Source organism: Neofelis nebulosa, chromosome 1 (genome assembly GCF_028018385.1).
Source record: "Neofelis nebulosa isolate mNeoNeb1 chromosome 1, mNeoNeb1.pri, whole genome shotgun sequence".
In the NCBI taxonomy this organism is placed as follows: Eukaryota; Metazoa; Chordata; class Mammalia; order Carnivora; family Felidae; genus Neofelis; species Neofelis nebulosa.
The window spans coordinates 146,897,282-146,969,370 of NC_080782.1; positions in this window are offsets into that span (position 1 = coordinate 146,897,282).

Below are 72,089 nucleotides of genomic sequence, written 5' to 3' on the forward strand. Positions count from 1 at the left end.
ATGCAGGAGGTGATTTAGCGCCCTGATTCCTTTTATCTTCTGGCTTCAACAGGCAGCCTCCAAGGTCACTGTGTTCATCAGCTCAGGCCTTAAAGGAATCTGGTGGATCAAAGTTGAAGATTTTTATCGTCAAGACCTGGAAATAAACACTTTACTTCCTCCCTCATTTTTTTGGCCATACCTTTCTGGAGGGGAGTCTGGGAAATATTTTCTGTGTGTGTGTAGAAAGAAGAGGAAGCAGTTTTGCTGAACAGCATGTGTGTGTGTGTGTGTGTGTGTGTGTGTGAAACATTACCAAACAGACCATGTGTTAGGTCATAAGGAAACCTAAATCAATATAAAAAGGAAAAAATCATACAAGCCGTTTTCACTGTACAACACAATCCAAGAAGTTATTCTCAATAAAAGTCAATTCCTACTCTAAAAAAGATTTACATAAACACCCTTTTAAATAATTATTGGCTTGGTGAGATTATAAAAACAAAAGTGACAAAGTATTTACAAATGAACAACACTGAGAACAGTATTTAAAAAAAATCTGTGCTTTCGGATATGGCTGAAGTGGTAGTCAGAGGAAGATGTTTGGCTTTAGAGGCACAAATCAGCAGATGAAAAAAATAGAAATTAAATCAAACTGAACGTTCAATATAAGAACTAAGACAAAGAACAAAATAAATTAGAAACAATTAGAAGGAAAGACTAAGAAAGTTAAAGACATGAGCAAAATAGAAAACAAACAAACATAAACGTCCTTGAGTAGATCAATAACGGCAAAAACTTGGGGCACCTGGTGGCTCAGTTGGTTAACCTTCTGACTTCAGTTCAGGTCATGATCTCACAGTTCGTGAGTTTGAGCCCTGCATTGGGCTCTGTGCTGACAGCTCAAAGCCTGGAGCCTGCTTTAGATTCTGTGTCTCCCTCTCTCTCTGCTCCTCCCTTGCTTGTGTTCTGTCTCTCAAAAATAAATAAAACGTTAAATAAGTAAGGTCAAAAACTTAAAAAAAACAATACATACAAAATGGCAGGTTTATCTAGAAAATAGAAGGCACATAAAACATTAGTGAGAATGTTGAAAGAGAATATAATTGTAGATATAACACATTTTTAAACTTTCACATAAATATTACAAAAAAACTCTAAAAATATTATTAAATATTTGAACAGTAAGTAAATTAGAATATTTTTTAATAAAATATAAAATGTTAAAATTGGATAAAGAAATAGGAAACCTGAATAAGTCTAAAACCATTGGGAAAAAAAAGAAAATGTGCAGTTTTCTTTAGGCTTAAGCAGTTTTGTGAATAAAGCCTTCCAAAAGTTAAAGGGGAAGAGAGTCCTTATGTTCTAGAACCAAGAAAACATGGCCTGATACTCATTTCAAGAACGTAACACTTCCCTGATTGCCAAACTGAACAAAGGTATCAGACCTGTAAAAAAAGTGTAGGAAATCTCATTCGTGGACATGGGTGCAAAAATCGGCAATGAAATATTTACAAATGTAATTTAGCAGTGAATTCAAAGACCAATAGATCCGGGGCGCCTGGGTGGCTCAGTCAGTTGAGCGACCGACTTCGGCTCAGGTCATGATCTCACGGTTTGTGAGTTCGAGCCCCGTGTTGGGCTCTGTGTGGCCAGCTCAGAGCCTGGAGCCTGTTTCTGCTTCTGTGTCTCCCTGTCTGTCTGACCCTCCCCCACTCATACTCTGTCTCTCTCTGCCTCAGAAATAAACATTAAAAAAATTAAAACAAAAAGACTAATAGATCCTCATCAACTTAGAGGGAATTACAGTGATGGAAAAAGGGCCAACTTTTAAAACTCCATCAACATAATGACTGCATTAAAGAACTTAGAAGGAACTATCAGTTGATTATCTCATTTTATCATCTCACTAAATACGGAAAAGCAGTTGGTGAAAATACTCATTTTAGGGAAAAATCCTAAGAAACTAGGACTGAATGGAATTGCTTTAAGTTGATGGAGGCATCAACATCAAACAGTATTCATGGGTTAGATGAAGACTTACGGCAGTGGCTTCAATACGTATCTCCATATCCATCATAAAACAACACGAAGCAACAAGAATACATAAAATCAGACCAGCAGCATGAATAAAGGGCAGAGCAGATTGAACTTTAAATTACCTTTTAATAAGAGATGAAAAGCACCTATTTCCAGTGAGTGACTGCTCATGCTTCTGGAGGCAAGTAAAGGCAGCCCAAATAAAAGCTGTGAGGAAAAGAGAAATGGAGAGCCAAAATGGACTTGATACTGCTTCAGCACAACTACCAGAAAGAGAAAGTGCACTTGAAATATAAACAATAAAAAAATGTCCCGTTAGATAAGATCACTGATTGCAGGAAGGAGTCTTAAAAATATGCATGACATGAGGGGCACCTGGGTGGCTCAGTCGGTAGAGTGACCAACTTCTGCTGAGGTCATGTTTTCATGGCTTGTAAGTTTGAGCCCCGTGTTGGGCTCTGTGCTGACAGCTCAGAGCCTGGAGCCTGGTTCGGATTCTGTGTCTCCCTTTGTCTCTCTGTCCCTCTCCTGCTTGCTCTGTCTCTCTCTCAAAAATAAAAACATTAAAAAAATATGCATGACATGAGGTTGCAGTCTTTAAAAAGCACAGTTTCTTGGGGAAGAAGCAAAAAGGAATGGAAAGAACGCTTAGTAACTGGGTGGTAAGGGAGAAGAAAAGGGGAAAATTTATAGTCCTTCAAGAGAAAAAAGGGAAAAACCAGTACCATAGTTCCTCCTCCCCAAACAAAATAAAATAAGATAACCCCAAACAAACAAACAAACAAAGTGCTCAGAAGTAAGGAGTTTCTAAAAAATAAAAGGATGGAAACATGTCAAAGAGACACAGGAATCAACTTGAAAAAATGATCAGTGGTCAAAGTTGAAGTATTTTGGGCACAAAAAATAAATGATGTGCCACTGGATTATAAACCATCCATAGTTATAGATGAGTTCATACCAATATAAACATAGATGACTATAGATGAATGTATATCAATATAAATAAATGATCAGATAAAAAACATAAACTGGGGACAAGAGACCGCTTTTTGTATAGAAGAGTTCCACATAATAGACACCCCTTTCCAAGGGGTGTAGCTTACACCTTCCCTTTGGACTGTGGATTGGATTCTGTGACTTGCTTCCAAAGCATAGTGTATGGAAAAGGAAAAATAGTAACTTTACAGCAGAGAAATGTGGTGAACATTACCTTAAGTAAGTGATCAACTTTCACATCACTAATGATAGTGTGAGGATATCCTGTACTTTGTGATGTGATAAGCAAGTCACTTCACCTTTGTGGTATTTCCAAACCCTGTCTTGGTTCTTTCTAAAGTTAAACTTAGTCTAATCTGAGAAAAACACTGGACAAACCCAAATTCAGGGACATTCTACAGTTTATCTGACCAGTCATTCTAAACACAGTCAAGATCATGAAAAATTAGGCAAGTTTGAGAAAATGCACAGACCACAGGAAAGACAAGTATATGGCATGTGGTAACCTGAATTGGATCTTGGAACAGAAAAATGTGTCATGGGAAAACTGGTGAAATCCAAATAAAGTCTAGTGTTGAGTTAAAAATAATGTACCTATGTTGTTTTCTTAGTTTTTACAATCATCACTTGGGGAAACAGACTGAGGTGTATACAGGAGCTCTCTCTGCCCTTTGCAACTTTGCTATAAACCTAAAATTATTTCAAAATTAAAAGAATATCTAAACAAACACCCCAACCTATCCAATCGAGAAAGTGGACTTTGCTTAGAGGATGGTGTCTTTGAATTAGGTATCTAGAAAACCACCTCAGATTCATAAAATGAGTAGGAAAAGCAATAGATCTGTATAAAATTACTATATCAGAAAATGAGAATAATTCTGCCTCAGCTAATGAATATTTCCCCATCCAAAGAAACACAGAAGTATAAGAAAATCAACCAAGAAGTATAAGAAAACTGTCAGGCAACACTCCAAACTGATGAAATATATTGAAATAAGCTTTGGGGGATATGATAGCCTATCTCGAATCAGAAAGAGAAAAATTAAAAACAGAAATAGACAAAACTACATAAAGAAATGAAGAGAGTTGATTAAACTCACAAAAGAAATAAAAAAGACCGAATCATCTCACAAATAAAGACAAAATTACAAGTTGCCCAAAGGAGAATAAACTCAAAAGGAAATTTAATGAGGAACATTCAAGAAAGATGGAAAGCAACCAAGAGAATAAATATGGGATGAAGATAAAGTGAAAAGGGTTTGAGAGGAAGTGGTTAAATGGAAGACAGAAGAAATAGAACAAACGTTTGATTAAAGGCCTTGAAAAGGAAACAAAACAACAAACCAAAACTGATATTTGAAACCGTAATTCAAAGAAAGTGTTTCACAGAAGACTATGGGGGAAAAGAAGAAGAAAAAATAGTTTCAAAGGGAGGCAAACCATAAGAGACTCTTAAATACAGAGAACAAACTGAGGGTTGATGGGGGGTGGGGGAGAGGGGAAAATGGGTGATGGTCATTGAGGAGGGCATTTGATGGGATGAGCACTGGGCATTGTATGTAAGCGATGAATCATGGGAATCAACGCCTGAAGCCAAGAGCACACTATATACACTGTATGTTAGCTAAGTTGACAATAAATTATATTTAAAAAAAAAAGTGTTTCAGAAATGAAAGATCTAGATTTGTATATTAAAAGAGCCCACTAGATACATGTGGAAATTAATCTAGAAAAATTAACTTCAAGACATATCTGAGAAAAACAGATTTAAGAGATAAAAAATCCTTGAGGCTTCCAGGCACAAATATCAAGGAACAAAACAGGAGTCAGACTGGTATCAGTCTTCTCAAAAATAATATAAAAACAAGGCAATAAGAGAACAACTTTTTCAACAAAGTAAAAAAAAATTGTGAAGTAAAAATTTATATCTGGGCAAGCTATCCTTTAACTACCAAAGGTATCAGTAACCAGCTTTAAACACAGAACAACTTAGGAAACTCCCATTATCTCCACTACTAGTTAATATTATATTGGAACTTTGGCCAATGCAATTAGACAAGCAAAATCCACTAAGGAATAAGAGTTGGTAAAGAAGAGGTAAAATTATTTCAATATGCAGATGATGTGATAGCATACTTGGAAAGACTTAGAGAATCAAAGATAAAATTAACTCAAACAATAAAATTGTAGTAAAGTACCAGGTTATAAAATTAACATACAAAAATAAATAGCTTTCTTATGCACACACACACACACACACACACACACACACACACACACAATGAGTTAGAAGTTACAAATGTGCAAACCTTATTTGAGGGAACTTTAACACCCTCTTGGAAGACTCAAAACTACACTTGATGACATGAAAAGACACACCCTACACTTAAATGAATCTTAAATTCCTGCGTGAGTCTAATGCAGTCCCTATAAAAATACCAATAACTTTTTTTTCCCTGGAGATAGCTACGTTGCTTCTAATGTTATTGGGAAAGGAAAACATGCATGAATATTCAGGCAAGCAGCAAAAAAGTAAAAATTATAAGAGACTAATCTTTTTTTTTATTGTCAAGTTAGCTAACATACAGTGTAGTCTTGACTTCAGGAGTAGATTCCTGTGATTCATCACTTACCTGCAACACCCAGTGCTCATCCCAACAAATGCCCTCCTCAATGCCTGTCTCCCATTTTCTTCACCCCCATGAACCCTCAGTTTGTTCCCTATATTTAAGAGTTGCTTATGGTTTGCCTCCCTCTCTGTTTTTATCTTATTTTACCTTCCTTTCCCCTATGGTCATCTGTTAAATTTCTCACATTCCACATATGAGTGAAAACATATGGTATCTGTCTTTCTCTGACTGACTTATTTCACTTAGCATAATATCTTCCAGTTCCATCCATGTTGTTGCAAATGGCCAGATTTCATTCTTTTTCATTGCCAAGTAGTATTCCATTATATATATATACCACATCTTCTTTAGCCATTGGTCAGTTGATAGACATTTAGGCTCTTTCCATAATTTGGCTATTGTTGAAAGTGCTGCTCTAAACATTGGGGTACATGTGCCCCTATGCATCAGCACTCCTGTATCCTTTGGATAAATTCTAGGAGACTAATCTGATCAGACATTCAACCATAATAGAAAGTCTCTTTAATTAAGTCACTGTAATAATGGTACATGAGTAAACAGACTAGTAAAATGAAAGTTTGAGTAAAAGACTCAAGTACATAAGGAAATGAAGCATGTGGCAAATGTGACAGTTATAAAGTCAAATTCAAGCCAAAGGTGCACTTTTTTTTAAAGTTTTTTTTTCATTTATTTAGAGAGCGAGAGAGCGAGAGCGAGAGAGCGAGTGGGCACACAATAGGGGAGGGGTAGAGAGAGAGTGAATCCCAAGCAGGCTCTGTACTCTCAGGGTGGAACCTGCTGTGGGGCTCGAATTCACAAAACTTGAGATCATGACCTAAGCTGAAGCCAAAAGTTGGACACGTAACTGACTAGCCACTCAGATGTCCCCTCCCCAAGGTGCACTTTTAAGTAAATAGCTCTAGGGGCACCTGGGTGACTCAGTCGGTTAAGTGGCTGAATCTTGATCTCAGTTCAGGTCTTGATCTTAAAGCCATGAGTTCAAGCTCTGCGTTGGATTCCATGCTGGGTGTGGAGCCTACTTAAAAACAAGTTCTAAAAAACCTGTTTATTCCTTTGGAAAAGATAAAATTAGGCCATTTCCTTACAGCACACACAAGAATAAACCCCAAATGCATATTAAAATGCCTTTTAAACATAAAAATGAAGCCAGCCAAGTAGTAGACCAAAAATGGGTGAGTATCTCTATAACTCAGGTAGAAGGAGAGGTTTCCTAACTATATTCAAAATCCAGAGGCTATAAAGAAAAATATTGATCAATTCCTCTCTATAAAAATAAAAATGTGTACGTTGGAAAGCACCATAAACAAAGGATAAGTGACAAACAATAAATTGGCAGAATATATTTCAACATATATTGTAGATAAAGGGAAATGCCTCTATTAAATATAGAACTCTTAAACATTGAGAGAATAAAATCCAAAATCTCGATAGGAATGTGAGCCAATGATATGCATTGAGTAACAAAGAAAAGATAAAGATTGCTCTTTATTTATTTATTTTCTTAGAGAACGAGTCAGTGGGAGAGGGGCAGAGAGAGAGGGAGAGAGAGAATCTTAGTGCAGAGCCTGATGGGGGGCTTGATCCCATGATCCTGGGTTCATGATCTGAGCCAAAATCAAGAGTCTGATCCTTAACTGACTGAGCCACCCAAGCACCCTCAAAATTGCTCTTAAATCTTTAATTTCACTCATAATTATGGAAATGCAAATTAAAAGTACACAGTGATACCATTTCTCACCTATTCCATTGGTAAGAAATAAAAAGAGTATGACTAAAAATGCTGTTGGTGAGACTGTGGATAAACAACCACTTTCATACATTTTTGGTGAAAATGTAAATTGGCCCATCCAGTTTGCAGTGGAATTGGGTGAAATCTAACAAAACTATACGTCTTTACCTTTTGATCACCAATCCCACTTCTAGAAATTTACCCTGAAGATATAAATCCCCAAATCTTAAAATACACACGGCTAGTCATGACAGTGTTGTAAAAATTGCAAAATACAGAAAACAACTTAAATACATATAGGAGAATACTTGAATTAGCTATGGTACAATTACACAATGGAGGGTCAGTGGGGAGGAGCACTATGAATAGAAGGATGGTATGACTCTGGAGGTATATTCTACATGAAGAATAGAAAATGCAGAAGGGGCACTTGGGTGGCTCACTTGATTAAGTGTCTGACTCTTGATTTTGGCTTAAGTCACGAACTCATGGTCATGGGATTGAGCCTTGTGTCAGGCTCTGCACTGATAGCACAAAGCCTGCTTGGGATTCTCTCTCTCCTCTCTCTCTCTGCCTCTGCCCTGCTCATGCTCTCTCTCAAAATAAACAGTTTTTAAAAAGTAGAAAAGAAAATGTGGAAGAATATTAATAGTATGCTGCCTTTCATGGACAAGAGGAAATAAGAAAATATATGTGTATCTCTGTTCATTTATATAAAAAGGAAACTTAGGAACAGTGGGTGGGACAGAATGGGGCAGATGGAGGTTGGGAATGGGGTAGAGGGCATGGAGAGGACACCACATCTCTGAGTGTACATGTTTATTTCTGACTTTTATTTTTTTAAGTTTATTTATTTATTTATTTTGAGAGAGAGAAAGAGTATGAGCAGAGAAGTGACAGAGCTAGAATCCCAAGCAGGATCCATACCACCAGCACAGAGCCCAATGTGGGACTTGATCACATGAACTGTGGCATCATGACCTGAGTAGAAACCAAGAGTTGGACGCTCAACCGTTTGTGTCACCTGGGCACCTATTTCTGACTTTGAGAACGAATGTTTGTTAATGTTTCCCCCTCTCTCTGTATAAAAGCATACACGTTAAAAATATATAATGTATTGCATGTTTCTTGTACTGCTTTTGCAGCTTTCTAAAGTCTGAGGTTCTTTCAAAATAAGTAGTTAACAATAATACAAAAAGCTTCTCTTTAGAGTCAGAAATCAATCATTGGTGCCAGTCCTCAATGGTTTCATTACTGCCAATTCTGATTGGTGCTAGAAGTCTTAATGTATGCAATCAGGAGAACGAAATACATAATATGCATTAATGTTGGGAGAAAAATAATATAATTGCAGATGTTGTTTGTCTACTTGGAGATTAAAAACGGAATCTGGTGACATGAATTGTACTTCTAAGAGTAAATCTAAGTGAATGTACACAACTTCTCAGCTTTGCTCTGAGCGATCAACAGTCACAACATATAAGGGAGATGGGAGAAGGTGCCAATTTGCAGGGGAGTGAGGAGTGAATGGGAAGCAGGTTTTAGAGGTTGTGTGTGCTGGCAATTCTTTGGAGAATTTTGCATATAAGGATCTTGTAGATGTGGTGGTAATAAAGATGAGGAAATAGGGTGCCTGGGTGGCTTAGTTTGCTAAGCATCTGACTCTTGATCTTGGCTCAGGTTACAATCTCATAGTTCAAGCACCACATCAGGCTCTGGGCTGACAGCACAGAGCCTGCTTGGGATTCTCTCTGTCCCTCTCCAGCTTTTGCTCTCTCTCTCTCTCTCTCAAAATAAATAAATAAACTTTAAACAATAATCTTTAAGATGAGGAAATGTTGTGAGGTAAGAGAGTATGAGGCAAGGTCAACATCTGAGGCTGAGAGTGGGGTGGGTGATTTGAGACAGAAATGAGTACAATTGCCAGGTAGCTGAGATTCTATTTGTGATGTTAGGATATGAATTAAAAGCGAAACCATTCTTCCTGGTTGTTTGTTAAAATTTCTCTAGCAATATTAAACTGCTTTAGGTGCAGGCACACAAGTGGTGAGTGGTTGCTTTGCTTACAGAGTGGGGGTTGTTCCAGGTAGGGAGGATGGAAGGAGAGAATGGACAAGAGAATTGATGGTGTTTGCAAAGGTATGATCATTGTGATGGAACATGTCATCTAAGCTGAACGAGAAGGATGGTGAATGGAGAATGAGGGTCTGGATATAGAAAAAAATTACAGGACCAACGGGTTAGAAGTCATGATGAGTTTGGAACATTCTAAAACGGTGGTACTCAAGCATAAGTGTGCTAGTGGAGGGATGGTCTAGAGAGTGAAATGTTTGCATTTGGGATGTCAAAATGGTACAGATTTTGGTAATAACAGGGTCCAATCATGGTGTGATCCTGAGATCAGGGGGCTGAAGTAAGTCAAGTCACAAAATAAGGAGGTCAAGAATTTAAATGTCCAGGAGTGTCTGAGAGGTCATCCCTTAGTAGGTTGACCTTACTGAAAGTGATAAGAAGAGTTGGGGTGGAGAGGAAGGAAAGTTCTGAGCCAGGAGCAAGGTGGTGTAGCCAGATGGCATCACCTCAGAGAAGAGGGGCTTGGTAAAAGGGTAGAGATGCAACAGAAAGGACATGGCAATGGGAAATAGGGTGGACAACCAGCCCACCACGACATGAGACTTGAGGCAAAGCATAGCTTTGATTGGGAAGGCTATCCAGGGATGCTTTGTTCTCAAGAGACAGACTGACTTCAATTAAATGAGAAGGTACAGTCCACGAGGTTGAGTATGTAGGATTGTTGGCTGATCACCAACATGAGTTAGGAGAGGGAGATCGGAAGGGAATTTGTTCAGATTGGGGATTGGGCAGTGCAGGTACAAGAGTTTCAGTTGAAGTAACCAGGGAGGTGTGACGCCTGGGTGGCTCAGTCTGTTAAGCATCAGACTTTGGCTCAGGTGGTGATCTTATGGCTCGTGAGGCAGAGCCCCGTGTTGTACTCTGTGCTGACAGTTCAGAGCCTGGATTCTGCTTCAGTTTCTGTGTTTCCCTCTCTCTCTATCCCTCCTTCCCCCATTCATGCTCGCTCTCTCTCTCTCTCGCTCTCTCTCTCTGAAAAATGAAGAAAACATTTAAAAAAAAAAGTAACCAGGGAGGCTGGCGCTGCGATTTGAATTATTAATTTTCTCTGTGAAATCATACTTGGCTTCCTTTGAGTCTTTCTCTGCCTCTCTGATAAGAAATGAAATTTTAGGCATGTTTGGTGGTCCCCTTGTACTCTCTAGAGTTATACAAGAAGGGGAAGTTTCAGGAAGTTGGGGGAAAACTTTCTGAGTAATTTTTGTTGATAAACTACTTATTGGTTCATTGCTTATTCAAATGGTGTTTCCTTTAAAGCCAGACAGTTATTCTGCATAAAATTCTATTTGTTTTACACCTAGTCTTATCCTATGAAGGCTTTTGTCTCCAGGTTAGTTCCCCGGGAATCTATTTACCAGCTTTATGAGAAGGTCCTGGTATCTCCTGGAGCACTGTGTCGAGGCAGGACAGGTCTCTGACCCTGGCAGGACCTTTCATTTTCTCTATCTTCCCCAAATCTTCCTTATCTTGAATTTAGGAAAAACGCCATTTTAACTGTTTATTCCCATGAGCATAGGCTTTTGAAACACATAGCTCATTTTTTTCCATGAATTAGGTCTAGAGGATTAAACAAAAATACTTGTGAGGCGCCTGAGTGGCTCAGTCAGTTAAGTGTCTGACTTCGGCTCAGGTCATGATCTCACGGTTCGTGAGTTCAAGCCCCACGTCAGGCTCTGTGCTGACAGTTCAGAGCCTGGAGCCTGCTTCAGGTTCTGTGTCTCCTTCTGTCTGCCCCTCCCCTGCTCTCACTCTGTCTCTCGCGTTGTCTCAAAAATAAATAAACATTTAAAAAAATTAAAAAAAATACTTGCTTGCAGGGTAGAAGGAAAGGAAAATGACTTTATATTCAGTCATGATGAGGCTGTAGGGATATTTTTCAATCAGATCATTCTTTCCTGCCTCTTAGAGTTGAGTGGGCACTCATATCTTGTCCTGCAGTCTGAATACATTCCCCGTGACATGGAAACATTGTGCTCCCTCTGCTTTTAAGGGCTCATTTGACTAGATTGAGGTTGTATAGGGTGATGAAGGTGCTGTTCTCTCAGACAGGGTTGGGGGGGGTGACTGGCTTCAGTATCTGGCTCCCCCTCCCTTAGAAACTGGCACTGCATATGGAACAGCAGAAACAGGAAAGACTTCCCCAAAACAGGACTCTGGGAGTCCTCCACCATTATGCAAATCAGTTAGCAGCAAACACTTGCTTTCACAGTCACACAGTGATGGTGCCCAGAGTAATCATTTCCGTTGCTACCATCCGGTGGGTGTAAGAGCTGGGCTCATTTTAAAACATATGACTAATGAGCATGGATCCGGGTGGTCCATCTGGTTTTGATGGGGCTGATCTGAACTGATGGCAATAGAGTCGAGACCCAGGAGCACGATTATAGGCAGTGGACTGAGCCTTCATGGCCTTCAGCTTGTAGGGGTTGGTGATGGGAAGGGAAGGATTTCAACGTCTCCTATTTTGGTCAGAACATCTTCCCCTTTGAGAACATTTCACTGCAAGATATCTAGGCAAATCAGTTACCACGTCAATCCGTCACCTTCTGTTCTCTGGAAAATACCAACAAGGTTTCATTCAAATGGTTTTATGTGGAACCAGCCTGGGGTGCCTCCAGTTCACATCACTTACCCTTTGTCTTGATTTCATGCAGGAAGTAGCATGTGAGCAGGGGGGACACTGAGTCTCAGGAGGGAATGACTTGAGGCCCCTGTTCATGGAAAGAACTTGAAAGAATAGGAGACAGGACTGATAAATACAACACGTAACAAAAATGTACTTCGATTTTCTATTATACATTAAGAAAGAGAGGATAAGTAAGAGAGGATAGGAAGTATTACAAATAAAAGAATCATAGTGACCTAGAGAGGGGCGGCGGTGGGGGAAAGAGCGTGAAAAAGCAATACATTATATTTGTTCTCAAATACTAACTATCATGGAGTCTTATTTTATTTACACTTACCTTTCTGATTTTCAGCTCCTTTTTGACCTACCTCCTTTTTTCCTGGTTGGCTTGGAGACCTAGATTGAGACAAAATGAACTCTTGTAGTGTCGATGAAAATGATTATTACCTTCTCTCCTCCCATAGTATTTGTTGGATTTTGGATTTATGCATAGTCCTTATTTTGATCGCTAGTACTAGTGGGGAGCTTCTAGAAATGGGCTGTCACTCGCACCACACACCTCTGTTTTCTATTGCTGTTGTAAGAACTTGACACAGACAGAGTGTATGATCTTAGATTGAAGCCCAGAAGGTCAACACAGGTCTCAGGCTGAAATCAAGGTTTCAGCAGGAATCTATTTCTTTCTGAAGGCTGTAAGAAAAAAAATCTGTTTCCTTGCCTATTCCAGCTTCTAGAGGCCACCCACATTCCTTAGCTTGTGCCTGTTTCTTCTGTCTTCAAAGACAGCAACATGGCATCTTTCTGACCATCCTTCCATCCTCACATTTCCTTGCTGTAGCCAGGAAGGGCCCTCTGCTTTTAAGGGCTCATGAGGTAAGGTTGGGCCAACTGGATACTCCAGGCTAATCTCCCCATCTCAAGGCCAGCTGATTAGCAATCTTAATACTTCTGCAAACTTCAGTCCCCCTCCATGTAGCCTAACACAGCCCAAGATTCCAGGAATTAGGCTGTGGGCATTTTGGGGGGTTATTCTTAAGGGTATTCCATTATTATGCTTACTCCAACTTCTCTTGTTTTACAATAATGAGATAATTTTGCCTTTAGCCCACTGGGACCTCTCCTAGTTTTGGATATTGGGCTCCTGAGTATAGGGTCATACTCCTGTTGGGAAGAAAACTGTCTTGAATAGTTTACTGTCATCACTGGAATCTAAACCTATCTTTCCAAGTACAAATGTTAATATTGGTCATTTTGTTGACACTGTCTCTGGTTTACAATTGGAGTTTTTAATTCCTTTGACTTTGGTCTTGCCATATGTAATGAGGTCAATGGTAATTACCTGGCCATTTTTCTCCTTTTCTATTTTCTTTTACTGTGTTATATCCATTTTCACCCTCAGACAATCAGGGATGGCTTCTGCGGGGAAACCATATATATATATGTGTGTATATATATATGTGTACACACATATATATATACACACACATACATACACATACACACACATATGTATACACACACACACACACACATATATATATATACACACAATTTTATATTTCAGGTATACAATATAATGACTCAACAATTCTATACATTAGTCATTGCTCATCAAGATGAGGGTCCTCTTTTTTTTTTTTTTTAATTTTTTTTTTCAACGTTTTTTATTTATTTTTGGGACAGACAGAGACAGAGCATGAACGGGGGAGGGGCAGAGAGAGAGGGAGACACAGAATCGGAAACAGGCTCCAGGCTCCGAGCCATCAGCCCAGAGCCTGACGCGGGGCTCGAACTCACGGACCGCGAGATCGTGACCTGGCTGAAGTCGGACGCTTAACCGACTGTGCCACCCAGGCGCCCCAAGATGAGGGTCCTCTTAATCCTCTTTATCACTTTCACTCCTTTGGCAACCACCAGTTCTCTATATTTAAGAGTCTGTTTTACTTTTGTTTGTCTCTTTTTTTCTTTGTTTTGTTTCTTAAATTCCACAAGTGAAATTGTATGATATTTGTCTTTCTTTGACTGTCTTACTTAACTTCGCATTACAACCTCCAGCTCCATCCATGTTGTTATGCATGGCAAGATTTTATTCTTTTTTTATGGCTGAGTAATATTACAGTGTGTATCACATCTTCTTTATCCATTCACCTGTCGGTGGACCCTTGCATTCATCTATTGCATTGCTTCCATATCTTGGCTACTGTAAATAATGCTGCAATAACCATAGGGGTGCATATATCTTTTCTAATTCATGTTTTTGTTTTCTTTGGGTAAATACCCAAAACGTATAAAGAACTTACACAACTCGATACCAAAAGCCCCAAATAATTTGATGAGAAAATGGGCAGAGGACTTGAATAGACATTTTTGCAAAGAAGACATCCAGATGGCTGACAGACACATGAAAAGATGTTCAACATCACTCTCATCAAGGAAATGCAAATCATAACCGCAGTGAGATGTCACTTCCCACCTGTCAAAATGGCTAGAATCAAAGACACAAGAAACAACAAGTATTGGTGAGGTTGTGGAGGAAAAAGAATCCTCCTGCACTATTGGTGGGAGTGCAAACTGTCACAGCCACTGTGGAAAACAGTATGGAGATTCTTCAAAACATTAAAAATAGAAATACCATATGAGCAAACTCTGGGATGCTGTTTGATTTCGCCCTCCTACCTCCACCTAAGCACCTGCTGAGAGTATCTTTTCCACATAGTGAAATTAGACGTCATGAAAGGTAATCAATCATGTCCAAGGACTGATGTCAATATTGGTCTGTAGTTTGGCCACTGTAAAGAGCATAACTATCCTTCCCACACCATGCACACTGTTACCTGGTGTTGGTGGCATTGAGAAACCAGCTCCTCTCACCTGTCCTGCAGGAAATGGCTCATGTCAGAGGTAAACTCAGTGTGCTACTTGGTTGGCCAAAGTGGGTGATCTTTTTAAATGCCAGAATTCTTACATGGCAACTTCTGAAGATCTTGATGCTTTGTAATCAGTTGTTTGAAAGCGTGGGGCACAAATGAATATACCCTGGAAATGACTCAGTTTTTCTCTGGTTTATGCCTTTAAGCCCATCTCTCTTTCTGTTCCTAAATAATATCCTGGATGTATTCCATAGTTTTCCAGTTACTCTTGAATTTTTGAAATATCCTCTATGAGATGAATGTCAGAGCTCCACCTCACATAATCAAAAGCTTCTTGTGTGTCTCCAGTGCAGTTCCTTATTCAGGCTTTTCCTGACCGGCCAGAGGGAAAGGGTCCACGTAGTATGTTCATGTACCGTTCTTATTCTGCTTTTTCTCCTACGTGTTGTTGGTAGGTGCAAAGGTAGAGCAGACTGGGGGGCGGGGGGAGGGAATATGAAGTCTTCGTTGTATTGTCCAAATGTTGGCTTTCTCTTACGGGCTCTTTGGCTCTTTCAACACCTTCCCACTTGGACTCCCACACTGGGCCTTTCCCTAGTAGCTGATCTCTTTCAACCCACCCCCATTTGCCCAGCTCTTGTGCCCTTGGAAACACTGTTGGCCAGGCTGATATTCAGCCAGTGTGGGTCTGTACTGGATATTTCACTGTTTGCTGGAATCTATCATTGTTGGGTGCTGCTGTCTTACTAGTAGTAAGTACTTTCAATATTATCCCTACCTCCAGCCTGCCTTCTTCTGGGGATGACAGTTCCCAACATGTAGTCCTTGTGGGTAATGTCCTCTCAAGATGACTCAAGGCCAGTTACCTCCTGTGAGATCCACTTAGTCTATGGGAACCCTACCGGCCTCCTATAGCTGCGGCAGGGCCATGCTTTCCAGCAGACTTCTTTTGGGAATAGTCTGACTACCAGTCTCCATTGCACCCCCTTCCCCAAACCAGGGGACAGATCTCAAGTTTCCCTGGGATCATTTTGGCCTTATCCTTCTCTGACTGCATGGCAACATGCTGAAAGCAGCAGAGTTCCGCATTTGAAAGGAGGGAAAAATACATATCATTCTCTGCTCTTTGGAATTCTCATGAGAATAATCACTTCTTGTCTTAAAGCATCTCTAGCCTTTTTCTGTGTGCAGTAAGGGGTGATGGCTGCTAGATCTGTTTAGTCACATCTCGGCAAGATCTAGAAGGACATGCAAGATAGTTCTGTTTAGAAATTGTGGTTACTTATCGATCCTTGTCCTCAGCTTTGGGGTCTCAGCCAAAACTTCGAAGAGACAACAGAAGAAGCCCCATGGAGTGTTGTTACCGCCAAAGGCAACCTCAGTAGTCAGTCCATGCAGACAGCTATATGCTTTAAATAGAATACCTCCACCTCCATTTGCTGACTCAACAATATCCACTGAAAGTTTATTACATCCCACACGGAGTGGCCACTGTGTGCTAAGTACTGTTAAAGAAAAAAAAAGGAAAGAGGATTTTGCTCTTAAGCCATGTGCTCAATGAGTTTGTAGCCTCGAGGGTGGCAAAGATAAAACCTTGATGTGAATGCCCAAATACAACATTCAGAGAAATTATCTCCAGCTCAGAGCATCAGTGAAGGTGTTACAGAAGAGGTAGTGTTCTTCATTCAAAAAGAGTAAGATTGGTTGAGCTGAAGTAGGCGTTCTTAATTGGAAAATCAGCAGCAAGTATTAGAGAATGTTAATTCCTTAATAAAATAGCTAACATGTTTTTGAGGGCTCACTGTGTGGTAGGCTTTGTGTTATTTATATGCATGTCATTTAATTTTTACAATGAGCTTATGAACAACATGCCATGATTATCTCCATTTAACTGTTAGGACATTGATTAAATTAACCAAGGTCACACAGTGGTAGGCGATGGAGCTGGGATCTGAGCCCAGGGTTTTTCTGAATTGAAAGTCTGTGGGATACAATCTCTCTGAAAGGCAGAAAGATCACATCCCAAGATGTGAGTTTATAAATGAAGGAAAACACCCGCTAATGAAGACCAGATGATATACACAAGCGTTGCAGTGTTCAGTCCAACTGACCCCTTGATCTTTCCAGGGTGATGTTCATCCCTGCTTCTGGGCTGTTTTCACAGATGTTCTCAACAACCTCAGGTGTCCTTCTGGTCTTGTCTCTGCTCAAGTGAATCCTGTATCTCCTTGAAGTCTTACTGTCAGGCTTGCCAGTATGAAGGCAACTCCAGCATCAACATCTCCACAGGCTTGGACTTCTCCACCTCCCCATCACCTGTGGTAATACCAGCTCACATGGCTGAGTACTGGATTGTATACTATCTTACTTCTCATGATATCTTCAGATAACTATACATTCTCAGAAGACGGGACTATATTTTAAGTTCCTTTTGTATTGCTCACGGCACGTGGTAGGTACGGGTTGATTAAAGGGTTTGGGGGGCTATTTTGAGAATGGAATTCATTGCTGGTATATAAGGTTCTGCAGGGAAGATTTGACCTTGCATTTGGCAGGGTAAAACCACAGGGTTAAAAACTTCTTGTGAGTTGCAAATGCACCAGAGTATAAGGAAGTGGAGAGGACTCTGGCAGGGCTGGAGAGGCTTTAAAGATGCCTCCCCAAGGGAGAATGTTGGGCTTGACGAGAGCCAAAGCGACAGCCGGAGAATCCAGAGATTCATGAGATCAGTCTGCACAGAGGAGTGTGAGAAACACGAAGCGCCGTTGTTTTTTTCTTTCTTTTTTTTTTTTCCTAAAGTGTTTCCCTTCTCAGAGAATGAGCCAAGGGAATATGTGGTTTCAGAGCCTCCCTTCTGTTCTCCAGCTTTTGTGACACCCCAGCAAATGCAAAGCATTGTACATGCATGAATTTCTTAGTTTAACAGGAAGAGCCTGGGAGGCAATGACAAATACTTCACAGTACCCTCCCTGGCATCTGAGACGGTTTTCTGAGAGAACACGAGCTCCTGCTTCGTGGATCCTCAGGGCACATCTGTGGGAGGAGCTTTCCATAGCAAATATGTACCCTCTCACCATCCACACGGTGCAAATGCCACAAGAATGTGCGAAATCTGGTGCAAACCAAGAACAATGAAGGGAGAGAAAGGAGGTCTTCAGGAACGCTCATGCCCGCGCACCTTGTCCAGAACACCAAAGGGAGGTATCTAAGTCCCAAGTGTTATTTTCAAGCCATCATGGGGGAAGGAATGTGGCAGCAAGAAACTCAGGAAGGCAGCAGGTTGGGGCAGAGCAAAGACAGTATTACATGAATGAGGAAGTAAGAAGCAGCTTTTGGGAACTGCTCATCTGGAAAAATAGGACTGCGTCGGTCTTGAGGAAGAAATGGCAACCCAAAACACATCAATCCTCAAACAGCAGTAGAAACCTGGATACGTGGCTTGATTGAGTGCTTCCTCATCCCCAAATGAAATCTTAGCCACATGTCTTTCCTGCTAAAGAGCCATGACTGCTTATCTTCTTGGCTGATATATTTAGATTGCATTCAGCACATGCTTGGGGAAGGAATACTTGCCAAATTAATTCAAGCTGGCTTCAATAAGAGCTTAGTCATGTGGATCTCAAACTGGATGAAACGGATTAATAATAAATGTCAGGATTTTAAAATAATGAGTGAGATGCAAGAAATGTAGAAGAGAAGGCAGCTTCCTGACACAGTTTCTTTCCTTTCAGAGCAGTAGCTATTTGCTCCACACCCCCTCCGACCCACCATGCCAAGGAGACAGGAAGGCTGCCAGGTGGGAGGTGGTTGGAGAACAGTAATTATTTCATGAGCTCCCCTTTCTTCCTTGTATACGTGCACGTGTGTAGGAATCATCCTGTATTTTAGGAAATTTAGTTTCCTGAGTTCTGGGACTGGTTTTTGTTTTGTTTTGTTTTGTTTTGGTTCCCTATTCCATACTGTCTAGTGTGCTATGAGTGTCTAGGAGGGGACCCTGCCAAGCTCCCCCTGACCTGGAACTTGCCACAGACCCCTAGGATGCTCTGAAGGTGGTCCCTCCTTAGGGGCTAAAATGAGGCTATGTTCAGCCGGGTATGGGGGGGCCATACAATGAATTGCCTTCTCTCCTATCCATCGTGGCCATTCCTCAGCTCTTTCTTCTTTTTCCTTTTATGTTAGCTGTGTCCGCTCATTTCTTAAGCCTCTTGCTCCGTGCACAGGAGGTTCATCCATAATTTAATGAATGAATTCAACAAAGATATGTTTTTATGGCATTGAGGGGAGACGAAGACAAGTGAGACAAGAAGTTCAGAGTCTGGAGTAGCAACAGCACAGCTACAGCTCAGGGAGACACGTACTATGTGCAGGATGTATTCGGGATGCCACGAATATGCACAGTAGGGCTTCCTCTAGCCGGGAGACCACATCAAAGGACCAGGATGGCTTGGATCTAAGGTGACAATGAATGAAGTGGTCTCTAATGAAGGGTGAGAAAAGGGCATCCCCTTCATTCATTCGTCACATATCTATTTAGTGTCTACTAAACACCTGGCAGTGTACTGGTTGCTGAAGAGATCTCAGGAAAGAAGTGTAGTTAGGGCCACCTTGAACATGCAGACAGATGGACAAAAAGGAATGTGCTTTAAATTCTAAAATTATTCCATTCTTTTTAAAAAAATTTTAAATGTTTATTTTATTTTTGAGAGAGCATGCATGAATGGAGGAGGGGCAGAGAGAGAGGGAGACACAGAATCCGAAGCAGGCTCCAGACTCTGTCAGCACAGAGCTCAATGCGGGGCTCAAACTCGTGAACCATGAGATCATGACCAACTGAACTACCCAGGCACCCTTAAAATGATTCTATTCTTGGTCTGAAACACCCTGTTCTATGATGGCCAGGGGGGAGGGTGGAGAATAAACTTGCCATATAAAGTTTGCCATTTCTTTCAGTTCAAAACAGCCTCATGTAGATACACTGTCTCTTTTGGTACCTGATCAGCCTTTCAGAGCTTGCCTCCCCTTGTTGTGTCTTTCCTTTCTTGCCACGAAGTGTCTGGGCACAGGGGAAATTTATTGGACCTTCCTGGAGTGGAGGAGGGGGTGGGAAGTGAGTCTGGTCTAAGGAGTGTCCTTTCTCTGTTGATTCCTACTGACCAAAGCCCATTTCACCTGCTTTCTAGAGACTGACTTCTGTCATCATTTCATCTACTGTGGATACAATGTGTAGAATTTGATCTTGGCCCAAAGTATGTGTGATGATCATGGGTGTTGTCTCCTACTCAGTGTCACCTCAGCTTTCACTGGGCATGCGCAACGTCTGAGGTCTAATTATGAGCATTCCAAATCATGACTCCACTAGATTATGGCTTCTCCAGGCTTTGCTATGCGGACATTTCAACCCTTCACCTTAGGAAGCTCTTAGTGTCTACTCTCAGCCATCTTCCTTGCTCTCTTCTACCCTTTCCTCTTGGAGTATTGATTAAACATTAGCTTCCTTCTACACAACATAGAAGCCAGGGGAGATGTGGTGGTGCCATTTCTTCTCTGCTGTGCTGTCTTCCCATGATCCCTATGATAACTGGGGCTCAGAGCTATTGATTTTGACTTTCTCTCAACCCACTTGAGATTCTTATCTTCTTGACCCACTCTCCAGGCATCATTGTAATCCTAATCCCTTCTAAAATGGCTCTTTCTTCCAAAGAAGAGCTCTCTACTTCTTCTGTGCACAAGTGGGAGCCTACTTTGTGTCCTATTTGGAATTCTCTCTCTGATATGTGGGAAACTTCTGGGTTAGATCTTTAAGCTTTGTTCTTGGTATATAAAATGACACTTCTGTAAATCAGAGGTCTTTTTACATGGAATAAAACCTAGCTTTTTAAGTTACTGTGTCACACTGGCCTCAGAAACTTATTTTCGAGGGAAAAATCTAAACATTTTTTTCCTTTCTCTGCATTTCTACCGTATCAATTCTAAGGTTGCCCTTAAGTATTATATGCCTCAGAATTAATACAGGGTGTTTGTGAATAAGGATGAAGCACAACAGAGAACACACACATCAACATATTTGCAAAACATTTCTCCCCAATCCAGGTAAGTTACTGTATTTGCTTTCACTGAGATTATATTTAGTGTAGGGACACCAAACATATAAGAGGAGTCTTGATATTGGTAAAAGCAATTAAGATAATACAGGAAGTGGGGTGCTTGGGTGGCTTGGTTGAGCGTCATACTCTTGATTTCAGCTTAGATCATGATCCCAAGGTCATGGGATCTAGCCCTGTATCGGGCTTCACACTGAGCGTGGAACCTGCTTGAGATTTATTCTCTCCCTCCCTCCCTCTCTCTCTCCTTCTCTCCCTCTCTCCCCACCTCTATCCCTCTCCTCTGCTTGTGCCCCCTCTCTCTCTAAAATTAAAAAAAAAAGAGACATAATACAGGAAGTAACAGAGCATGACTGTGTGTGTGTTTGGGATGGGACTTTCTTTGAGATTGCCTTTTGTACTTTGTTGTTATACATTTTTTGTCTACATATGTTTAATACCCCATAATTATTGTTTTTTAAACTTATCACATATTTGAATTTTTCCACATAGTTACCTTTCCTTTGCTCTTTATTCATCACTGCATTTTAGTGTCTGGGGTTGTTTTCCTTAGGCCTAAAGAATTCCTTTTAATATTCCTTTGGGAATGGGTCTGGTGGTGATAAATTCTTTCGGTTTTGTTTCTTGGAAAAGTTTCTAATGCCCATTTCCTCTGAGAGTTCCAGATGGTCAGGCATTTTCTTTCATCAGATTAGATATGTCACTCCAGTGTCTTCTGGCCTCCACAATTTATGCTAAGAAGCCAGTTCTGTCTTCTTATGGTAACTGTAATTTACCTCATTCTTTTTTTGTGTTGATTTTAAAAAATGAAGACTTGACGTTTTCAGAGAAGTTTTTGGGTTCATAGCAAAATTGAGGCACAGAGATTTCCTGTATCCCCTGTCCCCATGCATACAGCCACCCCCACGTTCAACAGCCCCCACCATAGTGGTACATTTGTTAAAGTTCGTGAACCCACATGGACACACCATTATCACTCACGGTCCATAGTTTAATTATTTTACCTAAAATTTTTTTTTAATGTTTGTTTATTTTTGAGAGAGACACAGAATGTGAGTGTGGGAGGGGCAGAGAGAGAGGGAGACACAGGATCCAAAGCAGGCTCCAGGCTCTGAGCTGTCAGCACAAAGCCCGACACAGGGCTCGAACCCATGAACCGTGAGATCATGAACTGAGCCCAAGTGGGATACATAACCAGCTGAGCCACCCAGGCGCCCCCATAGTTTAATTATGATTCACTCTTGGTGTTGTCCATTTTTATGGGTTTGAACCAATTTATAATGTCATGTATCCACCATTATAGCGTTACACAGAGCATTTTCACTGACTTCAAAATCTTCTGTGCTCGATCTATTTACCTCTCCTTCCAAACCCCTGGAAGCTACTGATATTGTTATCTTCTCCATGGTTTTACTTTTTTTCAGAGTATCATACGATTGGAATTTTTCAGTCTATAGCCTTTTCAGATTCTTTCTTTTACTTAGTACTATGTATGTAAGGTTCCTTCATGTCCTTCTGTGGTTTGGTAGCTCACCTCTCTTCAGTGCTGAATAATCCCTCACTGTCTGGATATGCCACCATTTATTAATCCATTCACCTACTGGTTGCTTCCAAGTTTTGGCAGTTATGAAGAAAACTGTGGTACATATCATTGTGTGGGTTTTTGCATGGATGTAAGTTTTTAACTCCCTTGGGTAAATATCAAGAAGCATGATTGCTGTGTATATTTCATTTTATAGGAAATCTCCAAAATATCTTCCAAAGTGGCTGTACCGTTTTGCATTCCCGCAGGCAGTGAATGAGAGCTCCTTGTTCTACATCCTTACCAGCATTTGATGTTGACAGTGTTCTGGATTTTGACTGTTCTAATCGGTGGGTACTGGTATCCCATTGTCATTTCAATTTGTATTTCCCTGATGACATAGGATGTGGAGCATGTTTTCATATACTTATCTGCAGTCTGTATATCTTCTTTGGTGAGGTGTCTGTTAAGATCTGTGCTCCATTTTGTAATCTGGTGGTTTGCTTTCTTACTGCTGAGTTCTAAGTATTATTTGTCTATTTTGGATAGTAGTCCTGTATCAAATGTGTCTCTTACAGATATTTTTTCCCAGTCTGTGGCTTGTCTTTTCATTTTCATGACAATGTCTTTTGCAGAGCAGACATTTTTAATTTTTTTAAATGTTTTATTTATTTTTGAGACAGAGACAGAGCATGAATGGGGGAGGGTCAGAGAGAGAGGGAGACACAGAATCTGAAGCAGGCTCCAAGCTCTGAGCCAGACGCGGGGCTCGAACTCACAAGCTGTGAGATCATGACCTGAGCTGAAGTTGGCCGCTTAACGGACTGAGCCACCCAGGCGCCCCCAGAAGTTTTTAATTTTAATTAAGTCTAGCTTTTTATTTATTTCTCTCATGGATCACACCTTTCACATCACATCTAAAAAGTCATTGTCATGCCTTCTTTATCCATTCATCAATTGATGGACATTTGGGCTCTTTCCATAATTTGGCTATCACTAACAGTGCTGCTATCAACATTGGAGAAGATGTGATACATATAGAGAATGGAATACTACTTGGCAATGAAAAAGAATGAAATCTTGCCATTTACAACAATGTTGATGGAACTAGAAAGTATTTTGCTGAGTGAAATCAGAGAAAGACAGATATCATATGATTTCACTCATGTGGAATTTGAGCAACACAACAGATGAACATAGGGGGAGAGAAGAAAAAATAGAATATACACACAGGGGATGTGGGTGAGGGCTGGGTTAAATGGGTGACGGGCATTAAGGAGGACACTTGTTAAGAGGAGCACTGGTGTCATATGTAAGAGATGAATCACTGGGTTCTATCTTGAAGCCAAGACTATACTGTATGTTAACTAACTTGTAATTAAATTTGAAAAAAGTCATTGCCATACCCAAGGTCATCTACTGTTTCTCCTATGTTACCTCCCAAGAGTTTTATAATTCTACATTTTGCATTTAGGTGTGTGATCCATTTTGGACTCTATTGTTGTTTTCCATAGCAGCTGCAACATTTTACATTTCCAACAAGAGTGTACAAGTTTTTCAATTTCTCCACATCCTTGCCAACACTTGTTATATTTCTCTTCCCCCCTTCTTTATTCATATATAATTGACCCATAACATTGTGTAAGTTTAACTTGTACAATAGGTTGACTTCATACACTTATAGGTTGCACAATGATTACCACTGTAGCATTAGCAAACACTTCCATCATGTCACACAAGTACTATTTCTTTTTTGTAGTGAAAACATTTAAGATCTAAACTCTTAACAGCTTTCCAGTATATAATACATTATTGTTAACTGTAATCACAGTGCTCTGCATTAGATCCCAGGAACTTACTCATCTTATAACTGAAGACCAGACCTTTGACCAACATCTCCCCATTCCCCTTACCCACTCCCCAGGTTCCCAGCACCTGGTTATTATCATTCTACTCTGTTTCTATGAGTTTGACTTTTTTTTTAGATTCCACATATTAGTGAGATCATGCAGTATTTATCTTTCTCTATGTGACTTATTTCACTTAGCACTATGCCTTCAAACCCACCCATATCAAAAATGGTAGGATTTTCTTCTTTCACATGGTTGAATAACATTCCATTTTGGGAGTGTGTTTCTGAGTGTATGTATATGTGTGCATGTATGTATGTAGGTGTATATATAATATACACACATATAAAGTATATATTATGTATATATTATGTATATATAATATACACACATATGTAATATATATTATACATATACATTACATATGTATACATTACATACATTATATATGTTTTATATATATATATAAAACATATTATATATATATATATATATATATATATATATATATATATATATATATATAATATTTTCCTTATCCATTCATCCATTGATGAATACAGAGGTTGACTCCATGTCTTAGCTATTGTGAATAAGGTTGCAATAAACATGGGGGTATGGGAGTCTCTTTGATATCCTGTTTTTATTTCCTTTGGGTATATATCCAAAAGTTGGATTGCTAGATCATATTAACTTTTTGAGGAACCTCTGTATGTTTGCAATAGTGGCTGTAACAATTTATATTCTCACCAACAGTGTGTGGGGGGGATCCCTTTATTCCACATCCTCACCACCAACACTTGTCACCTCTTATCTTTTGGATGATAGCTTTTTTTTTTTTTAAAGAATTTTTTAAGGTTTACTTTTTTGAGAAAGAGAGGGAGGGTAGAGGAGCAGAGAAAGAGGGAGACACAGAATCCGAAGCAGGCTCCCTGCTCCAAGCTATCAGCACAGAGCCTGATGCGGGGATCAAACACACCAACCGCGAGATCATGACCTGAGCCGAAGTTGGATGTTTAACCAACTGAGCCACCCAGGCACCCCTGATGATAGCTATTCTAACAGGTGTGAAGTTCTATCCCATCGTGGTTTGATTTCCCTGATCATTGGTGATGTTAGGAGCATATATTTAGGTACCTGTTGGCTATCTTTATATCTTATTTAGAAACATGTCTATTTAGATCCACTGTCTATGTTTTAATTGGATTGTTATTTTTTTTTTTGTTATTGAGTTGTATGAGTACTTTATATATTTTAGATATTAATCACTTATTAGGTATATGCTTTGCAATTATTTTCTCCCATTTTGTAGGTTGCCTTTTCTTTTTGTTGATTGTTTCTTTTAATGTGTAGAAGCTTTAAGTTTGATGTGGTAATACTTAGTTTTGCATTTGTTGCTTGTGCTTTTGGGAAATGGCTACCAAGACGTATGTCAAAGAGCTTTTTCTTTATGTTTTCTTACAAGAGTTTTACAGTTTCAGGGCTGGTGTTTAAGTCTTTAGTTCATATTTTTGTGATTTAAATTTTGTGGTTATACAGTTTCCCCATGGCCATTTATTGAAGAGACTGTCCTTTCCGTCCATTGAGTATTCTTGGCTCCCTTGTCAAATACTAATTATAAACAAGACTTGTTCCTTTCTGATTTGGAGGACTTTTATTTTTCTGTCCTGACACATTACTGTGGCTAGAACTTTCAATCTATATTGAATAGCCGTGGTTAGAGTTGGCTCTGTGTCCTTCCTACTCTTAGAGGAAAAGCTTTCAATCTTTCACCATTGAGTATGATATCACCTGTGAGTTTATCATATATGGCCTTTTATTATGTTGAGGTATGTTCCTTCAATACCCAGTTTGTTGAGGGCTTTAATCATGAAAAGGTGTTGTATTTTGTCAAATGTGTTTCCTGTATTTATTGAGATAGTCACATAATGTTTATCTTTCATTTTACTGATGAGGTGCATCACATTTATTGGGGTGTATTTTGAACCATCCTCATATCCGAGGGTTAAATCTTGCTTGATTGTGGTGTATGATCCTTTTCATGTGCTGTTGAGTTAGTTTGCTCATATTTTATAGAGAATTTTTGCATCTGTCTTCATCATTGACATTGGTCTGAAGTTTTCTTATAGTGTCCTTATCTGACTTTGGTAACAGGGTAATGATGGCTTCATAAAATAAGCTTGTGAGTCTTCCCTCCTCTTCAGATTTTTGGAAGAGGTTGAGAAGGAAGAAATCTCTTCTCATATGTATGTATATATGTAATATTTATGTACCATACAAGATTTTCCCCGATCCAATATCAACCCAACCAGCCAATATTCCCTGTGCTGTACTATTATTTTTAAGTTAACTAAAAAAAACTGATCTTAAATGGACTCACCAAATTCTGCTTAACGGTTCTGAAATCAATCATTTGTAACACATAAATAAATAAAAATAAGATTTCTGTCTGACCTAAAATGACCTTGTGTGCTTCCGGAAGACTGTGTATCAGACCTCCCTTGTCCATTTGCTCGCTCACATCTCCTAGTTACTGTAAAGGTATCTCAATCTCAACTCAAAACTCAGGCCCTGCTGATTTCAACTATCTTCAAGCTCTCCCAGTGCCCCTTATCTTGGTGAACAGCACCGACCTCCATTCAGCTGCTCCAGCTGGAAACCCAGAGATCATCTGTCCCTACTTGTCCCCCAACATTCGCCTCTACTAGATCCAATTCATCATCAAGTCTTGTCAATTTTACCTCCTAAAAATTCACCTCTTGATATCATTCTAGTCTGAAATAATATCATCTGAGGGCTAAGCCACTGCAATTGACTCCTGATCAGTGTTCAGCGACTTGGTAGTGAACCTCCAAATGGCACCAACTACTTCAACCAGAGTGCTTATTTCAAAGAACAAAATTTTTAACAACACCCTCCTGCATCTCTTGGCTAATGTCACACAGGGCTCTTCCTTCATGTCCCCGTTCACCCCTACTGGCCTCTCTCCATCCCCATTCTGTCTCACTGATCAGCCACACGCTGGTCAGCCACAGGGCATTTTCACATGCTGATTCATCTCCCTTCGAAACTCTTCTCTCTTCTATGCTTGGTATAGCACAGTTACTTCCTGCTCCTTTTTTGAGTCTTAACTCACTTAGGACCTCCTCAGGTCCTAACTTTTTAAGGAGTATAGTTTGACATATCATATTATTTAACTTGGAGTATAGTTGACATATCATATTATATTAGTTTCATGTGTACAATGTAGTGATTTGACAATTAGATACAGTATGAAATGCTCACCGCGATAGTTACCATCTGTCAACATACGAAGATATGACAACAACATGGACTACATTCCCTGTGCTGCACTTTTCATCTCCATGACTTATTTATTTCATAACTGGGAGCTTGTACCAGTTCACCTATTAATCTCCTTCACCTATTTCCCTCCTCTTTCTCCCCTCTGGCAACTAACTTCAACAACTAGGTTGAATTCACTTATTTTCATTTCCCCTACTACCTCAATTCTGTCTCATTGCCCTTCCTGTTAGCATAGCACAATTTTACACATATTTGTGTCATCACTGGTTTAATGTTTGACTTTGTCACCAGACTCCAGGGCAGAAACAGTGGTGCTCTCTCTTGTAAAACCAGTGCCTCTCATGGTTCCTGGCACGTACGATGGCCTCAGTATTTTGTGAATACACGGAGGAGTTCATAATGGGTTGTAAGGCTGGAACACAAGGAGGAGACATAGGCTGCAGTATTTGCCAAGGGAAGAAATTCATTGGGAACCATTTTTTACGTTTTTTCTAAGAATGGGTTACATAAAAGTGAGGAACGGGTTGGGAAACTTTTCTGAGTACCTCTTTAAAGAAGGATTGAAACAGAACCAAACTGTGTTTGACAGATGTTTCAGAGGAAAGAGGAAGGGAGGCAGAAATAAAAAGATGGATATTGATCAACGAGGGCAACATTGAGAAATGAGAGGAAGCCTGGAAGGAGTGCCAAGAAATAGATTAGAGGTAGAGTCTGGTAGTAACACCGGGTTTATTTAATCTGAGGTGTCATTTAGCCTTTGAGATCCCACTGTGTGGATCAGAGCAAGAAAACAGGGAGTTCTGTTCCATAAAGGCGGTTCTTCTTGTCTTTATGGATGATTGCATCAGGAAACTGATTAACAGGGAGGGTTGGTGACTTTTTGAGATCCTTTAGGAAAGGAAGAGACAGCCACTTCTCTAGAATGCAGGCAACAAATCGCACTCTTTAAAAAAAATTTTTTTTAAACTTTTATTCATTTTTGAGAGACACAGTGTAAGTGGGGGAGGAGCAGAGAGAGAGGGAGACACAGAATCTGAAACAGGCTCCAAGCTCAGAGCTGTCAGCACAGAGCCTGACGCTGGGCTTGAATTCACAAACCTCGAGATCATGGCCTGAGCCGAAGTGGTTGGCTCGACTGACTGAGTCACTCAGGCGCCCATCTAATTCGCACTCTTAACTTGTTTGTGCTTTTGTAATTCATGGCTTTCTCACTAAGGAATGTTTTCCTACCTTTTCTGCTCAAAGCTACTCAGAGAGGCAAGAGTTTTATCTAAGAATACAGGGTACATAGGAAAGGACACATTCAACTATTTCCATTTGAAAAGGGAAATAAAAGTTTTTCAACTGCAGTCTTTAGCTGCTATTCCATCTATCTTCTCCTCTTGCCAGGCAAAGTTCTTCAAAGATTTGTCTGCGTTTTTTTACCTCAGGTCTCCAATTATCCCTCTGACTCCTCTCATCCCCTCTTTGCAGCACCTACCAATGTTACCCATGACATCCTCATTCATGTATTCAAAAGTGTTACTTTTTACTCCTTATTTTCCTAAAATTTTATTTTTTTATCTTACTTTCTTTTAAAAGATTTTAAGTAATCTCTACACCCAATGTGGGACTCAAACCCACAACCCTGAGATCAATCCACATGCTCCACTGATGGAGTCAACCAGGCTCCCCATTATCTTAATGTTTATTTATTTTTGAGAGAGAGAGACAGAGTGTGAGCAGGGGAGGGTCAGAGAGAGAGGGAGACACAGAATCCGAAGCAGTTTCCAGGCTCTGACTGTCAGCACAGAGCCCCATGAGGGGCTCAAACCACGAGGTCATGACCTGAGCTGAAGTTGGATGCTTAACCTACTGAGCCACCCAGGCACCCCTAAGCTCCCCATTATCTTACTAAAACTTTAAAGAGCAAGCAGTCCTTGACCACACCCTCCTTCTGGAATACTCTTTTCCTCAGATATTTTTGTTGCTACTTTTTGGTAGGAAAATATATATAACATGAAATTTGCCATTTTAACCATTCTGCATGTACGATTCCATTCCATTGATTCTGTTCACACTGTTGTTCAAACATCACCACTATCTAATTGTTTTCATGATGTTAGCCAACCATTACCGCTGTCCCTTTCCAAAACACTCCAAACAGAAACTTTATACATACTAAGGAATGACTCCTCATTTTTTCTTGAATTTGGTAACATCATACTCTTAGTTCTCTGGCCCCTCTCCCTCTCCCTCTCCCTCTCCCTCTCCCTCTCCCTCTCTCCCTCTCTCCCTACGCTTCTCAGGCTTCTTTGTAAATGTCTTTTCCTTTGGCCATGAGTCAAAATCTGCACTCCCAGGTTACTATCGTAGGCCCTTGTCTCTTCTTACCATCTACATTGTCTTTAGGAAATTTCAGTCTGTCTTGTCGCTTTAAGAGGGAGCATCTGAGGCTCACATTTCTTTCCTAAACCCTTTCATATAATTCCTTACTTATCTCTTGACATCCACCAATGCTTTCGTCCTTTTCATCCCTATAAAGCTTTATGTTATTTTCATTTTGTTCATTCTCTGGAACCCCATAGTTTGCCTCATAATTAGTGAGTAGCTAAGCAAATTGAAATAACCTAGATTTACGATGAGTCTTTACCATAAAACTGAAAGATCTTTTTTTTTATGTTTATTTTTGAGAGGGAGAGAGAGTGAGAGTGGAGAGAGGCAGAGAGAGGGAGACACAGAATCCAAAGCAGGCTCCAGGCTCTGAGCTGCCAGCACAGACCTGGTTGCAGGGCTCAAACCCATGAACTGTGAGATCATGACCTGAGCAGAAGTTGACTGCTTAACCAACTGAGCCACCCAAGCACCCCAGGATGTCCTGGACATTCCTCAGTGAGTCCCAGGGAGATTTTATTACATACCTGTGTAAGGAGGTATGAGAAACAAAATGGTATTTTCCTAGGGTGCTAGACCTTGCATGTGTGGAACTGGAATTTAAAAAAAATATATTTTCGAAGTATAACCGATATATAGTATTACATTAGTTTTGGGTGTACAGCATAGTGATTCCACAATTTTATGCATTATGCTGTGCTCACCAAGATAAGTGTAGTTACCATCTTTCATCAAACAGTGTAATTGCAATATTATCGACTGTATCCCCTATGCTGCACTTTTCCTCCCTGTGACTTTTTATTTTACTATTGGAAGTTTGTACCTCTCATTCCCCTTCACTTATTAAAAAATTTTTTTTAAATGTTTATTTATTTTTTAGAGAGACAGAGCATGAGTGGGGGAGGTGCAGAGAGAGAGGGAGACACAGAATCCAAAGCAGGCTCCAGACTGAACTGTCAGCAGAGACCAGGTTGCAGGGCTCAAACCCATGAACTGTGAGAGCATGACCTGAGCTTGTGAGAGCATGACCTGAGCTGAAATCTGGCGCTTAACCCACTGAGCCACCCAGGTGCCCCTCCCCTTCACTATTTTGTTCACCCTCCCACCCTCTTGCCTCTGGCAACCACCAGTTTGTTTTCTGAATTTATGAATCTCTTTGTTCATTTGTTTTGGTTTTTAGATTCTGCATGTAAGTAAAATCATAATGGTATTAGTCTTTCTCTGACTTATTTCACTTAGCATAATACCCTTTAGGTCCATCCATGTTGTCACAAATGTCAAGATTTCATTCTTTTTTATGACTAACATTCCACTGTGTGTGTTTGTGTGTGTGTGTGTGTGTGTATGTGTGTATACATATCACATCTTCTTTATCCATTCATCTATTGATGGACACTTAGACAGCTTCCATATCTTGTCTGTTGTAAATAATGCTGCAATACATATAGAAGTGCATATATCTTTTTGAATTAGTGTTTTTGTTTTCTTGGGGTAAATACCCAGTACTGGAATTACTGGATTGTATGGTAGTTCTACTTTTAAGTTTTTGAGTAAACTCCATACTGTTTTCCATGGTGGATGGACCAGTTTACATTACCACCAACAGTGCAAGAGGGTTCCTTTGTCTTGATATCCTCTTCAGCACTTGTTATTTCTTTTCTTTTTGATACTAGCCATTCTGACAGGTATGAGGTGCTATCTCGTTGTGGTTTTTATTTGCATCTTCCTGATGTTTAGTGATGCTAAGCATCTTCATGTGTCTGTTGACCATCTATCTATCTTCTTTGGAAAACTGTCCAGATCTCCTGCACATTTTTAAATCAAATTAGCTTTTTGGGTTGAGTTGTATGAGTTTTTTTTTCTATATTTTGGATATTAACTCTGTATCAGATATATCATTTGCAAATATCTTTTCTCATTCACTAGGTTGCCTTTTGTTTTGTTGATGGTTTCCTTTGCTGTGCAAAAGCTTTTTATTTTGGTGTAGTTCAACTTGTTTATTTTTGGTTTTGTTTTCCTTTCCTGAGGAGGTATATCCATTAATATATTGGTAAGGCTGATGTCCAAGAGATTACTGTCTATGTTTTCTTTTAGGAGTTTTATGGTTCACATCTCATATTTAGGTCTTTAATCCATTTTGAGTTTATTTTTGTTTATGGTGTAAGAAAATGGTCTAGTTTCATTCTTTTGTATGTAGCAGGAACATCTTAACAATATTAATTCTTCCAGTTCATGGGTATAGAATATTTTTGCATTTGTTTGTATCATCTTCAATTTCTTTCATCAGTACCTTAGAGTTTTCAGAGTTCAGGCCTTTCACCTCCTTGGTTAAATTTATTTCCAAGTATTTTATTATTTTTGGTGCAATTGTAAAGGAGATTGTTTTCTTAATTTCTCTTTTTGCTACTTCATTATTAGTGTATCCTGTGACATTATGAGTGTATCCTGTGACTTGATTATTAGCGTATTCTGTGTGTCCATTAATTTTGTATCCTGTGACTTAACTGAACTCACTTATCAGTCCTGATAGTTTTTTGGTGGAGTCTTTAGGATTTTCTATATATAGTGTCATGTCATCTGTAAAAAGTGACTGTTTTACCTCTTTCTTCCCAGTTTGGATACCTTTCATTTCTTTTTCTTGTGTGATTGCTGTGGCTAGTACTTTCAGTATTAGGTTAAAGAAAGTGGCAATAGTGAGCATCCTTGTTTTGTTCCTGATTTTGGATGGAAAGCTTTCAGTTTGGCACTGTCGAATATGATGTTAGCTGTAGGTTTGTCATATGTAGCCTTTATTATGTTGGAGAATAGTCCCTCTGAACCATTCTGTTGACAGTTTTTGTCATGAACGTATGTTGCATTTTGTGAAATGCTTTTTCTGCATCTATTGAGATGATCATGCAGTTTTTATCCTTTGTTTTGTCAATGTGATATATTATGTTGATTGATTTGTGAATATTGATCATCTTTGCACCCCTGGAATAAATCTCACGTATTCAAATGATCCTTTAATTTATTATTGAATTTTGTTTACCAATATTTTCTTTTTTTATTGTTTAAAAAAATTTTTAAGTGACCTTTACACTCACTGTGGGGCTCAAATTCACAACACCAAGGTCAAGAGTCAGATGCTGTACTGACTGGGGCAGTCAGGTGCCCCTAGTTTTCAAATATTTTCTTGAGGATTCTTGCATCTATGTTCATCAAAAGAAAATTATTTTCCTGTAGTTTTCTTTTTTTTTTTCTTTTTATAGTGTCTTTGTCTGACTTTGGTATCAGAATAATGCTGGCCTTGTGGAATGAATTTGGAAATTTTCTTGTCTCTTCTATTTTTTGGAATGGTTTGAGAATAGGTATTAACTCTTCATTAAATGTTTGATAGAATTGACATGTGAAGCCATCTTGTTCTGGCCTTTTGCTTATTGGGTTTTTTGATTACTGATTCAGTTTCATTGTTAATAATCAGTGCATGCAAAATTTTATATTTCTTCCTGATTCAGTTTTGGGAGATTATAGGAATTTATCCATTTCTGTAGGATGTTTAATTTATTGGCATATAATTTTTCATAATTCTTAACAGTCCTTTGTATTACTGTGGTGTCAGTTGTTTTCCTCTTTCATTTCAATTTAATCTCTCTTTTTTCTTGATGAGTCTGGCTAAAAGTTTATTAATTTCATTTCTCTTTTTCAGAGAACCAGCTTTTGGTTCCTTGATCTTTTCTTTTGTATTTTCTTGGTCTCTATTTGATTTTTTTTCTGTACTCATCTTTATTATTTAATTCCTTCTACCAAGTTTGGGCTTTGTTCTTCTTTTTCTATTTCCTTTAGACGTAAGGTTGGATTGTTCATTTCAGATTTTTCTTTATCTTGAGATAGACCTGTATTGCTATAATTTTCCCTCTTAGAACTGCTATTGCTCTGTCCCAAAGATTTTAGACCATTGGGTTTCCATTTTTATTTGTCTTCATGTATTTCCTCTTTGATTTCCATGTTGATGCATTTATTGTCTCATAGCATGTTGTTTAGCCTCCATATGTTTTTTTTTTTCAGTTTGTTTTCTTATAATTGATTTCTATTTTCATATTGTGGTCTGAAAAGTTGCTTGCTATTATTTTAATCTTCTTAAATTTATTGAGGTTTGTTTTGTGGCCTAACATGCAATCTATTGTGGAGAATGTTCCATGTGCCCTTGAAAAGGATGTATATTCTGCTTTTAAATGGAATGCTCTGTATATATCTGTTAGGTACATGTGTCCTAATGTGCCATTCAAAGCCACTGATCCCTATTGATTTTCTGTGTGGATATTCTATCCATTGAGGTAACTGGCATATTAAATGACCTCTACTATTTTTGTGTGACTGTTAATTTCTCCCTTTATGTCTTTTAATAGTTGCTTTATGTATTTAGGTGCTCACATGTTGGGCATATAGATGTTTACAATTATTCTCATGTTGGATTTTTCCTTTTATCATTATGTGGTGCCCTTCTTTGTCTCTTATTAGAGTCTTTGTTTTCAGGTTTGTTTTGTCTTGTACAATAAGTTTTGTTATTCCTGTTCTTTTTGTGCTTCCATTTGCATAGAATATTTTTTCCATCCCTTTAGTTTCAGTGTATATGTGTTTTTAAGCCTGAAGTGAGTCTCTTGTAGGCAGCATATAGATGGGTCTTGTTTTTTTTTTTTTTTTTTTCTCTCTATTTTTTAAACCATTCCTACTTCTGTGGTCATTCTTTTTTTTTTTTTTTTTATTTTAAGGGAGGGAGAGGGAGAGGGAGAGGGAGAGAGAAAGAGAGAGAGAGAATGAATGAGAGCAGGCACAAGCAGGGGAAGAACAGAGAGAGGGAGAGAGAGAATCCCAAGTAGGCTCCTCGATGTCAGTGCAGAGCCTGATGTGGGGCTCAAACTCACAAACCATAAGGTCATGACCTAAGCTCAAATCAAGTTAGATGCTTAACTGACTGAGCCATCCAGGTGCCCCATGTCTTTTTTTTTAATCCATTCAGTAACCCTATGCCTTTTGATTCATCCATTTAGACGATTTGTATTTAAAATTTTTTTAATGTTTATTTATTTTTGAAGGAGAGAGATACAGAGTGTGAGTGGTGGAGGGGCAGAGAGAGAGGGAGACACAAAATCCAAAGCAGGTTCTAGGCTCTGAGCTGTCAGCACAGAGCCCAACATGGGTCACCAACTCACAGACTGTGAGATCATGACCTGAGCTAAAGTTGGATGCTTAACAGATGGAGCCACCCAGATGCCCCTAGATGATTTGTATTTAAAGTAATTATAGATAGGTATGTATTTATTTCCATTTTTAACATTGTTTTCTGATTGTTTTTGTAGTTTTACTGTTTCATTCTTCTCTTACTCTCTTCCTTTGTGATTAATGAGTTTCTTAGTGTTATGCTTGGATTTCTTTCTCTTTATTTTGTGTGTACCTATTATAGGTTCGTGGTTTGTGGTTACCGTGAGGTTCACATATAACAGCCTAAATATATAGCAGTGTGTATTAAGTTGTTGGTCATTTAAGTTTGTACACATTCTGAAAATACTACATTTTTACTCTCCCCCTCCTCACTTTACGTATATGATGTCATATTTACATCTTTTTATTTTGAGTTCCTAATTTTTAAGATAAAATTGGTTTTACTACTTTTGCCTTTTAACCTTCATACCAGCTTTATAAATGATGATCTACTACCTTTATTATGTATTTGCTTTTATCTGTAAAGTTTTTTCCTTTCATATTTTTCTTCTAATTATGACCTTTTCGTTTCCGCTTAAGGAAGTCTTTTTAACATTTCTTTTTAAAAATTTTTAAAAAATGTTTTTATTTATTTTTGAGAGGCAGAGAGCAGTGAGTGGGGGAGGAGCAGAGAGAGAGACAGAATCCAAAGTAGGCTCCAGGCTCTGAGCTGTCAGCACAGATTCCAATGTGGGGCTTGAACTGCAAACTGGAGATCTTGATCTGAGCTGAAATTGGATGCTCAACTGACTAGCCACCCAAGTATCCCTCTTTAACATTTCTTAATAGGCTGGTTTAGTTGTGATAAACTTCTTTAACTCTTTTTTTCTTGTCTTGGAAACTCTTTTTCAGTTCTGAATAATCTTGCTGGGTATTCTTGGTTGTAGGATTTTTTCTTTCAGCACTTTGAATATACCATGCCACTCCCCACTGGCCTGCCAAGATTCTGCTGAAAAATCACCTGTTAGACTTATGGGGTTTCCCTTGTACATAACTTTTCTTTTACTGCCTTTAAGATTGTCTTTTGTGGGCCTCTCTGGGTTCATGTTTTTTTGGGCTACATTTGCAACCTGGATGGGATTTTCATTTCCTTTACCAGGTTAGGGAAGTTTTTAGCTATTCTGTGTTCAAATAGTTTTCTGCCCTTTGTCTCTCCCTTCTGGGATCCCTATAATGTATATCATATGCTTGATATACGAGAAATCCCTTAATCTATCCTCATTTTAAAAATTCTGCTTTCTTTTTGCTGCTCAGCTTTGGAGCTTTCTACTACCCTGCTTTCCAGATTGCTGATGTGTTCTGCATCGTCTAACCTGATGACTTCCTCTTATTTATTTCTCATTTCAGTTATTGTATTCTTCTATTCTGATTGGTTCTTTTTTATAGTTTCTATCTCTTTGTTAAAGTTCTTACTGTTTTGATCCCCTCTTCTCTCAAGTCTGGTGAGTATCTCTATGACTGTTCCTTGGAACTCCTGATCAGGTAGATCACTCATCTCTGTTTCATATAGTTATTTTCCGGAAGTTTTGTCTTTTTGTCTTTTTTGTCTTTTTTTTTTGTTTGTTTGTTTTACAGGATATTCCTCTGTCTCCTCATTTTGTTTGCCTTTCTGCATTTGTTTCTATGAATTAGATGGAACAGCCACTTTTCATAGTCTTGAAGGAATGGCTTTGTGTAAGAACATTTCCTGTGTAGACTGTGTGTGCCTGGTGGCTTTGGCTGGCTTGCTGGAGCTATAGGAGGCACAGGCTGGTGGTCCCAGGGTACTTTTGCTGAGGTTGCCTTGGTGAGATGGCTGGAACTAAAGTGAGCATGGGCTGGGAGGTTTCAGGATGCTCTGTGTGGCCAGCAGCTTTGCGGCACAGCCAAAGGTATAGCAGGCACAGGTTGAAGTGGGGTGTCTTGGGGTGTTCTCTGCATGGCATCTTTGGTTAGTCATCTGGAGCTGAAGTGGGTGTAGGTCTGATATGTCCCAGGGTGCTTTGTGCCTGTGTCTCCTCTGCAAGATTCTGGAGTTGTAATGGGCACTGTCTGGGAGCATTCTGGTGGGTGATGTACTGGGGCTGTCTTGGTGGGACTGCTTCAGCTCCAGCAGGTAGGGTGTGGAGGGCCTCCTCAGGGGGATGACTGAGGCTGAAGCAAGCTAGTGGCCTGGGGCTAAGGCAGCCAGATGGCCAGGATACCTTTCCCTGGAGCAGAAATTTTAACTCCAGTTCCAAAATTTCTGGTTTAACTTCACTGCAAATCAATTACAGTTGGGCCTTGAACAAGTTTGAGCTGCATGGGTCCACTTAAATGCAGATTTTCTTTTTTTCAGTAAATACCATACTCTAACTGTATTTTCTCTTTCTTATGATTTCCTTAATTAGATTTTCTTTTCTTTAGCTTACTTTATAATACGAATACAGTATATAATACGTATAACATACAAAATATGTGTTAATAAACTGTTGATGTTACCAGTAGGGCTTCTGGTCAATAGTGGGCTATTAGTAGTTGAATTTTTAGGATGTCAAAAGTTATTCATGGATTTTTGACTACTTAAGGGGGGGGGTTGTTCAAGAGTCAAGTACACTATTATTTTTTTTTCATGTTTATTTTTGAGAGACACAGAGATAAAGTATAAGCAAGAGAAGGGCAGAGAGAGGGAAACCCAGAATCGGAAGCAAGCTCCAGGCTCTGAGCTGTTAGCACAGAGCCAAATGTGGGGTTCGAACTTGTGAACTGTGAGATCATGACCTGAGCTGAAGTCGGATGCTTAACTAACTGAGCCACCCAGGTGCCCCAGGTCAAGTACATTATTAAGTAATTTTTAATTTGAAATAATTTTAAATTTAAAACCATTGGCATATACACCATCCACAAAAAACCTTTGTTTTCTTAGCTTCATGTGGTTCATGATTTGTGATCGATTCACTTATTGATATAACTTGACTGCTTGTCTTTCTTTCCAAAGGGGCTGTAAGCTGCTTAGGGGTAAGGAGAGTGCTTTGTTCATTGCTTTCCCCTCCCCCTGCCAGTTTTATTGAGATATAATTGACAAACCTTTTTTTTTTTTTTTTTTTTTGCTTCACCTTTGCAATGGCATTTCCCTATATTTGGAATTTGTTTCTCCTTTTGCTTAGTTTTATATTCGTATTGTTTAATTTATTTAAGTAATCTCTACACCCAATGTGGGGGCTTGAACTCATGACCCTGAGATCAAGAGCCACAAACCCTACTGACTGTGCCTGCCAGGTTCCCCAACTTTTATTCATATTCTTAAAGTCTCAGCTTGCAGATCACTTCCACCAGGAAGGTGGTCAGGAGGGCCTCCTAATTTCTCTCAATGTGTTGTCATGGTCATTTTCCCCTACTAGTTGCTAAATTCCATGATTGATTGAGACAAGAACTATTATATTTATAGTGTATTGCCAGCCCCAGTACATAGCAGGCAATCATTAACTATTTGGCACAATAGCAGTGACTGTTAATGAATGGGGTTATAAACCAGTATTGAGGACATCTAAGTATCTTTATGCTGAAAGAAAGATGCATGCTAGAGGTTCGATTGATTCTGTCTGGCTCTTGTTTTTTGTGTGTGTGATGCCAAAACACTTTACATTTTATTGAGAAATAGTAAAAGTAATGACAAGACTTTTATGGACAATTAATTGGGAGCTTCAAAACCTGTTCGAGTCTCAGCCTGATGGGTATATTAGCTTAACTGGTATTTATCGATTGACGATAAAGTCCTGTGTAGCACTGTTTACCCTGAAGTTCTGCCTTTTTTTTTTTAATTAAAAAAAATAAAGAAAGAAATAGCTCCAACAGTTGCCTTGGCTCAGCTATTTAGAGAGCATGCAACTTGTCTGAGTCCTCTTGATCTGTGAGCTACCTACCGGAAGGAGGCTGTAACCCCGTGTTCTGGTGCTGTGTTCCAGGTACTTTGGATGATGTGTGTTCGCTTTGAAGTAGATAGCCTTGGTGCATTTCATACAGCCGAGTCTTGTTGAAGAAGAGCCAGCTGCACTCAGCAGGGTGCCAAAGGGCAGTGTGATGTTCTATATTTCTACAACATCCCATACTTTATACAAATTCTATAAACAAGGGCTTGGAAGCATTTTCCAACAAAACGCCATGGTTGTGTGTGTGTGTGTGTGTGTGTGTGTGTGTGTGTGTGTGTGTATTTCAGATTTTATTTTATAGCCATAAGACCTTGGCCTTCAGTTTCTTCATATTAAATTGACCCTAAGATCTTGACCTCTGGAGATGTTTCAAATAGGTTTCATGTCTAAAAAATGTATTGTTTGAATTCCTTTTTATGAGACTGACTCTAAAGAAAATCTTAAAAACCAGATGTCAACCTTGAGAAAGTATCTACAAATCATTTAAGAAAAAAAAGGTGGGAGGGGTGGACAAGGTGTATAAATAATTTTCAATTTAAAAATAACAAATGCTAATGCATGTGGAAAAGTTCAATTATACTTACAAGGTCATTGTAGATTAAGATAATAGTAAAACTGAATGAGGAAAGATCAAAGAGATGTAAAGATAAAAAAATTAAAGATAATTTCCGGAGTTGGCATGAATGGTGGCTAACAGTTATTGAGCTATTACTATGTTCTAGATACTGTATTTAGTCCTTTACTGTTACTAATACTCGGAGTCATTATGAGACACGTTTGTGGTAGATGTTATTGTGAACTCATATTTTGCAAACGAGGAAACTGTGGCAGAATGAGGACATAGAATTGCCCAAGGACCTACAGCTAGCAAGAGACAAGGCCAGAGAATTTGATACAATTATGTATCATTGTTTTGTGAACTATTTAAAATTTTTTTTTTAACATTTATTTATTTTTGAGAGGGAAAGAGAGAAAGAAAGTGAGCAGGGGAGGGGCAGAGAGAGAGAGGCAGATACAGAATCCAAAGTATGTTCCAGGCTCTGAGCTGTCAGTACAGAGCCTGACGTGGGGCTCGAACTCATGAACCGTGAGATCATGACCTGAGCCGAAGTCAGACACATGACCAACTGATCCACCCAGCTGCCCTTGTTTTGTGAACGATTATAGGTGACTGCATGGTGTCACAAATGTCTACTTGGGTTGAATGCTAGGTGTAAATAGTGTGGAAATCAATATCCATCTCATTTTGGGCTCTAGAACCTCTGGTTTAGCTCTGTAGCTGATGATCATACCTGCTTTTCTTGCAGAGGAAACTTCCTTATATCTTTTCCTGTCTATCAATCCTTTTAGTTACCCTAAATAGTCTTGCTATCATTCCATCTTACAATTTAATGTCTCGGGTCAACATACATGTGCCCAAGAATCCACTTACCTAGGTCTTCATCTTTGTTGACTGTCATGTTTCCAATCAATTTTGTCTTAGAATATCATTCTGTTGGGGCGCCTGGGTGGCTCAGTCGGTTGAGCGTCTGACTTCAGCTCAGATCAAGATCTCACGGTTCCTGAGTTTGAGCCCTGCCTTGGGCTATGTGCTGACAGCTCAGAGCCTGGAGCCTGCTTTGGATTCTGTGTCTCCCTCTCTCTGCCCCTCCCCCACTATACTCATATTCTCTCTCTCTCTCTCTCTCTCTCTCTCTCTCTCTCTCTCTCAAAAATAATAAACATGAAAAAAATTAAAAAAAAATTCTGTCTTCAGCTCAATTATGCAGGGGACACATAAGTCTAAAAGAAATTAATACTCTGCAGACACAAAACCATAAGCAATATTGTTGCATTTAGCTAAATCATTTAAATTCACTGTGAATCATCCTCTTGAGAGACACCAAGAAATGAGAGTCTCTGAGGAGAGTTTGCATCTCAGGGATGGAGAAGGAAGATGGACTCACAGGTGTGGTGGTGTCTTGGAAAAGTTCTCCCTGGACCTGAGATGTGAGAGAGAGTCTGACCATTCAGGGGTATACTAGAGGAGTGCTGGGCCTCCAGCAATCAGAGCAGGAAGAGACAAGGCCCCCAGTGGGCTGAAATGACCATTCTCAGAAGAGACGGGATTGTACAAAAGCCATACTTCATAATTGTGCCGAGGGTCAGCTCTGGCCTAGAGGATCTCATGGGGCCGGTAACTCAGAAAAAGGAGCAGGGTGGTGAATACACCATATCTCCCTATGTAAATATCTACAGTAGATAATCCCAGCCCTCGAGAGCAGTATTCCTCAACTTGTTTTGTGGCTCTGCACACAAGCTCCTTCTCAGACAGAATACATCTTAAGTTGTGGGTCATCCCCAGCTTCTTGGCCCCTGTCTTTCCTACTTAAGTTGTGTCATATACCTTTTCAAGGTACATATTCTCCCATCCCATCGTGCTGGTGTCCACCACCTCTTCCACCCCCCTGGAGAGTTACTCATCTAGATAAGGAGAAAGAGCTTAGGCAACATACGACATGATCTCTTTTGCCAAAGCAGGAACTTCCGAGACTTAAAATGAAACAAAACAGATTTATGTGGAGTGAGTGCATGGTCCTCCATATCAAGATGCTCAAGGCCTGTGAGACAGATGCGTACTGGTCTGATCTCCTTTTCTCCAGCCTCCCACCTGGCGTCTGGCACTCTGATTCCTTTGAGTGCAGTTCTGGTGCAGAAATGACAATGGAGCCCCTCCTCCTTCACTTCTAGATCTATAAACAGTGCCTGAGACTATTCTCATGGGCTCTGCTTACTTGAATAAGGACATGCCTTAACTTAAAATGGTTATGTGAGGGGTGCCTAGGTGGCTCTCGGTTAAGCGTCTGACTTCGGCTCAGGTCATGATCTCATGGTTCGTAGGTTTGAGCCCTGTGTCGGGCTCTGTGCTGACAGCTCAGAGCCTGGAGCCTGTTTTGGATTCTCTGTCTCCCTCTCTTTCTGCCCCTCTCCTGCTCACTCTCTCTCTCTTTGAAAAATAAATAAACATTAAAAAAATTTTTAGAATGGTTATGTGAAGTGATTTAGCTTTGCCATAGAGATAATTCAAGGTAAGAAGCATTTTTGAGTTATTCACTAAGGCATTCTAGTTAGCTATAGCTCTGGAAAGACACACTAACCTTTGACTCTAAAGTCCATCGAGAGGCATCTATCTAGGGAGTGAGAAAGTAGACATGTGTTTGAGCATTCCAGAAAAAAGCCTCTGTCTCTGTCCATTGAAAGCAACACAACAAAAAAATTGTTTTGGGAAGTTAAGACAAAATCCAATTAAGTAAATTTAGGACTTTGTTAGAAAATGGAATAGTAATTAATTAGAAACAGCACTAGTAATTAATAAATACTCTCTGACTAAAATTCAAAATATGTTCACTTTGGCAAATTAAGATAGTTGAAATATGGACCCCCAAAGCAATTATTATAGTAGAATTAAGAAAAAGAATGTTCCTCATTTGTAGTTCTTATTAATTTGATCATTGAAATGATCTCATTATGGTTTTAATTTGTATCTCTGATCACTACTTGATCAGGGTTTTCATATGTTGATATTTTTTAGGCTATGGCCTCTTTTGGGAATTGTCTGTATCCTTTGCCTGTATATCTAGCGAAGCCGTGTTTTATTGTGTTTTGTTGTTTTCTTCTAATCAGTTAACCGTCCTTGTTACAAATATGTTTTGGTCTGTATTTTATCATCTAACACACTACCCAGCACAGTATAGGTGTTGAATAAATGTTGATTTACTAAAAAAAAAAAAAACAAAAAAAACAAAAAACAAAAAAACAAAAACGATGTTTGTGTATTTAGAACTTTTTCCTTCATACTGTTGACTTATTTTCTCTGGGACACGTGTTAACTGATACGTTTGTCCCTTTAAAGTAGATTCCAATTTCATTTGCATATCAGCAGAGCCTTTTCTTTGGGATTTTATTCTTCCCAATTTTAAAGCTTTCTGTGATTAGTATCAACGCAGGAGAGGTTGAAAATATTCCCACGGTTGAGAAGGCAGACGTGTGAATTGGAAATGCTCCTCTTTTTGCTAATAATAGCTCTCTGCTTGTCATGAGATGCAGGTTGTTATGGTGAAGGGAAGGTACTTCAACTTGGAAAGGAATGGAATGGAATATGTTAATATCAGAAAAGGTTTTAAAAATGATACATACTTTGTCAAAGTATTCTTCTTTAAAATGGGTTTGATTCATTGAATTGCCTATTGGCTTTATGGAGGCAATAAAATCTCCTAAGTTATTGCAAGACGAATTAGTCCTTTGGCATCTTAATGCTTTCTTGGCAGTTTTAGGGACCGTGAATAATGAAGGGCATCTCGCTGTAGGAACATATTCTACCCCCTCCATGTTGAGCTCCTGTCTAGTACCTGGTCTAGTACTCCAAAGGATTGGTGTTTTGGCACTCAAACATAGCTGACCAGTCTTCCTGGGACTAGACCATCATGCTTACTACTAGACTATCCCCAAAGTTGGCCTTTCCTGCTTTCAGACCGTCTTCTCTACCACTTATCTTTTCTCCCACAAGCACATTTCCTGATTTTATTCTCATACCTCACTTTCCACCTCATGCTTCTGAATGTCTGATCAACTAGAGAAGCTGAGGTAGGAACTCATAAAAGCCTACTCTTCTTTCTTGCATGAGCCCTAGTGACTTACACACATACTTTTCTCAACTTCCCTGCCTTTCCTCTTGATCATTAGTCCATGTGCTGACAAATGAGTCAAGCCTGACCATGGTGATGTTGAGTGTAAGGGAGGCTGGCAGCCTCTGAGATGAATTGGCTTCATCCATTCCTTCCTTCGTTTTTTTGTTTTTGTTTTTGCCCTTCTATTCAATGAGGTTTTGAGGACTGATCATGTTATAGGCACGGTGCTGTAAGATTAAGCCTTCATGGAATTTACAGGTCAGTGAAGAGTCAGTAATGAAACAATCATATCCTAATGAAACAAGCATACAAACACAGAAGAAATTGCACTGTTGATATATGCTGTGATGGCAGCAGTACAAAACATTGAGAGCCTCTACTAAGAACTTTAGGGGAATCTTGACTGAAGATCTCACACTCGATCTGAACATGAAGGCTGATTCATATTAACTGAGCAACAGGGAGAGGGAGAAAGAACAAATGCCCGTTATTAGGTGAACAAGAGAAGCTGGTCCTTGTATTTCAGTTTTGTCTCAGAGATGCTGAAAAGTTTTCCCTCGTCTCTTTGGAAACTTCTAATACTCCCAGGAATGGGAGCACTGAGGTGATCTGTCATGGTCCGTTGGGTTTCTTCATGTTCATGTGCCATTACTGAAGGCTTTTGGCACCTATCTCTTCTGTGAGATGCTGTGCCATTGGGCAAATGTAAATAGTACTTGCAGAGTACAACCAACTCTTGTTTTTATTCCCATATTCTTATCCTGGGTCTTCCTGAGGCTGTGGGGCTGCCTAGATCCTTGTCCTTGTCTACTGTGAAGCCAGTGCCTGGAAGGACGTGGAGGGGCACAGATGTGGGGCAGGGCTGGGTGAACTGTTGACTGTAAACACAGTGGCTTAGGAGGGAAATGGGTGTGACTCATTCTCCCACCACGCCAGCCTTTACAGGCAACTCAAGTTTTGCCAAAAGGATCCAACACACTCATGTAAGGTGTCAACTCTACTGAAATTTAAAAAATTGCTCAAAGAACATGAGAAACTTAGCAGCCTAAGAACTACCTGGGACATAAGAAGGTTGGGTAAATACTGAACTCAGTGTGTGAGCACATGGGCGTGCACACACACACACAGACACAAAATAAAGGTTTTACACTAAGGCAGTCATAAGTATAGACAAAGGCAAAGACTGGAAATTGGTGGCATTCTTTGCAGATCGAATGTGGCTTGTAGTGGCTTTTGTCAGCACCAGGAGAACTGGGGCAGTGTTTTGGGCTTCCTCTGAGGAGCAGTGAGCTAGCTCAGCCCAGGACCTGCCTTTGCAGGATGGCTCTGCTACAGAAACATGGAAATGTTATTTAATTTATGCTCACTTTTTGAGTGAAAATTCTGCATCTTTTTAGAGGTCTCAGCCGACTTGACAAAAGCAATACCATAGTTATCCCAGACACTGTTTTCATGATGAGAGGAGAGTCCAAAGGACACTGATATGCTGCATACTGTAGAATAACGTGCTTCTTGGCGGCTTCTTAATTTTATAACAGGCTTGGCTTCTGAGCTTGATTTCTGAACCTTGTTAGAAAAATGTGGAAGAAGAGGCAAACTTAAAATAAGTTTAAATACTTTTAACTTGATTAATACTAGAACTGTCAAGTTTTCTTCAATGCATAAGACCTTAAATTAAAAAGGGATAGTTTCTCTCCATTCTTTCTTACATTTACTCCCTTGAGTGTTATTGCTAATAATTTGTGATTGCTAGTAATTGCTAAGAATAAATGTGTTAGGTATTAGTATCTCTCTCTTTCTGTCTCTCTCTCTCTTTTTGAGATAGAAAGAGAGTGAAAGGGGCAAAGAGAGAGGGAAAGAGAGAATCCCAGGCAGGCTCCGCACTGTCAGTGCAGAGACTGATGTGGGGCTCGAACTCATGAACCATGAGATCATGACCTGAGCCCAAATTAGAAGTCAGATGCTTAACCTACTGAGCCACCCAGGTACCACAAGTATCTCTTTCTATGCAGTCATGTATATATACATACATATGTATACACACATGTACATGTTTACACATACTTTCACACAAATACATAGATATGTATTTCTTAAACGTATGAGACTACATTGTCTGTATTATTAAAACCTTACTTTTTAAATTCAACAATATACCATAGGTATCCTTTCATGTCAAGAAATAAGTGATTCAGTATAATGGCTGCATGGTATTCCTAGTTTGAACATTACATGGTTTATTTAACCATCCTCAAATGCATAGACATTCAGGTTGATTTTAAATGGTTGTCTTTAATAAAATAATGCCATGGGTGTGGCTTGAGTTAACTTGTACAAGAATTTCTTTAGGATGTATTCCTAGAAGTAGGTTGCTGGGTCAGAGGTTGAGCACACTTAAAATTTCGAAGCGCCTGGGTAGCTCAGTTGGTTGGGTATCTGACTTCGGCTCAGGTCATGATCTCACAGTTTGTGGTCTCAAGCCCCACGTCGGGCTCTGTGCGGACAGCTCAGAGCCTGGAGCCTGCTTTGGGTTCTGTGTCTCCCTTGTTCTGCCCCTCCCTGACTTGTGCTCTATCTCTCTCTGTCTCTCTCTCTCAAAAAAATGAATAAAACATTAAAAAAAGTTTTGATAGATACTAAGGACAGAATGTGAACGATAAGGAAGTTCTTCCTTGCCTCCTCTCCCTCTCTCCTCTCTCTCCCCTACCCCAAAAGGAATACATCCATAATCATGTGCCAGTGCCATGTCTGAGGATAGACTGTTGTATAAAGGGGAGTCAGCCAGCCAGTTTTCCTGCTTGGCACCAGCATTTGCATTTATAAATAGAGAGGGGAATATTGAATTTGTTATTACTCAAGCTGTTCTAAAATTGCTTCCCAAATATTAAAAAAGCAATTTGATTTGTTTTCCTAGTCCAATGTCAAATGGTGTAGTTTGTACATGACCTCGAGAAGATTGTCTCTGACTCTCATAGTCTTCCTGTTGGTCAGCTCTGGCTCTCTTTTTCTTGACCGAATGATTTTTCTCTTGTATTTCATAAAACCTACTGACTTTACTGACTCCCTGCTGGAGGTCCTAGGCTACCATTTATAGTTCCACGCCTGCTACTGTTAATGATTTCTCAGAAACACCATGACGGTAAAGGTACAGACCCTTTTTAGAGAAAAAAGAAGTAAAAATTATGTCCCCCTTTTTGTATAGTCTTGAGTTTTCTTATCTATAATAACGCAAGTGACCTTGGTTTAGTCCCTCCGCCCTTATTTTCATAGGGCTTGCATTCTTGTTAAAACCAGAATGATGCTTCTGCTCACATTTGTATAGCTCAAGCCTCTAAACTGATTTTTAGTTACCTCATCCATTTCAAGTTAGGATCTGCATTGTTTTTCTCACTGATCTTTAACTCTCTGTGAGCATTACTGATTCCTTGGTTTCTGCCTTATACTGAATACATGTTTCTGCTAAATATATACTCTCTCAGTCACATTTTGCCCTTATTTTGTTTTACTATAAAAGTAATACACAGTTATTACAAACTCTTTCGAAACTCCATGCATGAACTCTTCAAAAAATAACCATAACTCTAGTCCTCAAAATGATTGGATGCCAATATTTTATATAGTTTTCCTTAGGATTTTATTTTTTCTTATCATACATCATTCAAATCATTCTATGTATAATTTTTTTATCTTTATACATTTACTTCACATATTTGCTTGTATTTTTTTTTATTGCGGTAAAATAGGCACAGCATGCCGTTTTTAAGTGTACTTTTTAATTTTATTAAATTTTATTAGATTTTTTTAAGTTTATGTACTTATTTTGAGAGAGAGAGAGAGAAAGAGAGAGTATGAAAGGGGAGGGAGAGGGGCAGAAAAAGAAGGAGAGAAAATTCCAAGCAGGCTCTGTTCTGTCACAGAGCCTGACACAGGGCTTGAACTCATGAACAGTGAGATCACGACCAGAACCGAGATCACGAGTCAGACACTCAGCTGACTGAGCCACCCAGGTGTCCCTTTAAGTGTCCTTTCCAGTGATGTTACGTATATTCACATTTTGATGCCAGCACCACCGTCCATTCACAGAACTCTTTCCATCCTGCAAAACTGATTAAACCCATTAAACACTAATTACCCACTTTGCTCTCATCTCAGTTCCTGACAACCACCCTTCTACTGACTGTCTCTATGAGTCTGACTGGGCTAGATAACTCCTTTAAGTGGAATCATACAGTATTTTTTATTTTGTGATTGACTTACTTCACATAGCGTAATATCTTCAGGGTTCATCCATATTGTAGCCTGTGTCAGAATTTCCTCTCTTTGTAAGGTGGACTGATATTTCATTGTATCTACATGTTGGATTTTCTTACCTATTTACTGCAGATGGATACCTGGGTTGCTTCCTGTTTGGGGCTGTTAGAAATATGGATGCACAAATATTTCTCCTAATCCATCATTTCAGTTCTTTTGAGCATATACACAAAAGTGGAATTGGAGGATCATCTGGTAATTCTATGTTTAATTTTTTAAGTTTATTTACGTATTTTGAGAGAGAGAGAGAGAGAACAAGCAGAGGAGGGGCATGGAGGGAGGAGAGAAGGAACACAAGGGTTCCAGTTTCTCCACATCCTTGCCAACACTTGTTATTTTCTGTCTTCATGATAGTGGCCATCCTCTTGAGTCTGAGGTAGTATCTCATTTTGGTTTTCATTTCCATTTCCCTAATGATAAGTGACATTGAGTATCTTTTCAAGTCCTTTTTGGAGAAAAGTCTGTTGAAGTCCTCAGCCCATTTTTTAAATTGGGTTTTTATTGTTGTTGAATTGTAGGAGTTCTTTATATATGTGGTTATTGATCCCTTGTCTTAGTCAGTTTGCACTGCAATAACAGTTTTTTTTGTCCTAGAAAATCTTTATTTTTTCTTAACTGTTGAAGGATAATTTCCCTGGATACAGAAATATAGATTACTGAGTTTTTTCTTTCAACACCTTAAATATTTCACTTCACTCTCTTCCTTCCAATAGTTTCTGAAAAGAAGTTGGATGTAATTCTTACCTTTGCTCCTCTATACATAAGGTTTTTAATCCTCTGAGTTCTTTCAAGATTTTTTTTTAATCTTTGATTTTATGAAGTTTGAATATGATATGTCAAGGTATAGTTTTCTTGGCATTTATCCTGCTTGATGTTCTCTGAGTTTCTGGGGTTGGTAGTTGGGTGTCTGACATTGATTCCCTCAGGCCATTCAACACTTTCTGACTCTACTCCACTCACATGGTCTTGCCCCTGTGTCTTAAGCACACCAAGCTCCTTTCTAAACTTAAGATATTCATCCTGTTGTTCTCTCTTCTTGGAATGCTTCTGCCCTAACCTTGCCTGCAACTTTATTTCATCCTTCAAGTCGGAGGTGAAATATTTACTTCTGGAGGAAGGGACAAAGGAGGAAGTTGACAGGTACTGGTTCTCTCGCTCAAAATTCTGGTCTGCTTTCTGTTGTCTTCTGCAGACTCCCAGAAAGGCATGAGTTTTAGTAACTTGGCAAGGAAAAGTAATTATGGGCATAAAGTGGAGATTTTGACCATTTAAAATTTATATATTTCACCCCCCAAGGGTAAATAAAAGAGTGGTCTGAAAAGACTTGAAGGCCAGGGATTATATTATTTAATTCTTTTATATTTATCACAACAATGGATATTTGTCACTTGAATAATTTATAGATATTTGCCATTAATATATGATCATTATAAGAGATACTTAGTGGTAGGATGATTTCTAAGTATTCCAGTTGCATTAAAAACATTTGCTGGTGAGGCACCTGAGTGACTCTGTTGGTTAAGCATCCAACTCTTGATTTTGGCTCAGGTTATGATCTCACAGTTCACGAGGTCAAGCCCCACATAGGGCTCTGTGCTGTCAGTGCGAGCCTGCTTGGGATTCTCTTTCTCTCTGTCCTTCTCCTGTGCTCTGTCTCTTTAAGTAAATAAAAAAGTGAAGTTAAAAAAAATTTGCTGGTGAATAGCCTAGTTTCTAGACTGGTCTACTGTGTTGCTGTATTTTTGGGACGCAATGCACGCATGACATTCATGTATTTATTTCATCACTCATTCATCAATATACATTTATCAAAGACTCTACAAGGCACACGATATGGAATTAGAAAGAAGAATAAGAAGAATAAGGATTGGTTCTGTCCTGAAAGCTCAGAGTTTGGTGAGGGAAATAGATTTGTTAAGAAGCCTTCATATTGTGGTATCCAACACGGGAACCAGGAAAGAATGTTCATCGGGCTCTGCTAATCAAGACAGTCTGATCAAATTCTGAAGAGAGAAGTAGTCCTGGTAGAGTGAGTGGTGTGAGGCAGGGAGGGAACATACAGAGATATGGGGAGAGGAGGAAAACAGAGAAATAAAGTGAGAGAGTCAGGGAGGGCTGGCCAGATGGCCATCAGGACCTGGAATACCATGCTATTGTGTTTGAAGTTTGTCATGGATGGACTGATGGGCAGTGACAGTGCAAGTGACCTAATCCAACCAGTGTGCAGAGACAAACTTTGGGGATCAGTGAGGACAAGGGCCCGCATCAGTTGTTTGTTGTTGTTGTTGATTTGTTTTTTCAAAGTATTTTTATTTGATAAAATTTTTTAAAGTTTTATTTTATTTGAGAGTTTTATTTTATTTGGGAATGGGGGAGGGGCAGAGAGAGGGAAAGAGAGAATCCCAAACAGGCCCTTTGTAGCAAGACCCTCAGCTGAAACCAAGAGTTGGATTGTTCATGGACTGAGCCACCCAGGCACCCTGGGCCTGCATCAATTGTTAACACGTGGGTAGAATTAATGGTCTTGTTTACCTTCCCAGGCAGTGAATATATAAAGTCCTTTGTTGCCACCTAAAAAATAATATAACTGCCCCCTTTTATGGGGAAAAAAACAGCTGAATGACAATAAAACAGTCAAAATAAAAAAAACATGAGAATAATACTTCTATGAAAAAAAAGCCACATCAACTGAAATGCTTTATGTCTGTCACATTATTTTTCTTTGTATTGTTCAGTTTTTTTTTCTTTTCCATTTAAGCATTTCCCCTAAAGTTTTTAAGATCTATGCCTTATAACACTGAATGACTGTATGTGTACCTTACAGATTTGAAACTTGTCGAGATTCAGGCCTTGATTTTGGCAGAGGAGAAATAAAGCTAGCACTTAGGTGTTTATAGCATAATGTGTCTGTCAAGAATAAAAACGCTAAAGCAGACAGACTTCTGCAAAGGCCTCTTATGTTCTTTCATTCACTCCTTGCATTTCTACATTCAGAACACTTATGAACAAATTCAGGAGATTCATGGTCAGCTCTGAAGCATCAGTGCATACCTTGACAGGTCTAAATGAAAAGAAAAAAAAATTTATGAGTGAAAATTGCCTTTCCCTAAGAACTGGAAGTTATATAGTGGTTTTGTCAGGGCTATTTTAATTTTAATTTTTAAATGTTTTTTAATGTTTTATTTATTTTTGAGAGAGAGAGAGAGACAGAGGATGAGCTGGGGAGGGGCAGAGAGAGAGGGAGACACAGAATCAGAAGCAGGCTCCATGCTCTGAGCTGTCAGCACATAGCCCGACACAAGGCTTGAACTCACGAACTGTGAGATCATGACCTGAGCTGAAGTCAGGCACTTAACTGACTGAGCCACCCAGGAGCCCTGTCAGGGGCATTTTATTTCTCTTTCTACATCATTGGATCTAAGCAGAAGCAGGGGGAAACATCCTTTTAGTGCTTGGAAGCAAAGCCAGTCTTGAGAGAATGAGGGACATCAGGACTGGTTTTGCTTTTTATAAAAGGTCACTCTCATCAAGTGATTTAGAGTGTATTTTGAAGAAGCATGTGGTTTCTGTGAAAGAGGATTTCCCAACTAAGTGGTTGGAAAATATTCTAGCAATCATCCTCATAGCCAAGCATAAAGACATCAAAGAGAAATGGCTGTTTCCCTTCTACCTTCTCCACAATCATTTTTGATTGAGAGAAATGCTAATACAATCTGAAAAAGAACTTATACTGGGGCACCTGGTGGCTCAGTCGATTGAGTGTCTGACTCTTGATTTTAGCTCAGGTCATGATCCAAGGGTCTTGGGATCGAGCCCCACATCAGGTTCTGTGCTAAGTGTGGAGCCTGCTTAAGATTCCCTCCCTCCCTCCCTCCCTCCCTCCCTCCCTCCCTCTCTTCTCTCTCTCTCTCTCTCTCTCTCTCTCTCCCTACCAAACCTCTCCCTTGTTCTTTCTCTCTCAACATAAAGAACTAAAATTTAAAAAAATGAAAAGAACTCATACTGATGTCCTAGTGTGATCATATGTCTGTGTGTGATCCTAAGTGTTTTTTTTTTCATGTTTTAGATTTTTCTCTGTTTATCTGTTCAATAATTATGTATTTTTTGTTTGTTTTGTTTTTGTTGTTCTGTGATCCAGCTGCCATCTGGACAAGCTTTATGAATCCAGTAAGGTTTATCAGTGGATAATGGACCACAAAAGAGATTGTTTATTAGGACTGGCAGCTGATATGTTCTCTGTCTGCTTGGAAAAGTCTCAGAGTCCAGACTTCTTTTCAACTTACCCAACCAAGGGCCAGCCTCTCCCTGGGAAGTCTCACTGTGGTACATGTCAGGACAGTAGAGTCCCCTTCTCCCACTGGGATATGGGACTCTAAGCACTTCTGTCCTCTTAGGGGCAAAGTTTCCCTATTAAATTCAAAGATAAATTATCAGTTTTCTAGAAGGACTCTTTGTTACACTCACTCACCAGTAGATATTTAAAGAAAATCATGGGCAAAACCCTTAATTTTTTAGGGACTTTAAAGGACTTTAAAGGTCATTTGCTGTTGAATCTCTTCCACAACATTCTGAAAGCTCCCACTTGAATCCTTTCTCCAGTGGGGAGCTACCTGGTTCCCTGGGTTCTGACTGCACTTGTCATGACACTTAGACGTTGTCCTGATTTGTGTCCAAAATCTATTCTTTTAAACTTCAACCTGTTTGTTCCAGTCCTATGCTCTGGAGCCTGGGTTAGCATCCGATCGTTTAAACCTGGGCTTCTCAAACTTGGGCCTGCTTGAGAAATTGTTGACGCACAACTTCCTGGGGCCCACCCCCAGACATTCTGACTCAGTAGGCCTGAGGTTCTGCCAGGATATTTGCATTTCTAATAAGTTCCCCTGTGTTGTGCATTACCGGATTACCACTGAGCATTCTGATTTAGACTGCCCAAGATCTTTCCCCCTTCTTTTGGGAACTGCACCTGGCTTTTTCTTCGGGGACTAACTTGTTTCTTACTGCAGGCAGACTGCCAACCAAGTGCCTTCCACCATCTACCAGCCAAGAGGTGGGCGTGTGACGCAAGGTTGGTCAATGGGAGGCTGACTTTGGAGAATTTGAAACAAGGGGAGACTAAAGTAATAGTTCCTAATGACCACGGCTACTACCTAAGTCCATGGGCCTGCCCTACTGCCATGGCTTCTTAGTCTAATTCCTAAGAGTTCCATTTATTCTTTGAACTACCTCCTATCCTTTCAGTAAGTGATGGTTTTTCTTCTGGATCCACTTCAGTTTTTTCTCCTTTGTCCTTCTTTTCTTACTTCTTTTTTTTTAAATTCTATTTAACATTTATTTATTTTTGAGAGAGAGAGAGACAGAGTGCAAGCAGAGGAGGGGCAGAGAGAGAGGGAGACACAGAATCAGAATCAGGCTCCAGGCTTCTAAAGGTGTCAGCACAGAGCCCGATGCGGGGCTCAAACCCACGAACTGTGAGATCATGTCCTGAGCCGAAGTCGGAAGCTCAACTGACTGAGCCACCCAGGTGCCCCCCTTCCTCCTCCTTTTTTTGCTACCCTGTTAGTTTCTACTTTTTGCCACTAAAAGCCTGAGCAGAGCTAAAACTACAAAGTATACACCTGTTCTCTTGACCGTAGTGCACATTTCCACATAAAGGCAATGCTGACTGGTTCGCCCAGATCCAGAGCCCCACTTCTTTTGTTGGTTCTTTGTAGAGCATGCTTTTTCTTTCTGTACTCTTGTTCTTTCTTTGGGACCACCTAATAATTACCTCCATCCCTTTCTAAGTGTGTTAAAGTGAAGTCAATCCAATACTTTGCCAGTTAAACCTGGCATGATCCAGACTGCAGAGAGGAAGGAGTTTTTTAATACCTCTGCTGTGGGCACTCTACTGTGGTTAATGCTGCCTAAAGCAGAATGAGGAAGGAAACAGAGGTAGCTAGTAGTTTATCTGATCAGGGTCAACAAGGAATAGAGATCATCCAGGTTCCAAAGTGGATCTTTTGTCCTGAATATTAAGTTTGGATGTGATTTCCCCCCTTCCTTTTGTGCCATGTAGACCATATAGAATATCATACATCTCTCACTTCTGTTGACAGGCAAGCAGGGACATTGGCCCAAGATGGCAGAAAAAGCCAGGGCTTTTTGGAGAGCAGGTGCTCAGGGCGGGCTTGTGTAACAGAGAAAGGAGAGTAGAACATTAAGGACTCAGGGCCATCATCGTGTTCTCAGAGAGTGTGCTCATGGTTTGAAAAGGTTCTCCTGGGATTTTCCTTAAATCCAGACTAGACATTTATTTGTGAACTCTTGGGCCCTTTTCATTCTGGGAGAGTCAGAGAAATCTGAGAAGGCAGGCTTAAACTCTTAGGAGTTTAAGAACACGAATTAATATTGATATTCCATGTAAATACTCTAAAGTTGAACGCATCTACTTGATATGCATATTCATAGCTAAGTCATTTCTTGGGCGGGAACTTCTCCGACAATAACAAATGGTCGTCTTTGCCCTCGATGGCACCTTTGAATTGAAAGCAGAATGACACAAAACATTTGTTCACTTCCAAGAACAGTGGTTGAGAGGAGAGGGATAAAAGGATTTCGGATTTTGCCTCTACTTTACTTAAAATTATTGCTACATGTTCCTGAGATTTAGGGACAAGCTACTTCTCTCTAGCAGAGTGGGTTGGACAGAGGGTGGGGTCCACGTGTGATGCTTTGACAACAAAGGCCTCCGCCAGTGTATGGAGGTCCCCTCTGAGGATGGCTTCACAGAGTTGCCCCGTATGGATGCCATGGGGCTGAGCCTTTGGAGCCCCTGAACAACTGGTCACTGGATCTGGGCTGCCCTTGGCAGGGAGTGCGACTTTGGGTGAGGTGGCCCTCTGTCTGATTTCATTTCCTGCAGAGGGCCTCAGCTGAGAGCTGTTGGCCACACTCCACTCTCCTTTGCTCCCCTCTCTGGATGGTTCTGGAACTCAGTTCACGACAATGAGCCATATGCAGCATGTGCTGTAAAGGTGTGGCCAGCTGATCACACACCCCCTTGTATATGCTCCCTGCCTTCTCTAACCTCACTTTTGTTTCCCTTCTTTTTTCCCCTGGCAGTGTACCCTCGCACTAAAATGCTAGCATGGTATCTTTGCCTTAGCTTCTGGTACTAGGGGATCCAGGATAAAACCAAATGACCTTATTGAAATCTCTGGACTTACAGAACTGAAGCTTTCAGGTGGCCTTAAGGATCCCCTAGTGAAATTCATCCCATTTTACGGGGTCAGGAGACAGAGGCTCAGAAGTGTTCAGTGATTCAAGTGCATCCCAGACCTGTAACCTAAGCCTCCTGACTCCTGGGCCCATGCTCTTCCCCCTGTCATGTCTTGTCTACTCTAACCCACTTGGAAAGCAATGTTACCCCCCAGGAAATGGCCTTGTCATGGAATCATACCTTTGCAGATGTACTAGCTGGGGCCCATCCTGGCTTCACATGTGCTCAATCTTTTAGTGGCACTTCCTATGAGTGTTCCCTGCTCCTGCCAGGGATTTTTAGTAGAAGAGAGTCTCTAGACTGCTATTTATTTATTTATTTATTTATTTATTTATTTATTTATTTATTTAAGTATTTGTTTATTTGGGGTACCTGGGTGGCTCAGATCAAGATCCCATGGTTCGTGGGTTCGAGCCCTGTGTCAGGCTAGGCTCCATGCTGACAGGTCAGAGTCTGGAGTGTGTTTCAGATTCTGTGTCTGCCTCTCTCTACCCCTCCCCTGCTCATGCTCTGTCTGTCTCTCTCTTTCTCAAAAATAAGTAAACATTTAAAACTTCTTTTAAAAATTAAAAAAAGTATTTATTTATTAATTTACAGCATGTGTGCAAGTAGGGGAGGGGCAGAGAGAAAGGGAAAGAGAATCGTAAGCAGGTTCCATACTGTTAGCACAGAGCCCAACGTGGGGCTTGATCTCAGGAACCATGAGATCATGACCTGAACTGTTACCAAGAGTCAGATGCTTAACTGACTGAGCCACCCAGGCACTGCCCCCCCCGCCCCTTCTACCTCCCCCCCACCCCTTCCCCCCCCTCCCCCCCACCCCTGGCCAACTTTTGTTTGAGAGTCTCTACACTGTTCAAGCTGGTTGGAATCAGGGAGAATCACGTAGTTTCCTACCTCTCTCAAGGATTTCTTCCGTCACTTCCCTTCATCTCTATTCCACATGTCTTTTTACAAAGATTTCTTCTGAATTGCTTTGTGAGAGATAAATATTTTCCATTTCTTTAATTGACTAAAACCATAAAACTTCCATCAGAGTTGTTGACATGAGCTTATTGTTTTACATGTTGCTCATATATATACGTGGCTTCTCCATAACCCTTGAAAAGGGAGAAGAGGGTGATCAGGCCAGCTTTATGGAATCCTTCCAGGAACCCCAGTGAACAGAGCCACTAATGTGATCTGCTCCCCACTTCTACCCTCCACCGGCCCAGTGGGGACCCCACAGATACCAGAGCCTGGACCGGAATCTGGGTCTCATGACTAGGTTCTTGCCAAGTTGTTGTGACATTTCTCCTTGAGCAGCTTCTTATCTCTCATTAGTTATTGTCAGGGTCCCTCCTGCAGATGATTATCAGCACTATCCAGATAGTCATGCCTGCGGTTCCCCCAGGTTCTCTGCTCTCTGGTGATTCCTTGGGTATCCATCCTTCCTCCAGGAGGCTCATCCAGGAGGACATGACGTGCGGTCTTGTCAGTTAAACTCCATTTGGTATTTCTTTTTCCAGAAGCAGTTGTTGGTGAACTAGCCATACCAGACTGCTCATGTATGACCGAGAGAGAGGGGACACCTGTCAGGGGCCCCCTGCCTGTCACTTTTGGGTCTGTCTGTAATTGTACTTCCTTTAGAAGAGGACCCTTGAAGCTCAGGAGGAAGGGAGGCTGAGGAATGATTTTATGGGAGACATTTTGCCAGAAATGGTCTTTATTTAGTTGTTAGGACTAATTAATTCAAGAGATGGATTTTTAACTAGCGTCCTATTAGGTGACCGGGAATCGAGAGAACTGAGTGCCAGTCCTTCCTTGGCAGTCATTTGCCATGCCGGTCTTGAGACCATACCAGCTTCTTTCTCTAGGGTTCTGTGTCTTACTTTGTAAACGGGGACGATGACACCCATTTTAGCTTTCTGACAGTTTTTCACTCTCTCAGCCCCTCTATCTTGGTTCTCCCTGGATGACTGTATGGCAGCCTCCTGATTGCACTGTTATTTCGCAAAAAGACCATTCTCCATAGAGAAGTCAGAGGAGTATTTAAAAATGTCAGTTACAGGCACCTGGGTGGCTCCGTTTGTTATGTGTCCGACTCTTGGTTTCAGCTCATGGTTTGTGGGCTCATCCCCCACACTGGGCTCCATGCTGGCTGTGTGTGGAGCCTGCTTAGAATTCTCTCTCTCCTTTTATCGCTGCCCTTCCCCTGCTCACGTTCTCTTACTCTCTCTCAAAATAAGTAAACATTTAAAAAATGAAGAAAAACTTAAAAGGTCAATTAGACTGTCTCACTTACCTGCTTAAATCCCTCCACTGGCTTCTGTGAGATTTACCATAAAATGTGAGTCTTTGTTCTTTTTTGTTTTTAATTTTTTTAAATGTTTATTTACTTTTGAGGGAGGGAGAGAGAGAGAGAGAGAGAGAGAGAGAGAACGAGTGGGGGGAGAGGCAGAGAGAGAGGGAGACACAGAACCCGAAGCAGGCTCCAGGCTCCGAGCTGTGCACACAGAGTTGGACGTGGGGCTCGAACTCACCTGAGCTGAAGTCGGGTGCTCCACCGACTGAACCACCCAGGTGCCTGGTGAGTCTTGTTCTCACCCTCTGCTCATTTTAGTACTCACCTCCTCCCAGACTCTGTTGGAACATCAAGTTCTGTCTTTTCTTGCAACACCCCCACCTTTGTACCTGCCCCAGGGCCTTTGCATTAACATTTCCTCTGCCTAGAATGCTTTTGTACTCCAGGCTGCCTCCTTGACATTCAGGTCTCAGCTCCAAGTATTTCCCCACCATACCTACCCCTTAGCCTTTCTTTATCCTGTTATTCTTTATCACTACCTGAGATGATCTAATGTAAATAAGTCAATAAATAATCCATGCAGTAGGTTTTCTCCTAGTAACGGGCAGCCATCAAGCAGAGCCCACGTTAGCTCTTTCACTACGCTATTTCAGCCACTAGCCTCACAAAGTAGACGTTCATTAATAACATATTGGGTGCTTTTGTTCATATCATGATGTTCATTGAGCTCCTACTAGGTGCTGCTCTAGCCATGAGGATTAGCACAAAACAAACTGGAAAGAGCCTCTGCCCTCATGGACCTTACATACCCTGTGGGGTTGGTCTGGGGGAAGGAATCAGAAAATATAAACAAATAAACTAGTAAATGCCTGTGGGGTGGGGGGTAAGCGTTGTAGCCTAAGATCTTAAAATGGGATATAATAAGAAGGTCTGTAGTATGAAGGGCAGGATGGAGGTCAGGGGAATTCTCATTCACATTAAAAAAAGTGTTTACTTATTTATTTTGAAAGGGAGAGAGCTCGCCTGGAGGGAGGAGGGGCAGAGAGAGAGGGAGGGAGAGAGAAATCCCATTCACATTCATGAGGGGCTTGAAGAGGGAGGGTGTAAATCTTAAAGGTGGGGGCAGGGCGAAAGAATGTTCTGGTCCAAGGCCTTGAGGTGCATCTGGTGTGTCAGAGGAATAGCAGAGAGGCTGGTATATGTGTTCCAGAGGATACAAGAGGTGGGGGGTCAATTCGGAGCAAGTGGGCTCTCTGGGCCATACAGGCAGGGTCTTGGGCTTAACCCTGAGAGTGAGGGAACCCTTTGCAGGGTCTGGATCACCAGTGACACAGGATCTTTCCTACTTTCTAAACTCTGCCATTGTGTTGCAGATAGACTTAGTGGGGAGACCAAGGGAGGGGTGTTCCCAGTCTGAGTATATTTCCAGATGAGGCAGACAGGATTTGTTGACAAGTGGAAAGGGGGAGGTAGGAGAGAAGAGTCAAAGCTGAATCTCAGGGTTTGGCATGAGCAATTAGGAGACCAGAATTGCTATTTATGGAGATGGAGAAAGCCTGTGGGTAGAGCTGGTTTTGGGGGAATAATCACACAGCATTTCTGGGGGTAAAGAATTACATAATCTTAAGGTAGTGTTGTCATTAAGATGGTCAAGTCTAGGGGTGCCTGGGTGGCTCAGTCGGTTGAGAGTCTGACTTTGGCTCAGGTCATGATCTCCCGGTTTGTGAGTTTGATCCCCGCGTGGGTCTCTGTAATGACAGCTCAGAGCCAACTTGGGATCTTCTGCCCCCCTCTCTCTGTCCCTCCCCCATTTGCGCTCACATGCACTCTCTCAAAAATCATTAAAACATTAAAAAAAATTCACCCATCATAAAAAAAGATGGTCAATTCTAAGCCTTCAGGAGGCCCTTGACAGTTTTAGTTTTTCTATCTACCATCCTCTGCCTTCATTTAAAAACTATTCTTAATTTTTAATTTCTTTAAAATATACTTACGTACACGTGCAGTGTGTGTGTGCGCGCTCGCGCATGTGTGTCCCATACGTGCGCGTTACGGGACGTACATAAATGGCTGGAGGATAAGTTGTGCCAATAACTGATAGGAGAAGCCTAGTTTGGGCATGTTGCTAGCCGGGACGGTCACCCTCTCTGCTTTCCGTTTCATTTTGGATTATAGACAATCAAAGCCCAGAGAGGTGGGGGGGGGGGGGGGGTGGGGTGGGGTGGTGGTGGTGGTATTGTTCAAGGCCAAACAGCTAATGAGAAGTAGAAGCAGCTCTAGGGAGAAGGTCTCTGCTCTCTCTGACCCCTGCCCCTTCCCCAGGATCACACTAATTCTCTGTGGTTCCATCTCATTGCAACTGGTGTGTCTTTGGTAGCAAGGTCATGTCGTTGAAGACCATTGTGTCCTCAGAAATACTCGAAATCTCCCAAAAGCCAGAGAGAAGGGGGAGAGAAGGCAGTGTGAATGTTTACAGTCACAAGATGCAGAGCACTAAGCATTTGCCTATAACTCCCCAGAAAACTTGAGTATTTATTTCCTCTTCTTTATGCTTGTAAAGCAGCAGGAAGAGACAAGCTGTTCCGTGCAGAAAGCACAGAAAACGCTTCCGTGATCCGAGGCTGCCTGTAGCATATGGGGAAAAATTCTTTGGATGGAAGATGCAAACATTCAACAGACCATCCCTCCCTCCCTGAGTCCCCGCCTGTGACAGCGGGCTTTGCGGAAGGACTGGCAGACTGTGTGCGTGCCTCGCGGTGGGGAGGGAGGGCTGAGTCCCCTGGCTGCCCCCCAACAGAGGAGGTTTGCTTCCCAAAGCTGTGAAAGGTCAATAGAAAAATTGGCACGCTCAATAGCAGCCCCTGGATGTTTCTTAAGGTTGGACGGTGAATGGTATAAATGTCTAATTAGAGAAGAAAGCCAGTCGCACATTTAATCTTGGTGGGGGGTGGGGATCTCAGGGTCTCATTATCGCTTCTGCTACCTACCGTCTTCCCTGACACGTCTCCTATTACTTTCCAACAACCGTGCCAGTTACCGCACCCGGGCAGCTGAGCCGCAGTCTGCTGCAGCTTGTCATTGATATAGAGGTGACAGGAGGACCCGGGCCTGGGGTTCACGTTTCTTTTGTACTCCGTGGGGAAAAGCCACCCATGTAAATCCAGTCAAGGATCACCATGAGACTTTGGCTCTGCTACATTCCTCTGCAGGAAATTCACTCCGTAAAAGACAGGCTCAAGTGTTCATACAGGTTCCTTACAGAAATCTTCTGGGGAGGTGTGATTTTTTTTTTTTTTAAGCTTGGAAAAACCAAGAGCATGAGCAGGGGACGGGTAGAGAGAGAGGGAGACAAAGAGAATCCTAACCAGGCTCTGCACCATCAGCCGGGAGCCTGACACAGGGCTCGAACTCACAAACTGTGAGATCATAACCTGAGCCAAAATCAAGAGTGAGACCCTTAACCCACTGAGACCCCAGGTGCCTGGGGGGAGGCATGATTTTTAACACAGATGAGCCACCTGTGTTTTGATGCATTTCAGCTTCTTTGCTTTTCCTTTAATGTGTGGGAACTTGACTGAGTACTATTCTTGAGATTTTGAAAGCAAATATATGAATACTTAACAATTGTTCATTAATTCCCAGGCCTATAGGGGTAAAACATCGGGGAAGAGAATATTAAAAAGGAAAAAAAATCCCCAAAGCCCCAAGTGCAAAAGTCTATAGGACATTTTTTGTTGTTGCTGGGGAAATGGGGTGGAACTTGGCTAATCACCAACCATCCCGCTGATTCGAGAGAAGAAATCTCAGGTTTTTTTCTTATGGGGTGTCAGGGACCACGTGGTGAAGTAAAATGTGAACAATGAACAGTGCAGAATTTACATTTGGTTAAGGGCTTTCCTGCCCACAGAGCAGAAATTACCCTTTGTATTCCAAAAACTTTGCTGGTAATTCAAAGGGAAAGAGATGCCAGCAGTCTTGATTGAAGATATGCAGAATGTACCAGAATGGCTAACTTTAGGTATGGACAGTGGTGCTTTCTTCTTCTTCTTCTTTTTAAAAAATTTTTAATGTTTATTTATTTTTGAGAGAGAGATAGAATGTTAGCTGGGGAGGGGCAGAGGGAGAGGGAGACACAGAATCCGAAGCAGGCTCCAGGCTCCGAGCTATCAGCACAGAGGCTGATGCAGACCTTCAGCTCACAGACTGCAAGATCATGACCTGAGCCAAAGTTGGAGCCTAACCGACCGAGCCACCCAGGCGCCACATCATCATCATCATCATCATCATCTTCTCCTCCTTCTTCTTCTTCTTCTTCTTCTTCTTCTTCTTCTTCTTCTTCTTCTTCTTCTTCTTCTTCTTCTTCTTCTTCTTCTTCTTCTTCTTCTTCTTCTTCTTCTTCTTCTTCTTCTTCTCCTCCTCCTCCTCCTCCTCCTCCTCCTCCTCCTCCTCCTCCCCCCCCCTCCTCCTCCTCCTCCTTCTTTCTTTTAATGTTTATTTATTGCTGACAGAGAACAAGCGTGCACAGGGGCAGGGAGAAAGAGAGGGAGGAACTAAAGCAGGCTCTGTGCTGACAGCAGAGAGCCTGATGTGGGGCTCAAACTTACAAACAGTGAGATCATGACCCGACCTGGGTCAGATGCTTGGCTGACTGAGACACCCAGGCGCCCCGTCAATAGTATTTTCCATTCAGACCTCCAGCAATGCTCTCCTATAGGAGGTAGGTTCCGGTGCTGCTGTGGCCAGGCCTCAGCACCTTATTGTTTCACTCCCCTCCCTGCAGAATAGAATGAGAAACAAAACCCGACACCTGTTTCAAGGATAACAGCACCACATCATGCAAGTGAAGGGACATTGCTGCCATGGACAGTGAGGCCCTGGTGTCCGAGACGCTGGTGCGAGGCCCACACAGAATGGCCCAGGCTCCCGTCCACGAGGCCCACAGGCCACTCGGCGTCCACACTGAGGGCAACCTGGCCTGACACCCTCATGGATTAAGACCATGGACAGCTGGCTCCCCCACCCATCCTGTACCAGGGAAAGGACAGACCGTAACAGGAGCTGGAAGGAGACAGGTGGTGCCTGGGTCTGTCATGGCAAGGACAGAGCTCTCATTGGGAGCAATGTGTCTGCTTCGTGATGGAGGTGACTGTGCTCCCGGGGACTGTGGGTTCCTCTCAGCTCTGGTGTCTGTTTTCCTCAGGGCCTCTTGACCTCGCAAATAGAAGCTCCATTCAGTGGAGAGGATGACCCACCAGCCTCCAGTGAGAGGCGGGGCCTCCCTCCTACAGGGCCTCAGCCCACAAAGCTGGTCTCTCTCCCACCACCTCTTATTCTCAGTCTTTCATGGAGACTATATCTTGATTTAAAAAGCCCAGGGGTGCCTGTGTGGCTCAGTTGGTTCAGCATCCAACTCTTGATTTCAGCTCAGGTCATGATCTCACAGTTCATGGGTTCAAGCCCTGCATTGGACTCTGTGCTGACAGCGCGGAGCCTGCTTGGGGTCTCTCCCTCTCTCTCTGCTCCTCTCCTGATCACTCTCTCTCTCTCTTAAATAAATAAACATTAAAAAAAAAAAGTAAAAAGCCCCAGAGAAGGGACATCTTGTGACCCAGTCAGTTTGGCATCTGACCCTTGATTTCCGCTCAGGTCATGATCTCACGGTTCGTGGGTTTGAGCTCCGCATTGGACTCTGTGCTGATAGCAAGGAGGCTTCTTGGGATTCTCTTTCTCTCTTTCTCTATCAATAAATAAATAAATAAATAAATAAATAAATAAATAAATAAATAAATAAATAAACTTTAAATAAATAAAAGAAGAACACCAGAGAAGTAGCAAATGCTACCCAGACTGTAGAGAGCCAAGAGGGCATACCCTGTTAATACAGGATAGTATTGGAGTACAGAGAAGGATCAGAGCACGTCGATGGGCATCCAGGATGGGTGGCCAAGAATGTTGTCTGTATATGTCAGGCCCCTTAGGCGGAGGTTTTGACACTGGTTATACCCCTGGAATAAAGTCCAATATGCAAGAAATATTTCTGCTCAGGATCCTTGGGGCGCTTGGCATCCATCTGGGGCTTTCCACAAGGGCATTCTGTCTGAACTTCTTGACATCTCTGTATCTCTAGACTCCTTTCATGGGGTGGAAAAGATCTTAAGCCACTCTGAGGCTAAGCCAGGAACAAGTGGTTTCTTTTCTAAAGCTCCAAATGCTGCCCCAAAGCCATGTAACAATTATCTTATTAATTGGGAGATTTCAGATTTTCTTAATTGGGCTTCTGGATTTCTCTGTGCCCTTCCCAATTAACCCAGTTTCATTTTGAGATGGGGGAAAATTCCCCAGTGGGAAGAGGCTAACCCCTTCCAGTGCAGGCTTCTCACAGTGGAGAGCTTTTTTTGTTTTCCTAACCCTGCAAACAGAGAGAGCACCCCACAGAGCTGGCCGCAGTCAATGAAGCCCATGAAAAGTAGCAGGAACAGAAGAGACACTCCTGTTTGCCGCAGGGGCCAGCGACAAGGGCCAGCGACAAGGACAAATGTCTCAGGGTGATGGGTCCCTCTACATCGGCTTTTCCAGAGGTGAATTCCCATTGCCCCTAAGAAGCAAGCAGAATTAAGAGGGAAGAAGAGAAGGGCGAATGAGGCCAAAGCCATGGGAGGGAAGAGCCAATGAGTGTTCTCAATTATGAAAATGTCCCAAGATGGTTTATATAGAACTATATTCCTTTTTTTTTTAAATCTCTGCTAACCATTTCTCTGTACAATTTTCATTTTTCCCACCCTTCTTCAGCTTCTCCTCACATGTATTATTTTTTAGATTTTTTCTGGTTTTTTAAAAATATGTTTTTAAAAATAACTAAAAATATATATAATTTTAAAATATTTTCATTTTCTATATTTGATTCACATCCTCTCTCTGAGTGGTCGTCTATCTTTTATAGTTCTTTCCCAGTTGTTTTAGCTGTCATTTTCTTTTTCTTCCCATCTCTAATTGCCATTGAATATATACAGGATATAGGAAAATGATTTCCAAAGCCACAGGCTTCCCAACAATTGAAAAATAAAGTGTCTTTCTACAACTATTTTGGTCTTTCATCTTAGAGGCAAAGCTTCTTTGTATATTAAGAGACATGAGTTCACTCATTCAACAGTCATGGAGCACCTACTGGGTTCTAGTCACTGTTTAAGATGCTGGGAATACACAATGAATTCAGTAGCAAAAGCAACTAGGTCTTCCTGTGCATAGACTCGATCCCAGGCATAGTGTTTACCAGTTCTTCCTTTTTTTTTTCTCTGCTAATCCTCACAGCCAGTTTTATGAGGAAAGTCAATTTCCCCCCATTTTCTGACCATTGCCTTTTAAGTGTTGGGACCGCAATTGGGCTATAGAGCCCCAGCCTTTAACACCTTGCTTTAGTGTCTTCCTTAGTCCCTGCCATAGAGTAGCCTGCCATAGAGTAGTCTAGTGGAGGTGACTGACAGGTAAACTGAGGAGTACCTCAATAAAATGTGTGGGATGTTGTGTTGTGCTGTCACGTACAGTTGGGCAGGTTGCACACTATATAACTCAATTCACATATCCCTTAGAAATGTGCAATGCTCTGTCAGGAGATAAGAACCATACAAATAATTTGAATAGGGAAAATTTTTTTAATGTTTATTTATTTTTAGGAGAGAGAGAGAGACAGAGAGAATGAGTGGGGGAGGGACAGAGAGAGAAGGAGACAGAGGATCCGAAGCAGGCTCTGCTCTGACAGCACAGAGCCTGATGCAGGTCTCAAACTCATGAACCATGAAATCATGACCTGAGCTGAAAGTTGGATGCTCAACCGACTGAGCCACCCAGGCTCCCCTGAATGGGGAATATTTAATAAGAGTCTTAAGCTAGTAATGAGGGTTAACTACTAATGGCAAATAAAGAGAATTTTAGAGGACAGAATAGCAGGTATAGGACTCTAGCGTTCTGATTCATTTCTGAAATCAGAAAGGCCTTAGGGCATGAAAAATTGTGTTTAGCAATTGTAAAAAACGATTTCATTAACATCTCAAGTGCAAATTAAGACCTTGACATCACATACACAAATTAAGAGGTGTGAACAGGAAATGGTTTGTGGGAGAGATTTTATTTCCCACAAGCTAAATTCGGTGTGCCCACGTATGCTACACCCCCTGGCCAGAACTTCCCTCTGGTTGTAATCGGTATCCAAACAACTTACTGTAGATGAAAGGACGCAGAGACCAATCTCATTTAAAATTAGCCTGATAGGGACACCTGGGTGGCTCAGTCGGTTAAGTGTCTGACTTCGGCTCAGGTCATGATCTCACGGTCCATGAGTTCGAGCCCCGCGTCGGGCTCTGTGCTGACAGCTCAGAGCCTGGAGCCTGCTTCACATTCTGTGTCTCCCTCTCTCTCTGACTCTCCCCTGTTCATGCTCTGTCTCTCTCTGTCTCAAAAATAAATAAACATTAAAAAAATAATAAAAAAATAAAATTAGTCTGATGGAGGGGCGCCTGGGGGCCTCATTCAGTTAAGCTTCAGACTTAGTATTGGCTCCGGTCATGATCTCATGCTTGGTGGGATCAAGTTCCATGTCAGGCTCTGCACTATCACTGTGAAGGAGCCTGCTTGGGTTTCTCTCTCTCCTTCTCTTTCTGCCCCTCCCCCACTTGCACACACTCTCTTTCTCTCAAAATAAATAAATAAACATTAAAAAAAATTTTGTTTAATTAGCCTGATGGTACCTGCAAGAGTTGCCAGATAGCTTGTGTTGCAATTATCGTTTGTCCTCCCCATTATATGGAACTAGGTGGCTTATTTAAGAACCAGTGGACTCTATTTGTGGTTATATTCTGTGTAATCCTTTCCCCTCCCCCCCTCCCCACCCATCTGGAAGACTTAGAGCTTATAGTTCAAGGATGCAAGTGACCAGAAGACATTATGGAGGATAAGATGACTCCCTGGTTTTTGCAAGATGGGACTTCTAACCCTTATTCTGTCTTAGAGTAAATGCAATTACCACAGGGTAATGGCCTGACCACATTGTCCCCATGGGAACAGGACATGGGAAACACATAGGTCGAATGGATTGCTCAGGTAGATTTCAAGACTTGAGTCGTTCTACAAGCACATTTAATGCCTGCAGTATGCGCTTGTTTAAATGGCAATTTTATCCTCTGGGTTCTCCTCACTCATTTTCATATGTACACAGAGGTGTCGCTGGACCGCCGAGGCACCCCAGCCTCGAAGCTGGGAGAAACCTCAAGGGGCCTGTCTGAAAACAAAACATACCACAACAGGAACCTCTCTTTTCCTGCTCATTTTCTCCTGGTAATGCAGGAGGATATCCAGTAACAGCACCATTGCCTCCTGCCTTCATGCCCTAGGAAACAGGGGTAGTGTGTACTATTGGAGGTTACTTGGCTGGTTGCTCGTTAGTTACTCTACTCAAGGTGGGGACAGTATACAGGGTGTTGAGTTGGGCAAGGGAGGCAGATCTCGTCCCCTGCCTTCTTCCTCTTTTACTTGGTCCTGGTATCACATGAGAATAGATGGATTGCAGAAGACTGGAGATTTGTTTTATCTCCAAAGACAAAGTGAACTCTGGTGTTTGTATTTATGAAATTACACGCTATGACCCACGGGCATCTGGGGGGCTCAGTCAGTTGAGCATCTGGCTCTGGATTTCAGCTCAAGTCATGTTCTCTGGGCTGTGGGACTGAGCCCTGTCTCAGGTTTCGCAAGGGCTCAGAGATGAGCATGGAGCCTGCTTAGGATTCTCTCTCTCTTCCTCTCTTTCTCCTCTGCCCCTCCACACAACTCTCTCTCTCTCTCTCTCTCTCTCTCTCTCTCAAAAAACAAAACGAAAAATCCCAACTATGGCTCAAACTAACAAGAGAAGGTGAGAATTAAGAGTATATGCCCATGCGGGGCACCTGGGTGGTTCAGTCAGTTAATTGTCTGACTTGCCTCAGGTCATGATCTCGTGGTCTGTGGGTTTGAGCTCAGCATGGAGCTGTGTGATGACAGCTCGGAGCCTGGAGCTTGCTTTGGATTCTGTGTCTCCCTCTCTCTGCTCCTCCCCTGCTCTCACTCTGTCTCTCTCTCTGTCTCGCAGAAATAAATAAATAAATGTTAAAAAAAATTAAAAAAGAGTATATGACCATAACTTTGTATACATTAGTTTTCTAGGTCAGCAATACATTTGTTCTTTATTATTTATTTATTTGAAAAGTTTTTTTTTAAGTTTTTATTTTGAGAGAGAGAGAGAGAACGTGCATGTACAAGCGAGGAAGGGGCAGAGAGAGAAGGAGAGAGAGAGAATCTTGAGGCTCTGAGTTGTCAGCAAGGAGCTCCACGTGGAGCTAGAACTCACAAACTGAGATGATGATCTGAGCTGAAATCAAGAATCAGATGCTTAACTGACTGACCCACCCAGGGACCCCTTCTGTTCTTTAAAAAATAATAAATGTTGGGGCGCCTGGGTGGCGCAGTCGGTTAAGCCAGGTCTTCGATCTCGTGGTCTGTGAGTTCGAGCCCCGCGTCGGGCTCTGGGCTGATGGCTCGGAGCCTGGAGCCTGTTTCCGATTCTGTGTCTCCCTCTCTCTCTGCCCCTCCCCCGTTCATGCTCTGTCTCTCTCTGTCCCAAAAACTAAATAAAAAACGTTGAAAAAAAAATTTAAAAAATAATAAATGTGATTTCATGTAGAAATTCTGAGAATGGTGGTATTATTATTATTATTATTATTATTATTATTATTATTATTATTGTAAAAGGGCAAAAGATGTATTTGATCTGAAAAGAAACCAGAGTAGAAACCAGACTACAGTGTTATTTTTTCAGGCCGGCAACGGGATGCTAATTTTTATAGGTCTTGAGGGGACTAAGCAGTTGTCTCATGAAGCCAAAAGGAGAAAACTCTCCTTATTGCATATGTAGGTGAGTTTTCACTAGGGTAAACACTGCCCAAGTGAGGGGAAGGGCTTCTGGTGTGAGGCTGAAAATGGATGAGACATCACTCACAGAACAGGCTCTGGATCCAGGGAAGAAAAGGTTTGTGGAATGTTGTGATAGCCTCCAGCGTGAGCGAGTTGCTACTCTCAGATTTGTTTGGATGCTCCTGCCTGTTCTTCTTCCTTTTATAATAATAAACTGCACATATTTGCACTACATAATTTAATATATTATGTGTCATATATATATATATATATATATATATATACACACACATACATACGTATATATATATGTATATATCTGTATGTACACACACACACACACACACACACACACACACACACACACAAATGTTGTCAGTGTTTACATGACTGAAATGAAGATGAGAGACCTGGCTGATCTGCGTCAGGAAGCCTCTGAAGATGAGGTAGCTCTACTCAAAGTACGGCCTGGGTTTTGTAGGTTGAGCAGAAGAGAGGGACACATGTCCTTGTGCCGTGGTTCAGATAGAGGTTTAATTTAGTTTTTTTTGTTTTTGTTTTCTTTGGTTGGTTTTTTGTTTTTTGAGAAAGAGAGGGAGAGTGGGGTAGAGGGGCAGAGGGAGAGAGATAGAGAATCTTAAGCAGGGTCCACGCTCAGTGTGGAGTTGGATGTGGGGCTCGATCCCATGACCCTGGGATCATGACGAGAGCCGACATCAAGAGTCAAGATGGTCAACAGGCTGAGCCACTCTGGTGCCCCTAGTTTTTTTTTTAATTCAAGTATAGTTGACATACAATATTATGTTGGTTTCAGGTATATATCATAGTAATTTGAGTTTATATACCTTACAAAATTCTCCCCATGAAAGGACTCCTTTTTCTCCATAGTTACCATCTACCGCCATACAAAGTTATTACAGTCTTATTCACTATATTGCCTATGCTGTACTGTGGCTTATTTATTTTATAACTGGAAGTTTGTATCTTTTATCCCCTTTACCTATTTTGCCCATCTCCTGACCACCTTCCTGTCTGGCAATCACCAGTCTGCTCTCTGTATTTATGAGCCTGTTTCTGTGTTCTTGTTGTTGTTGTTGTTTCTTTGTTCATTTGTTCTGTTTTTTAGATATAAGTGAAATCATATGGTATTAGTCTTCCTTTGTCTAACTTACTTCCCTTAGCATAATACCCTCTAGGTCTACCCACATTGTCACAAATGGCAAAATTTCACTCTTGTATGGCTGAGGAATTCCATTGTATGTATATACACCACATCTTCTGTATCCATTCATCTGTGGATGAACACTTGGGTTGTTTCCATATCTTGACTGTTGTAAATAATGCTGCAATGAACGTAGGGTGCCAATATCTTTTTGAATTAATGTTTTTATTTTCTTTAATATTCAGAAGTAGAATTACTGGATCATATGTTATTTCCACTTTTAATTTTTTTCAAGACACTCCATACTGTTTTCCATGTTGGCTGCACCAATTTACAGTACTGCCAACAGCACATGAGGAATCCTTTTCCTCCATCCTCACCAACCCTTGTTATTTCTTGTCTCTTTGGTATTAGCCATTCTGACAGGTGAGGTGATAATCTTATTTTGATTTTGATTTGCATTTCCCTGATGATGAGTGATGTTAAGCATCTTTTCATGTGTCCATTGGCTATCTGTATGTCCTCTTTGGGAAAATGTCTATTCAAGTCCCCTACCCATTTTTAAATTGGATTATTTGTGGTTTTTTTGTGTGTATTTTGAGTTGTATGAGTTCTTTATATTTTGGATATTAACCCCTTATTGGATATGTCATTTGCAAATATCTTTTCCCTTTCAGTAGGTTACCTTTTTTGATTATTGATGGTTTCTCTTGCTGTGCAAAAGCTTTGTGCTTTAATGTAATCCCAATTGTTTAATTTTGCTTTTGTTTCCATCACCTGAGGAGACAGATCCAGAAAAATGTTGTGAAAACTGATGTCCCCGAGTTTACCACTTATTTTTTCTTTTAGGAATTTCGTGATTTCATTTCTTATGTTTAGGTCCTACCTTGGTGTGTGGTTCAACAAAATGGTCCAGTTTCATTCTTTTGCATGCAGCTGTCCAGTTTTCCTAGTACCATTTATTTAAGAGACTGTCTTTCCCCCATTGTATCTCCTTCATCATAGATTAATTGGCCATATAAGCATGGGATTATTTCTGGCCTCAATTCTGTTCCATTGATCTATGTGTCTATTTTTGTGCTGTACCATAGTGTCTTGATTACTAGAGCTTTGTAGTATAGTTTGGAATTAGGGCTTATGATACCTCCAGCTTTGTTCTTTGGGTTCCATACAAGTTTTAGTATTATTGGTTCTAGTTCTGTGAAAAATGCCATTGGGATTTTAATAGGAATTACATTGAATCTTGCTTTGGACAGTATATTGCTTTGGGTAGTATGGACATTTTAACAGTATTAATTCTGCCTATCCATGAGCATGGTATATCTTCTTATTTATTTGTGTTATCTTTAATTTCTTTCGTCTATGTCTTACAGTTTTCAGAGTCTAGGTCATTCACCTCCTTGGTTAAATTTATTCTTAGGTATTTTATTCTTTTTGGTGCTAATGCAAATGGGATTGCTTTCTTAATTTCTATTTCTGTTACTTCATTATTAGTGTATAGAAACACAACAGATATTTGTGTATTAATTCTGTACCCTGCATCTTTTCAGAATTCATTTATTCTAATAGTTTTTTCGGTGGAGTCTTAAGGTTTTCTATATATATTATGTCATCTGCAAATAGTGGCACTTTTTCTTCTAGAAAGTTCAACTGCTGTGAATCTCACAGCTGGAGTCATTAGAGGTTGTTCCCTTTTTGTGCTTCTTGCTTGGCATAGCTGGTGCATTCCCATCCACATAACATCAGAACAGTTCTCCCGAGAGCTATTTTTCTAATATGTGTGGGTTTTGGGTTAGTCAATGTTTGGGGGAAAGAGGAATAGCAAATTAAAGAGAGGGCAGGAAAAGGGTAAGAGTCAAAGTCAAGGGAATCTGAGGTCTTGCTGCCATGGTGTTTTAAATCCTTTTACAAAGACAGTATCCATCATCACGGAAAGTCTTCTCATGCCCCATTGTGATTTCTCCTTCTGACCTCTCACCCCATAAGGTTGTCACTGATCTAATTCTGTCACTATATATAGTTGGATTTTTGAGACTTACATGCAAATGGAATGTAACAGTATGAACTCTATTTGTCTTCTTTTATTGGCATAATTATTTTGATATTCATGTTGCTGTACATCTTAATAATAGTTCATACCTTTTTATAGCTGAATGGCATTCCTTTGT